Here is a 72,089-nt window from a genome sequence, read left to right as displayed (position 1 = left end):
TCTTAGCCATTCAATGTTTTTCTATCACAGGGATTGAATGTTAAGAAACCCTGTTAGCAGGATTTCAAACTTGAAATTGCCAATGCAAGGCATTCCCTACAAGATCTGAAAGATAAAAGACAAGCAGAGACCATTATTTTTGCTGTTGTATTGGCAAGTATGTGACGACTTCAGGAGATACTATAAAATAAATTTTTGCAAGTGGCTTTAAACATCTTGTGGTAAATTATCTACTTTGGTTTTACAGACAGTTGAGTTCAGACAGTGATTTGTGTAATTCCTGCTTGTTTTTCTAAATTCTCGAATGCTAAATATTACTTTCTTTACCGTTTTTCCTCCTTTATCTTTACTACCTCTGCTATTCCAAAGTTTTGCAAACCTCTATTTTTTTAATGTAAATTACGTCTACTTTAATTTTTTTAACATCCATTTATTTTTGAGAGACACAGAGAGACAGTACAAGTGGGGAGGGATAGAGACAGAATGAGACACAGAATCCAAAGCAGGCTCCAGGCTCTGAGCTGTCAGCAAAGAGCCCCACGTGGGGCTCGAACTCACAAACTGTGAGATCATGACCTGAGCTGAAGTCGGATGCTTAACCGACTGAGCCACCCAGGTGCCCAAAATCCCATCTACTTTAAAAACTAGACACAATTTCTTTCTACAAACTTGACTGAATTATTCATTGATCCTATACTAAAATGGTTATATAGGGGCTTCTGGGTGGCTCAGTCAGTTGACTGTCCAAATTTGGCTCAGGTCATAATCTCACTGTTCGCAAATTCAAGCCCTACATCAAGCTTGCTGCTGTCAGCACAGAGCCTGCTTTGGAACTTCTGTACCCCTCTCTCACTCTCTGCCCCTCTCTCTGCTCTCTGTCTAAAAAATGAATAAATATTGAAAAAAAAGGTGTTAGTGCAGAAATTCTGAAAATAGTCATTTTTCTCCTTCAAATAAATGTATGGCCATACTTATCTTTGTTACAAATACCATCATATTTAATATGCAAATAAAAAATGCAGGAAGTAAAATATTTCCAGTATACTACATATTCTTTATTTTTATATTTTTGAGCAAAATTAAGATTTTAAGGATTGAAAGTTTGATCATTTGCCTTGTTATAATGATTCAAGGCCCAGAACATAGAACATACTTGGAATGTATTTTAACCATGTTATGTTGGGTAAGACTGGATGCAGATCAGGAGGAAGAAACTGGAAAGAGCTTTACAGTTTTGTCATTCTCACAGTTGCCTGGGGAAAACACAGGATACTACACAGACACTCAGAGGAAGTACATGGGCAGGACACAAGACAGAGGGAAAAGGGGACTGTGGACAAGCATTTTTATTTTATTTTTGCAGGAAGGAAAGGGTGAGACAGGGAAAGAAGGTTTAGGATTGGCTAATGTGAATAATTTCAGCAGGTTTGGGGGCATAGGGGCTGCCTTGTTTGTCTGGTACCTGACCTTGATGTGATTAGGGCAAGTGTATAATGGCCAAGAACATGGAGGTGTAGACTTGACTGATGTCTCAAGAAGGGGAACTGTCTGGTCTCTCATCAGGACCTCAAAACTATGTCAACGCTGCATTAAAAACAAACAAACAAACAAACAAACAAAAACTATTTTACAACATGCCATACTATGCCTTAAAACAAAAGTGTTATCTGTGTATGTGTGCATGCCATACACATATGTAGGGTTGGGTTTTTGTGTATACGTGTGCAAACATATGTGCCCATGCATTCAAGCAAAAATACTTGAGGTAAGCCTTCCACTACTAAAATCTTCGTAGATTTTTACATTGATCTGTGAAGATAACTAGCCAGAATTATCTGGCAAAGTTCTTGGGGATTTAATGACCACTGGGAGTTTGATAGTAATATTCATAATACACAGAAAGCAGTTAGTGAGGTGCTAAAAAATACATCCCAATTTTTCCTAATACTTGCTGCATATCCATGTCCTTTAGAGTATACCCAGATTTCTAGAGGTGAAAATAGTCTCTGAAATAAAGTTATACCATACAGGATATATCTGTAGAAGAGACAATCAGTGAATTTGAAAGCATAGAGAATATCTAAAGTAAATAATAATAAATAAAGAAATCACTCCAGGCACATCATAATCAAATTATAGAAAACTATGGCAGACAAATTATTAAAGTCAAGTAGAGGAATAAAAAAGTAACGTTACCTACAGTATACACAGAAAGATTAGACAATATGTGGGATGTATTAATAACTAAAAACATCATTGTCTGTAATTCAAATTTAATTGTAATCTGTGTTTTCTATGGAAGCTCTATTAATGACCAAGAGGATATACAATATTTTTAAAATATAGGAATCTTTACATTGTATAGAAGGTTTTGAGTGATGATCAGATGAGCTAGAGATGAGAATAAGAGATAGCACAATGAGAGAACTGAAATTATTCCTGCTTGGGTAGCAAAGGCTTGAGACATCATTTTGTTTTGTTTGTTTTTGTTGGCTTTTACATGTTTATACATTAACTTCTGCTAACTTAATTTCATTAAACAGCTTAATAACATAGGGCCCTGTTCATAGCATACACCTTCGAGTTCCTATAGTATTTCTCTACCACAACACTGCTATTCTCTAAGCAAGCCCTCTTTTTTCTCTGTGCCTTTATTTATTTATTTATTTTTCTTTACTCAGTGTGTCCTACCCTCTTTGGGGCAGGTCTATTTCTTTTCCATCCTACTTATATTGCAAACACCAGCTCAAAAGTAATTTCTCCTATAAATTTTTTCATGGGCTCCAAAAACACACCACCATAAAAAGGGGGAAAATTAGAAATGACCTAAGTTTTCCAGTAGAAGGCAGTCTTTGCATACTTCTATAGTGAAGTTATGGTCTTAATAATTTCTCCCTGAATAGACTGAACTTCTTAATAACAGGGACAATATAGTATTAATGGCGTTGTTAGTCACTGCTTCCAAAGGGCATGGATCATTGAATGACATGTATGTGCTCACAATATGAGTTCAATAAACTTATAAGAATAATCATGTTTAAAATCCTTATGGTGGTCCCATAGTTTACCGACATTGTGCTAACATTGATAAAGGGCAAATCATGCTATTCTTTCTGGTCAGCTGCCTCCTACAAAAAAGATATCACAAATATTTAAAGGAGTTGCTGCTGTGGCTCTTGGGGGAATTTATTGCTAGGTTTAGCAAATGTGCTTGTACAGATCAATGGGCTGTTATGTTGACCTTTCACTGGTTGTTTGCTCTGATTCAGGCATTTGCAATAAACTATTCTCCAGCATTTCAACTCTGCTCTTCAACTCCTTTTTTAAAATGTTATGGCATCTTTGTCAATAGGCAATGCTAAAAACCCCAGTTGATATTTTTGTTTTTATTTTTACTTCTTTGCTGTCTCCATAGAATACTATTGTTACTTACAGAATGTTGGTTTGTGGTGTGCAAACACAATTGGGTGTGATCTGAAACCCAGAAACCCACTTTTGCACTACAAAAGTGTCTACAAGCATAATTACAAGAAATATTGGAGCTGAATGATGTTTCAACTTCTCATAATTAAAATATCATTTGTATATATGTCTATGGAACACATTGACTAAAAAGTATAAACACATAGCTCAATATTAACAAAGTAGTGTGTATAAACAGATGTATATTTCCATCTACATATTATTTATACATATGTATAATGTTATCCTTTATAATTAACCAAACAAATGATTTATTGTAATGTCACAGTTAGAAGTAACTTAGAGTCAAGTGAAGATATTTACTTATTAGTAGCTGTGCTTTCAGTAATTGAAGAAACTTGTAATAAGAATCAGTGCTAATATACATTGAGGAATTTCTACCCACTAGTTCTCTCCTAAGTTGTTTTTATACCTCTGCTCTTATAATCTGCACAGCACTAATAAATTTTATGGATAAAGAAACTGAAGCCTAGAACAGTTAAGTAACATGCACATTGTTACAAGTTTGATAGGAAGTATAACCAGGATTTATACAGCATTCCTGTTCTTTGAAACCATGTGAACCTTCCTATGCAGGCTTCTTTGGTGCCTTCCAACATCACCAAGAAAGCAGGGCTTTTGACCGGAGGATAAAAATGTGCATTACGTACAAGAAATCAAAACTATAACAAATATTGAAGGATCAGTCAGTGACTGATGTGAGAGGACCCCAATGATGTCACAAATGGGAAGGTTTTCAGATGAGTCAACAAGATGTGTCATGGTAGATATAGAAAGAAATGGATTCATTCATTATTTGGAAGATATTTATTGAATGATTGCTATGTGCTAGTGTTCCAGCTCCTGCTAGTAGAGTGCTGTACTTCACAGATAAAAACTCTGTTCTTAATAAGTTAAAATAATAATGAGGAGGGATGGACAATAAGCACATAAATCATTAGAGGAACAAGATAGTTTCAGGAAAGAGTAAATATTATGAAGATAATAAAAAATTAAGTGATAAAAGTACAACTTATAAGGAGCTGCCTCTTTACATTGGGTGATGGGCATGACCTCGCAGTGTAGATATGGAGTTGAGTCTTAAATGACAAAAAAGCACAGTTAGGCATGTGGCTTAGGGAAGCTTTCTAGGAAGAGAGAATGTGGATGATAATAGTCCTAGAGTGGAAAAGAACTTGTTGCAGTTGAGGAAAAGAAATAGGGCTAGTATCACTAAAGCTTAATGAGAATGGCCACATAAGTAGCAGGTCCTTATATAAAATGAAAATGTGGAACCCCTTATTTAAAAATTGAGACTTTCAAGTCAGCAACAGTAGATAATTAAACCAAATTTGAGACTCTTGAGCACAGAGTCCTTTGTGGACACACAGGTTGCATGCAGCACGTGACTGAAGAAGATACCAACACTGAAAGTGATAAAGGGAGAAGGGAAAGAAGATATAGTTAGAGAGGAGGAGTCAGATTTTACTGACCCCTGTGAGCCAAGGTAAGAGTTTGGATTTTCTTCTAAGTGTGATGAAAAGACAATGGAAAAGTTGACAAGATTTGACTTATAATTAGAAAGGCACAGTCTAGCTGTCCTGCAAAATGGGACATGGGAGTGGTGAGGAGAAATGAAGGGAGCAATTGCTAGTTTGTCAGTAGACAGGGAGTCTGTAGAAAGATTATACAGGAAGGAACCGGTATCCATAAGAAAATAAGAGCCAGGCATCTCTGAGAAAAGATCACAACTAGGGATATATATGGAGATACAGACACATACACAGAATGGGAAAGGGAGAGAGGGAGAGAGATGTAGACAATCAAAGCAACATTAAGAGAAGTATTTAGGGAGGGGAGGGAAGTGGTAGAAATTTGAGAACTAGATCTCCAAAAGACAATATATATTATTGGGCCACTATAAATTATGTGTAGTGTACAACTTTTGGTTGGTACTAAAGAACCCAGTATCCTTTATTGGCAACTGCATATAGCCTATTGATTCTCACAGAACACTTTTGTTAATTTTTGCCAAAATCTTTTCTCTGTTGCCAACCATGGTTGCAAATGATGATCAAGTATACTTCCAACATGAATATTGGCAAATGCTTTCTTTTATATTAATTAGTAAAACAAGCATGAAATAACAAATATGTATTTTGAAATTTCATTCATTTCAGTGACTTCTGGCTGAATCAGATTTCTAGAAATTAGATATTCATAAGTCACTGAAGTGATCCTTTTTGGCTCTTATATAATGCTATACTGTATGGTGTATGTATATATATATAAATATATACTTATATTTACTTATATATATATAATATAATGTATTTAATGATCTTTTGTTATTATTGTTCTTGCAATCACAATTCATGTCTGCTTGGTGGTGCTTCAAAACATTATAAGCCTAGAGAAGAGATTTATTGTGACTTAAGAGAATAGGGATTAGAATTCAAAACCTGTCTATATTACTCATAGCCAATGTTACAATGAGGATGTTACTTAAATGCTATAGATCTCAGTCTCTTTATCCATAACATTTAGGGTGGTGTGCAGATTAAATTAGAAAATCTTATACTTTTCAAGTAATAGAAGAATGTGTCCTCATCCTTTGTACTATTCACAATGTGGTTATTATAGACATGACACACATTTAAGTTTAATCTGAATTATTAATATTTTGTTCACCACTTTCTGAAGCTTAGAAAATCAACAAAGCAGTATGGTCTTTGTAATACTTGCCAATTTCCATGATGTGAATATTCCAACTATATCAAATTTCAATATAACATTATGATGTCATCCAATGCAGAATTAGGCAAAGATGTACAGGGAAACATTTATTCAGTATTTTTATTATAAAGATATAATAGATGTGAATAACCTCAAGAGTATCAATAATAGTAAATAAGTATGAAGTGATGAGTTTTCAATACTTATTACTCTTGTTTTTAATATATTTTTTAAATTGTAAGTTTATATAATTTATTTTTTCCTAATGGTTGTTTACAACAAATGCCTTCGAAATTTCTGAAAATTCAATTGTCAGCTCTCATTACTGTAAATAGCTAATGAGTTAACTATAACACTATATTGATTAAAGTTAACTATATATGCTAATTAGACTTATGGTGATCATGATACATGTGAACCATATACCTTTTCAGTAGCAAAAAATCTCAGGAAACAAACTCACACATGACTCCTTGTCTGAAGGAAAGAGTAGAAATCCATATATCCAATTCCCTCACACAGAAATGTGTTGGAGTCAGTTCATACCATGAAGTGTGAAATTCAATGGTTTCACTCTATTTACAGAGTTGTAAAACCATCACCACAATAAATTTTAGAATTATTTCCCACAATGGAAACCACAATCTCATTAGCAATTTCTTCTTTAATTTTTTATTGAGATATAATTGACATATAGCATTATAGTAGTTTCAGATTTACTGAATAATGATTAGATATTTGTGTATATTGTGAAATGATCACCATAAGTTTAATTAGCATTTACAGTTAAGTTTAGTCAATATACTGTTATAGTTAACTCATTAGCTATTTACATTAAGTCCAACTAGTTAGCTAGTTAAAAAAATTATTGAAGTATAATTCACATATAACATTATGTTTCAGATATACAACATAATAATTTCTATTTAAATAATGTGAAATGATCACCATGATAAGTCTAGCTAACATGTGGCAGCATACATAGTTACATGCTTTCTTTCCTTATGATGAGGAGGTTTAGGATTTATTCTCTTATCAACTTTCAAATATGCAAGATGGTATTATTAACTAGAGTCACCATGATGTACATGACATCTCCATGACATATTTATTTTATTATTGGAAGTTTGTATATTTTGGCTCTTTCACCCAGTTTGCCCATCCTTCTGAGTTTGGAAGCGGTTTTTCCAATTCTTTTTTTTTTTTTTTTTGGAAGAACTTAAGAATGATTGGCATTAATTATTGAATTTTTTTTAATATTTTTATTTTATTTTTGAGAGAAAGAGCGTGAGCAGAGGAGGGGCAGAGAGAAAGGGAGACACAGAATTTGAAGCAGGCTCCAGGCTCTGAGCTGTCAGCACAGAACCCTACATGGGGCCCAAACCCATGAACCACAAGATCATGACCTGAGCTGAAGTCAACATTTAACTGACTGAGCCACCCAGGTGCCCCAATCTTTAAATTCTTGGTAGAATTCACCAATGAAAACATCTGGTCCTGGAGATTTGTTTGTTGGGAGGTTTTTGATTACTGATTCAACCTCTTCACTAGTAATCAGTCTGTTCAGATGTTTTATTTTTCATGATTCAGTCTTGGAATTTATCCATTTCTTCTAATTTGTCCAGTTTATTGGCATTTACTTGTTCATAATAGTTTCTTATGACCCATTGTATTTCCATGGTATCAATTGTAATGTTTTCTCTTTCCTTTCTGATTTTAGTTCTTTTTGTTGTTGTTGTTGTTGTTGTCTTGGTGAATATAGCTAAGGTTAATCAATTTTGCTTATCTTTTAAGAAAAGCAACTTTTAGTTTCATTGATCTTTTCTGTTGTCTTTTTATTCTCTATTTCATTTATTTCCCCTCTGATCTTTACTATTTTCTTCTACTAACTTCAGGTTTTGTTTGTCCTTCTTTTTCAAATCTCTTGAAGTATAATGTTAGATTGTTTATTTCAGATTTTTCTTGTTTCTTGAAGTAAGCATTAATTGCTATGAAGCTTCCTCTTAGAATTGCTTTTACTGCATCCCATAAGTTTTGGTATATGTCCTTCACATTTTTCATTTGGCTCAAGGTATTTTTTTATTTCACTTTTGATATCAACCTTGACCCATTGACTGTTTAATGACATGTCATTTAAACTTCACATATATGTGAAATTTTCAGCTTTCTTATAATGGAATTCTAGTTTCATATCATTGTGGTCAGAAAAGATGCTTGATATGATTTTAATCTTCTTATATGTATTAAGACTTGGTTTGTGGTCTAACATACTATCTATCCTGGTGAATTTTCCATGTGCACTTCAGAAGACTGTATTCTGTTGCTTTTGGACGGAATGTTCTGTATACATACGCCTGTTGAGCCCATTTGGTCTAACACGATGGTTAAGGCTGATGTTTTCTTACTGATTTTCTGTCTAGATTATTTATCCACTGGTGGAAGTGGTATGTAAAATTCCCTACTATTCCTGTTTTGTTATCTATTTCCCCTTTTAGCTCTGTTAATGTTTGTTTTATATATTAATATGCTTCAATATTGGGAGCATAAATATTTACAAATATTATATCCTCTTGTTGGATTGACACCTTTCTTCTTTTTTCCTTTTTTTTAAGGTTTATTTATTTTTAAGAGTGAGAAAGTTGTGCGAACAGGGGAAGGGCAGAGAGAAAGGGAGACAGAAGATCTGAAGCAGGCTCTGTGCTGACAGCAGAGAGCCCAGAGCAGGGCTTGAATTCATAAACCATGAGATTTTGACCTGAACCAAAACCAAAAGTTAGATGCTTAAGTAACTGAGCCACCCAGGCACCTTGGTAAATTCTTTTCTTTTCTTTTCCTTTCTTTTCTTTTCTTTTCTTTTTTTTTTTCTTTTTAAAAGCTTCTTTTCAGTGTTTATTTATTTTTGAGAGACAGAGACAGAGCATGAGTGCAGAGGGGCAGAGAGAGAGGGAGACACAGAATCCAAAGCAGGCTCTAGGCTCTGAGCTGTCAGCACAGAGCCCGACTGATGCCGGGCTAGAACCCATGAACCGTGAGATCATGACCTGAGCCAAAGTTGGATGCTTAACCAACTGAGCCACTCAGGCACCTGGTAAATTATTTTCATAATCTTTTGCTTATCTAGAAAATTCTTTCTCTTTCCAGTTCTGAAGGATAATTTTGCTGGTTAGAGTATTCTTAGTTGATAGTTTTTTGTTTGTTTGTTTTTTTCCAGTTATTTGAATGTATTGTGCCACTCCCTTCAGCCTGTTAAATCTCTGTGAAGAAACCTGCTGATAGGCCTATGGGATTCCCTTGTACATAACAAGTTGTTTTTCCTCTTGCTACTTTTTTTAAGTTGTTTTTAATGGTTATATTTATTTTTGAGACAGAAAGAGACAGAGCATGAGTGGGTAGGGGAAGACAGAGAGGGAGACAGAATCTGAAGCAGGCTCCAGGCTCTGAGGTGTTAGCACAGAGCCTGACATGGGGCTCGAATTCGTCAACCGGGAGATCATAACCTGAGCCGAAGTCGGACTCTCAACCGACTGAGCCATCCAGGAGCCCCTCCTCTTGCTACTTTTAAGATTCTCTACTTACCTTTAACTTTTGACACATTAATTATAATATATCCTGGTTTGAGTCTTTTTGGGTTCATCCTATTTGGAACTGTTTGGATCTATCTGGATGTTTACCTCCTTTCCCTAGTTAGAGAAGTTCTCAGCCATTATTCCTTCAAGTTTTCTGTCCCCTTTTCTCTCTCTCCTCCTTATGGGATTCAAAAATGTGAATTCTGTTCTGCTTAATGTTGTCTATATGTTCCCTAAGCTATTTTCATTTTTTAAAATTCTTTTTTTCTTTTTGCCACTCTGACCTAATGAGATTGACTATGCTGTCTTTGAGTCCACCTATCCTTTCATCTCCTTCTTCTAGTGTGCTACTGAAACCCTCTTGTGTATTTTTCGGTTCAATTATTGTATTCTTCAGCTCTGTGACTCCTATTTGGTACTTTCTTATATTTTATAGTTCTTCGTTGATGTTCTTACTGTATATATCTATTATTCTCCTGAATTTATGACTGTTATTTTGAACTCTTTTTCAGGTAAATCATTTATTTCCATTTTATTAAGGTCTTTTGCAAAGGTTTTGTCTTGTTCTCTCATTTGGATTATATTCCTCTATTTCCTCATTTTCCTTGATTCTATGTGTTGGTTTCTATACATTACATAAAACTACCACCTCTCATAATCTTGAAGGAGTAGCCTCATACAGCCAATATTGTTTAACCCTGTCCTAGTTCTTGGTTTTCTGTCAAACCTTTGTGATTATCCAACAGCCTATTTTATTTTCAGTGGCTCCCAGTAGTTGAGGCTGTGCCAAGACTTGTGTCCCAAATGGGAGGATCTCAGTTAGCACCCAGATTCAGGAAGCCAGATCTACAGCAGCATTTTTAAAGTATATAAATAATACACAGTCCTGTGGGATGACAAGTGTATTTTTCACTGGTCACCTGAGCCAAGTCTTCTAGTGCTGTCCCCTTGGCATCATTAATAACAATGAAGAGCCAATTGAGTAGAAACATTTATTTTCTGGGAGATATTGGCTTTCTAGGAGATATTAGCAACCTGAGATAAGGCAGAGGTAAAGCACATAGTTGTTGTCTACCAGCCTCTATCCACAGAGAACACCTAGGTAGGCATGTAGATGTGTGCCGAACCAGAAGCCTACCCCTCATGCCAAAGCTCCACGATAAGCAGATAGGTCTCTTTCACAGAAAGACCGGCAGTGTGTTTCAGTTTGCTCTCTGCACTCTACCCTAGGGGTGGTAGCTGGCCAACAAATGTTTCTCTGTCACAGTCCCATGGGATTCTGAAACATGAGCCCCAGACATGTTCTGGTTCACCAGAACCAGACAATAAAGGAGCATCCTCTTAGTAGCAGCCATAAAACTGGGGTGCCAGCCATGTGTAAAAGTTCTGGAGCATGGCAAAGGGAGAGTGCAAAAATAGAACCTGCCCTCCAACATCTCTTGAGAGGATTATAGTTAAGTTTCTAGATGTGTGTTTAATTAGAAGCCTGCTAACAGGGCTCTTTCATAGAAAAACTGGGCTCCCCAATCTGTTGCCTTTTGCTATACCCTGGAGCGGTAGCTCATTAGAAACTTTTTCTGTTGGTTACAGTCTTATGGGACTCATGAGTAGAAGCCCCACTGGCCAGTGAAACCAGGCAATTCAGATTTGTCCCCTGGGTGGTTTGTCACAAAATTCAGGGCACCAGATGAGGGTGCAAACTCCTTTCCAGGAGATATTAGCTCATTGGAACAAGGGAGAGGGAGAACACAAAGATAGCACCCATTGTTCACTATCCCTGGAGAGTATTTCAGCAGGCCCTAGATGTATGTTAAACTAGGTGTCTATGCCTTAGGCTGATGCTTTAAGTTAAGCAAAAAAAAACCTCTTTCACAGAAAATGTGGGTGCTTTTCAGTTGGCTGCCTCTGCACTGGGCACTGGGTTACGTGAATCCGTGAAGGTGAGCCCTTTAAATCTTATGGATACAAACTCTGTTAGCTTTCAAAGCTAAATATTTTGGGGGCTCATCTATCAGATCTTAAATGTTGGGGTGCTTGATGTGGGATTGAAATCCTGTACTCCTCTGAGAGAAGCTGAGGATTTTGAGTTCCCTCCTGATTATGGATTGCCATGCCGGGTATGGGATTTATGGTGAGACTATATCTCAGCCTCTCACACCTGCTTCTATCTAAAATTGTTCTCATTTGCCTAATACATTGTTGCTCAGCTAGTTTGGGGGCTTTTTCATCAAAGAGAATTATTCCATATGTAGCTTTAGGTATGGTGTGTCCATGGGAAGAAGTAAGTTCAGGATTTTCCTATATTGGCATCCTGAATAGGAACAAACAATGACTCTTATTATTCCCCCAAACCTTATGCCACTACACCACGGTGTGTGTGTGTGTGTGTGTGTGTGTGTGTGTGTGTGTAAACCACATCTTCTTTATCCATTCATCAGTTGATGGGCATTATGGCTCTCCCCACAGTTTGGCTATTGGCGATAGTGCTGCTATAAACATTGTGGTGCATGTTTGAATCTGCGATTTTGATCCTTTGCATAAATACCTAGTAGTGCAATTGCTAGATTATAGGAGAGTTCTATTTTTAGTTTTCAAGGAACCCTCATACTGTCCTTCAAAATGGCTGCATTATTTTGCATTCTCACATACAGTGTAAGAGGGGTCTCCTCTCTTCATGCTCACCAACATCTGTTCTTTCTTATGTTGTTAATTCCAGCAATTCTGAAAGGTATGAGGTAGTATCTCATAATGGTTTTGACTTGTATTTCCCTGATGATGAGTGATGTTAAGCATCATACCATGTGTTTGTTAGCCATCTGGATGGCTTCTTTGGAAAAGTGTCCATCCATGTCTTCTGCCCATTTCTTATCTGGGTTATTTGATTTTGGGGTTTTAAGTTTGATAAGTTCTTTATAGATTTTGGATATTAACATTTTATCAGATATATTGTTACAAATATCTTCTCTCATTCTGTAGGTTGCCTTTTAGTTTTGTCGATTGTTTCCTTAGCTGTGCAGGTTTTCACCTTGGTGAAATTCCAATAGTTCATTGTTGCTCTTGTTTCCTTTGCCTCTGGCAATGTGTCTAGTAAGAAGTTGCTTCAGCCGAGGTCAAAGTGATTGCTGTCTGTGTTCTCCTCTAGGATTTTGATGGTGTTCTGTCTCACATTTAGGTATTTCAACCATTTTGAATTTATTTTTGTGTATGGTGTAACAGAGTGGTCCAGTTTCATTCTTTTGCATTTTGTAGTCATTTTCCCAACATATATTGTAAGAGTGTCTCTTTCCATTGGATATTCTTTCCCACTTTGTCAAAGATTAGTTGACCACATAGTTGTGGGTTCATTATTGGGTTTCCTATTCTGTTCCATTGATCTATGTCTGTTTTTGTGCCAGAACATTACTGTCTTGATGACTAGTTTTGTAATATAGCTTGAAATCCAGAATGATGATGTCTACAGTTTTTCTTTTTCAGAATTGCTTTAGATATTTGGAGTATTTTGTGATTCCATAAAAATTTTACAATTATTTTTCCTATCTTTATGAAAAAATGCTGGTGATATTTTGATAGGGATTGCATTATGTGTTTAGATAGTTTTGAATAGCATAGACATTTTAACAATGTTTTTCCAATTCATGAGCATGTAATGGTTTTCCATTTCTTTGTGTCCTACTCAATGTCTTTCACAAGGGTTATATAGTTTTTAGAGTATAGATCTTTTACCTCTTTAGTTAGCTTTATTCCTAGATACCTTACAGTTTTTGGTGCAATTGAAAATGAGATTGATTCCTTGATTTCTTTTTGTGCTGCTTTGTTATTGGTGTATAGAAATGCAACACACTTCTACACATTGACTTTATGTCCTTCAGCTTTGCTGAATTCATGTATTAGTTCTAGCAGTTTTTTGGTGGTTTTTCAGGTTCTCTACATAGAATATAATGTCATCGACAAATAGTGAAAATTTGACTCCTTCCTTATGATTTGGATGCCTTTTATTTCCTTTTGTTGTCTGCTTGCTGAGGGTAAACTTCCAGTACTATTTTAAATGTAATGGTGAGAGGTGACATCCTTGTCTTGTTCCTGACCATATGGGAAAGGATCTCAGTTTTTCCTCATGGAGGATAATATTAGCTTTGGGGCTTTTTCATATGGTTTTTATGATGTTGAGGTACATTCCATCTATCCCTACTTCAAATGCTTTTACTGAACCAGCCCTGCAGTCCAGGAATAAATCCCACTTGATCATGGTGAAGAATTCTTTTAATATACTGTTGAATTAAGTTTGCTGTATCTTTTTGAGAATTTTTGCATCCAGGTTCATCATGGTTGACCTGTAATTCTCTTTTTTATTGGGGTCTTTGGTTTTGGTTTAATGTAATGCTGGCTTTGAAGAATGAGTTTGGAAGTTTTCTTTCCATTTCTGTTTTTTGGAGCAGTTTCAAGAATAGGTTTAACTCTTTTTTAGGTGTCCTAGAATTCTTTTGGGAAACTATCTGGCTCAGGACTTTTGTTTGTTGGGACATTTTTTTTATAACAGATTCAATTTATTTGCCGGTTATGGATCTGTTCAAATTTTCTATTTCTTGCTGTTTTAGTTTTGGTAGTTTGTAAGTTTCTAGGAATTTGTCCATTTCTTTCAGATTTCCCAGTTTGTTGGCATATGATTTTTCACAGTATTCTATTATAATTGTATTTCTGTGCTGTTGGGTGAGATATCTCTTCTTTCATTTGTGATTTTATCTATTTGGGTCCGTTTTCTTTTTGATAGGTCTGCCTATGGTTTTATCAATTTTATTGATTCTTTCAAAGAACCCACTCTTCGTTTTGTCGATCATCCTACTTCATTGTTTTTCTCTATATCATTTAGTTCTGCTCTAATCTTTATTATTTCCCTTCTCTTTTTTCATGTCATGCTTTATTTACTATTACTTTTCTAGTTCCTTTTAGGTATAAAGGTAGGTTGTATATTTGAGACTTTTATTGCTTCTTGAGGTAGGCCTGTATTGCAATATACATTCCTTTTAAGACTGCCTTTACTGCATCCCAAAGATTTTGGACTGTCATGTTTTCATTTTCATTTGCTTCCATGTAATCTTTCAATTTCTTCTTTTACTTCCTGATTAACCCAGTCATTTCTTAGTAGCATGTTCTTTAACTTCTATGTTTATGAGAGCTTTCTAAATTTTTTCTTGTGATTGACTTCAAGTTTCATAGTGTGGTCTGAAAATATGCATGGTATGATCTTGACCTTTTTGTGCCTTTTGAGGACTGATTTGTGACCCAGTATGTGATCTATTCTGGAGAATGTTTCATGAGCACTAGAATAGAATGTGTATTTTTCTGCTTTAGTATAAAATGTTCTGAATATATCTGTTAAATCTATCCAATCCAGTGTGTCATTCAAAGCCATTGTTTCCTTGTTGATTTGCTGCATAGATGATCTGTCCATTGCTATAAATGTGGTGTTCAAGTCCAGTAATATTATTGTATTATTGTCAATGAGTTTCTTTACATTTATTATTAATTAATTTATATATTTGGATTTCTCCAAGTTGGGCGTATAATATTTACAATTGTTAGATCTTGATGGGTAGACTCCTTAATTATGACATAATTTTCTTATTTAATGTTTATTTATTTATTTTCGAGAGAGAGAGAGAAACGGGGGGAGGGACAGAGAGAGAGAGGGAAACAGAGAATCCCAAGTAGGCTCTGCACCATCAGCACTGAGCTTGACACCCACGAACCGTGAGATCATGACCTGAGCCAAGATCAAGAATCAGAGGTTTAACCAACTGAGCCACCCAAGCACCCTGACATAATGTTCTTATTCATCTCTTTTTACAGTCTTTGTTTTTAATGTCTAGTTTGTCTGATAGAAGTATGGCTACTCTGGCTTTCTTTTGACATCCATTTGCATTATAAGACGGTTCTCCATCCCCTTATTTTCAATCTTTCAATATGCAGGTGTCTTTAGGTCTAAAATGAGTCTCTTGTAGGCATCATATAGATGGATCTTGTTTTTGCTTTTTATATTTCTACCTCCTCTTCTGATACCCTATGTCTTTTGATTGGAGCATTTAGTCCATTTACATTCACAGTGAATATTGAAAGATATGAATTTAGTGCCATTGCATTGTATACAGTTGATGTTTCTCATGATGTTCTGTTGTCCTTTCTAGTCTTTTTTTGTTTTTGGTCCTTTTTTTCCCATTCAAATCCCCCTTAAAATTTCTTGCAAGGCTGGTTTAGTGGTCATGAGCATAGATTCAAAGGGGTACATGCATCCCAGTGTTTATAGCAGCATTATCAGCAATAGCCAAACTATGGAATGAGCCCAAAGGTCCATCAAATGATGAATGGATACAGACGTGGTATATAAATACAATGGAATATTACTCAGCCATCAAAAATAATTTCATATTGCCATTTGCAATGACATGGATACAGCTAGAATGTATTATGAAAAGTGAAATAAACCAATCAGAGAAAGATATATATCACATGATTACACTTAATGTGGAACTGAATAAACAAACAGATGTACATAAGGGAAGGGGGGAGGAAAGAGAAGAAACAGAAACAAACCAAAAGAGACTCTTAACAATAGAAAACAAACTGAATGTTGATGAAGGGAGGTGCATGGAACATGTGTAGATGGGTGATGATATTCGGGAGCCACTCAGGTTGTGATGAGCACTGTGTGCTGTATGTAAGTGATGAATCACTGAGTTCGTCTAAAACAAATATTGCACTGTATATCAACTAACTAAAAATTAAATTAAAAAAAGAAAAAAGTATCTAGATCCAAAATATTAAAAAAAATTAAAAAGTAAAATAAACAAATATATATAATTAAAAATTAAAAAAAATTTGAACAAGGAATTGAACAATAACTGAGTAAATAATAAGAAAAACAAAAAATAATAGTAAAATGGAAGCTAGATACTAATTTCCCTAGACCTGAAGCTTTGTAGCCCGCCATGATCAGTAGACATGCAGGGGGTTGTTTGTGCTCGTCTTCTGGTGGTGGAACCTGTTGACTTATTCTCAGGTGGACTTGCCCTGGTAGAAATGTGCCTCCAGGGCACAGAGGGTGGAGCTTAGGGTAAGCATCTCCAGCCTCCACTAGGTGGTGCTGTTTTATTCCCTGAAGGCTGATGGTGAGATGGATATGGTTGCACCCCAGTCTCCAGCCCCAGAGCTGAAAGTTTGTGTCCCTCGCTCTTTGGGAAAATCCTCATGGAAGACCAATTACCCCTCTTGTGTCCCCGTTTCCATCACAACCTGGCATTCACCCTGTCGATATTTGAATTTTTTTTTTTTTTTTTTTTTTTTTTTTTTAATTTCAGGCACAAGACTGAGTTTTCAAAACTCCAAATTTTAGGGACTCCCACAGCACCGACTGGTGCTGTTCCTCTGGGGTAGAGTCTTACAGCGTTTTTGCCATTTGCTGGCTCATGGTAGGAATGTGGTTACATCACCACGCAGTGGTTTGGAGTTTATGGCAAAGCAACAGAAAACCAGCACCCTGTCTCACTGTCCTCTGCTGGAGTCCCCACTTCTATGCCTGGGAACAGGGCAGCACATTGGCAGCACCCATTCTTCTTGTGACTCAGAGGATCTTCAGGCCAGCTGTCACTCCTGGGACTTCACCCTACTTTGTCACCTGAGGACCTTTAAGCCAGGCATGTTCCCCATGGTAGTGGACTTCTAAAAGTTCAGATTTTGTGCTCCACTGCTGATAATACTTTATGGTAGCCTCTTAAACAGGGCCCCCTCCCTGCCACAATATCCACAGTTATGTCTCCTCCAAGTCAACTCTCCACACTTCCTACCTTCCAAAAGGAGGTCACTTTTCTACTCGTTGATTTGAAGTTTTTGTTCTCTAAGAGTTCCAATTGATTTCTTGGGTGTTCAGAATGATTTGATAACTATCTAGCTGTGTTTGCAGGATGAGACAAGCTTAGGGACCCCCTACTCCTGTGCCATCTTAACTCCTCCCCTGTTTGTGCTTTTAAGTCTTAAGTATAACTCATGTAGACAATATATATTTGGATAATGTTTTCTGTATGTTTTGAGGCATGCCTCCAATGCTCCCCCAGACAGTTTACAACTCTGTCTTAGCCTTAGCCTTCTGGTTATGCGGAGACTCAAGTAATACAGATGTGAGAAATTAGGGTATTTCCTGGGCATGTACAAAGCCCTGAACATATGCGTGGCCTTTTTATGTCCCAGAAATATATAGGATGTTTGCAAATCCCCACTGAGTATGTAACCCTCCAGTGTTTGTTTGTTTTTAATCAGCTTTTTGTTAGCCCTGGCCTTAGGTAGCTACAATATTAAACAATTGTCATTAATTGTTTTCTAAACATGCCGTTAGGTTTAGAGCTATTCTCTCTCTTTCAGAGAGAGTTCTGAGTCAGAACAAATAAAAACAGTCTTAGAGAATGGGCCTTTCTACAGTCTGCCAGATAGGTCATATAGTAACAATTATCTGAAGATAGGGCTTTTGGCAGGGGAGAGGGGGCTCCAAATCCCTCAAGGGACTAACTACAAGACTAGTTTTCAAAGTCTTACTGTATTACTGTGGTAATAGTGGAATTGGTGTAGGATTTTACAGTTATTACTGAGCTAGGGAAAAGGAAACAGGAATAGGGCAAGTTAAAATATTCCAAATCTCACTCTTCTTAACATAATGTATACTTTTTGTCTTGAATAAACTCTTTTCAGATTGTTAGAAATCTTTGGGGAGTTTCCAGAGTTCTGGACGTTGATTTTGGCAATATTTGCTCTTGTTCTCATTACATTTATGGAGAGGATTTTCGGAAGTCCTCAGTCTTCCATTCTGGAAGTGCTTTTTCTACAGTGTATTCCTAAATATGCAAATAAAATATAAAAGCTATTTGTTGCATGTGATTTGGGTGATAACATTACTCACTACAGGCATCTTCACATATAAATCACATAGTTAGTTACAGGAGTATCCTCAGTAATATAGATATTATTCTTTTAAATAAAACACTTTGAAGCAAATGAAATATAATTTTCTAGGCAATTTATATCCTCACTATAATTACCCAGAATAAACCAAGGATGAAAGGATTTTTCACTTAGCATCTCTTGAATATTCTCAAAATGGTATGCTTTGCCCCTAAGAAATATACGATTTTGATCCAAATCTTAGGCTTCTCACGTTCAAACCTCGACAAAGTCTTTCTGAAACAAACCCTTTGTATTCCTGCTTTAAGTAGCGTCTTTATACATAGTCACTGGCAAACCCAAACACTACTGTTCTCCCCCAACCCTCCAAAATGTCCCAGAACTAATAAATTAATATGTACTATTTTGTGAGCAAATACTTTGTGCCAGGCACAGTTCTAAATTCTTCCTGCATGTAATTAACACAGCAACCTTGGGATAATTACTGAGAGATGTTAAATAACTTGGCAGAAATTTCAGAATCACTGAGGATTAGGGCCAAGATTTAAAGCTATACCACTTATGATTCAAAGCCAGTGCTATTAATCTCAATGCTATTACACATGCATATAAAATATACTCCCAAGGGATCATACGTGGTGAAGAACATTATCATCACACCCATTTTTCACAGCAAAATTATTGTCACTACTCTGAAGTAAATGAAACAACCCAAATGGGTGACAACCTTATAAGAGACATCCTTACTTACTCCCTTACTCATGTGAGTAAGTAAGTGCAGGTAGATCACACTCTAAAGTCTTCAGTAACAGTCACTCACATTAGAAATATGTACAAGAGGAGAAATTTTAAGTTGGGAGGGCACAGGTGTATTTTATATATGAACAACTAGTCAGGGCATTACTTTCTCAGTATTGTATGTAATGCAATGTAGTTCTGTTCCTTATAGAGGTAGGTCTGGAAAATGCCAGCAGCATGTGAATTAAATTTTCATCTGATTGTATTATATCCACAGGAATCCCTAAATAAATGTCAAGAGAAAAACCCAAGTTTATCAACAAATGCTTAAGGTGAACATTTTCTTCAGAACACTGTCTCCTGTGCAGCCAAACCATAGGGGAGCAATTAAAACTACCTGAAAGGGAGCAGCACGTTTTTCACACAGTGTTAGGAGTTGAAGTTTCCCACATGCTGTGTTCCAAGGGAATACAACCTGTCTGAATAAGAGCAGTCTTTAGGACATGTTCCCTATGCAGTCATTCTTGCATTTTGCATTATTTGAATCACATTTGCTCGTCTGGGACAACCTCCTTCCAAAGCTTCTGAATCATAAATGTGCTACATGATTTTCTCAAACACACTCCAATGTGATTCACACACCCAAGGGCAAATTGGGTATTAAATCAATGTCAGGCTTTGTATTTTTTCATGAGGTTTGATTCTGCAATTGGACTATTTAGCTTGAAGATATTTTTGTACTTTGAAGAGTAACTTTGAAACTCTGACAACCAAAGGAGGTCAATGAGAGAAGTATTGCAGATTACTGTGTGTGTACATATTGTGTATGTCTGTGTATAGTGAGGAAATTAATAGAATTTGTATGAATAATAGCTTCCTTTTTTAATTGTCTATTACATTATATGCATTGTTACATTGCAGTATATATAATATTTTTAATAAAAAAGGAATGGATGACATAACTAGGCTATAAACTCCATGAATATATGATTTTGTCTCTCTCATTTGTTCTCAGAATTCTAGCACAATGCCTCAAGCATAATATACACTCAATCAATATTTTTAATGAATAGAATAATTAACAAAGATGTTAAAATTTATCTTTATAATAGCCATGAGGCAAATATTCCCAATTTAAAGATGAGCTAATGGAGTCTTTTTGCTTTTAACTGTTTATACTGATGGTAGATCTATTATGAAATAAGCTCTCATCTGTTAAATTAAATAGTGAGCATCAGGAGCATGGGTGGTTCAGTTGGTTAATCATCTCACTTCGGCTCAGGTCATGATCTCACGTTCATGAGTTTAAGCCTCACATTGGGCTCTGTGTTGACAGTTCGAGCCTGGACCCTGCTTCAGATTATGTGTCTCCCTCTCTGCCCTTCCCCAACTCATACTCACTCTCTCTCTCTCTCTCTCTCTCTCTCTCAAAATAAATAAACATTAAAAAAATAGTGAGCATCCAATCTATTTTGCAGAAAGTTAATAATAAGATAGTGTATCTGATCTTTCCTTTTAGGCCATGTTGTGTTTGACCTTAGATTGATCATATATTTCAAAGCTGATAGATCTTTTCTGAAACTTATCCCCAGACTCTTCAGGTCAATCAGATGATACCCGTTGTGGTCCTGGGTAGTACCTAAACCAAATTATGTAACCCATCAAGGGAACAGTTTCAAAATAGTTTTATACTGTTAACATTGTTAACACTCTATCCCACAAAATATTCTTAGCTTTTATGTTAGAATGCCATTTGTACACATCTTTATAGATTTCCTAAACATTTAATTCTGAGTGGTATTTCTTTTCTATCAGTGCCTATAACATTTAGCATATATATTTTAATCCACAATTGTGATCAATTAATCAACTATGTTCTTTTCCTTAACTTTTTGTATTTTAATTAAGGTGTTATCTCCTATAATGGTTAATTTCATGTGCCAACTTGGGTAGGCCACCTTACCAAGATATTTTGTCAAACATTCTAGATATTTCTGTTAAGGTATTTTTACATGACATTAACATATGCATCAGTAGACGTTTAATAAAGAATATTTGGTCCCTCAAGTGAATGGGGCTCATCAAGTCATTTGAAGGCCTTAATAGAAAAATGACTGACCTTACTGGAAAAAGAAATTCTTCTAACAGATGACCTTCAGACCTGAACTGCAACTCTTCCCTGGGTCTCCAGGCTACACTGCCAATATTAGATTTACCAGTCTCTGCAATCCTTAAAATAAATCTCTCTCACATATCCTATTGGTTATATTTTTCTGGAAAACCCTGACTATATATCTCCTTAATTGGAATTTTATTCTTTCTATAGGAAAGTCCTGAGTATCACACTTTTTTTTTTTTATATTTCTCCAAGATCTTTCCTTTCTTGCATCCTTCTTCTTCAAGTATTTACAAAGCATGTACTATGGACTTTCAAATCAAGTGTATCACCACAGAACTATGGATATATAGTTACTGTACATTTGTTGAGCGAACATATTTTTAATGTCACTCCATTAATTTATTTAACAATTGCCTTTGTTACTGAATTGCTAGTTGAAAGCCTGAAACTTATATTCTGTAGGTATCTAACTTAGGACCAGGTAATAACTTTGGTACTAGGAGAATATGATTCAACACATAGGAACAAACTTTGTGTTCTTTCCTATCGATTAAAGTGATACTATTATGCCATTATTAAGTATATAACTGATTCAAAATAATTTCCATATAAATTAGAATAATTTCAGTCCCAATTGCTATCTTGGTTGTAAAAGAATTTCTATTATATTAAGTACTGTTGGTGTTCTTAAGAAGTCTTTTAATGATAAGATGAAGTAAGATAATGGTGGTATAACAGAATATAGAGAAAGGAAATGAATGCAAAATCTAGGCCTTATATTTCTTTCAAAGAAAGCATCTTCCAATCATAAATTCAAACATAAAAATTTCCAAGGCCTGATGAATTAGAAACAAATTGCATTGTCATTGAGGTAACAGGCAGTTTAAATTATACCTCAGTGTCTGAAAAATATGCTAGATACACAAACATAAAGTAAAAAGAAAATTCTTTGGTGTCAAATAAAGTAGAAGTACTAAATACCAATTTCTGTTGGAAAAGCCACTCCGTAAAGCTTTTACAGGACAATTAGATATCTCAAAAATCTTAATGACTGTACTTTGAAAGTGAGATATCTATTTTACATATTTTTAAAATGTTTATTTATTTTTGAGAGAGAGAGAGAAGGAGAGGGGCAGAGAGGGAGAGAGAGGATCCAAAATGGGCTTTGCACTGACAGCAGAGAGCCCGATGTGGGGCTCAAACTCACAAACCATGGGATTGTGATCTGAGCTGAAGTCTGATGCTTAACTGAGCCACCCAGGTGCCCCTGAAAGCAAGAAAATTTTAAGCAACTGTATTCCATAATTCTGTCTATATCCTCTATTTCATTATATGATATAAAAGAAACTCATCTTGTCATGAATAACATGTCTTTTTTTTTAAATTTTTTTTAATGTTTATTTATTTTTGAGACAGAGAAAGACAGAGCATTAACGGGGGAGGGTCAGAGAGAGAGGGAGACACAGAATCTGAAGCAGGCCCCAGGCTCTGAGCTGTCAGCACAGAGCCCAATGCGGGGCTCAAACCCACGAACCATGAGATCATGACCTGAGCCGAAGTCAGACGCCCAACCGACTGAGCCACCCAGACGCCCCAATGAATAACACATGTCTTAAAGTTAGAGAAAAGATTACTTTCTCAACTGAACTTAAGGTATGCCAGTATATTCCTCCAGTGGATTTTATTAATCTTTAAATACCAATCTTCTGTGGGCATAGATAGAGCTCCTGCTCAGTGGCATAATGATAGATATTTAACAAATGGGTCTTACAACAAAACAAGTCCTAATTTTTAGTGTCAACATTTCTTTGGTGAAATGCTCCAGCATGGGCAAGTTCAAGCTACCAGTATGAGGTCACTAAATTTGGAATTAGAAGGATATGAGCACAATCAGCTGTCAAGAATCATTATGAGCTGGAACCAGGATGCCATTGCTCCTGCCCACTGTCCCTTTGCACTCCTCTGTCTTAAATTATGTGATTAGTAGGGCTATACTAAGCTGCTTTGCTCAATAATTCACACATACCACTTTGGCAGTTCAGTTTACTTCCTTCTTTTGGGCTTCACTCTGTAAATTGTATGATTTGACATATGCCAACATTCTCAATTCTGATCAGTCTGTCTCTTTAGAAGATTTAAGCATTAAATATGATAATAGCAATACCATAGCAGTATAATTGCATAATTCTTTATATATAAAGCTCTACATAAATTAACTCATTTAAGTCTCATAATTTCCCTGTAAATTACATATTATTATTCTCATATTTCAGATAAGCAAAATCAGCCTTGTAAAGACAAAAGACTTGCACCTGATCACAGGATGAAGAAGAACAGGGTCTCGTGAAAGCAAAAGAGATAAAATGGCAAACTAGAAGTAGCCAGGAGCACTGCTGATGGGCAGATCTGAGTTTCCAAATTTAATATAATCCCAGACTAGTAAAAGATTATATATTCCCTACTAAATACAACAAAATATGATACTGGCAGTGAAGATGAATTCATGTTCACCCAAAGCATTTTAAAAGTTTAGAGAGAAAGGAAATGACTGAATACCCGGCACTATACTTGTGTCTTTACATGAAATACATTGTTTAATTTTCCCAACACTATAAGTGACACATTCTCTCCATTTGATAGGGAGATAAAAATTAGAGGGGGGATGTAGCCTGTTCAAAGAAACAAGCCTAGCAATAACTGATATAGGAATCATAACTACCTTTATATTGATATGCCCCGATTCAAGAGACCCCCCGAAAACAAATCACCAGAGTCCAGAGCCAAAGCCAAGCGGCAAGGGTCGTTTATTGCAGGTTGGAACCTGGTTCTCCACGTACTCGTTGCCGGTGACGCAAGAGGCCCCGAGCAAGGATCTTACAGCTTCTTTTATAGACAGGCACAAACAAGTTAGGGATTTTTTTGAGGGTACAGAGCTGTTATAGGTTGACATTTAAATTTGAACACTCAGCAGAACTTGATTGGTTCCCGCCTTTATTTCAAACCATTCAGCAGAACCTGATTGGTTCCCGCCTTTATGTCAGACTACCACCGGGCGCGCCCTGGCTGGTTTCAGGAGGGGAAAGATTTTTTCTTTGCAGTTGTGAGTACACCTGGTAATTTTTCTCTTAGCCTTTCAATATAACTTCACATTCCATGAATCCCCTCTTCACCTCTTTTCTTTCTCTTAGAATTAGAAACATTTTACCACCAACTTATAAGTCAGTAAGAGGCTTTTTTTTTTTTTTTTATCTCAAGAGAAACTTACTCTGGGTTCTAATACTTTTAGTCAGTATGGAAGGGACACCAACAAATCAACAGGAATTAACTGAATTTCTTCACTTCAAGTTACACATTTAAGTCCAAGTCACCCATTTTCTATGCAGATTTTTCTATACGTTCTTTTTTTTTTCTTTCATGCTTGTAACTCAAAGAAAATTGGTGAAGCATAACTGAGAAGAAAAGCTGGTAAACGCAAATAAAAAAGGCCAACCAGATGTCCGAGCCCAGATACTCCCCTTGCATGCTTTTGGCTTCTGCAGTCTTGCTTGCCTCTTCCATCAGCCAGCAGCCAGGAACCAGAAGCTTGATTATACTAGTCCCGCCCAACTCGGAAGCACATATGTATAAAAGATCGGTAAAACCCGAACCGGATGCTCAGTCTTTGGAGGTGACTCCTCTGGGCCAGCACCCCTGTGAAATAAACAGTCTTTTCTGATTCCCTAGGTGCTTGCCACTTGTCTCTTCCTGGGCGCAGAGTATTTGCTGTGACATCACCAAAGAAGAAGACTTAAATGTTGTATCATTAACTTTAGAGAAGAAAAATTTACTTTGTCCAATTTCAGTTAATTTTAAATGTCATAATATTTACGAAATAGATCAAGGTAAATGTAGATCAGTGTTAAAAACTCAGCATGTAATATATAAACTACAACACATACGTGGTAACAGAGGAAGTGTCAAAAAAGTAAGCCATATTACCAACAAAGAAGCAAACATAAAATGAGAATCTCTGTGCTAATTCAGCTGCTGAGCAAGCCAAAGCACGTCAGACCAACCATCATCTCAGAAGGGCTAGGTACATCAAGCTAGTTTATCACTTGTCCTGTCATAGCTCAGCTCACAAGAGGAGGAGCTGGTATTCAAATATCAAATATTTTACAATACTTTAAAGTCACTGAATTAAACCTTCCTCATATAATTTTTCTTTCTAATGTTGATGTTTTCACTAGAACTTCTGGAGTTTACTTTGCCTATAATGGGTTGAAATGTGTGTATTCATTTTACAAAACAATCAAGACCTTGGCAAAAAAAAATCATGTATTCTGTCAGTTACAGTTTGCTGATAATAATGTTAGAATGATGGGAAAAAAATTTTTCAGTAATACTGTCAACATCAACAATAATAATTATCAAAAGTTGTCAAATATTTATGCTGACCTTAGACATGACTTAAATGGGTACTTTAAACTCAGTGTAAATATACAAACCAAATATGCAAAAATGCTATAAAAATGTTGGTTTGGGAGTAAGAAAGCCTTTTAGGTTATAGAATCACTGGATTCTGCAAATGCCATTTTGGCTAATGCATTGCAAGTCACAGCTTTTTATCAATATCTCAAGTATTGAGTTTTATATGTCAAATGCTACTCATAGATAGTGGGAAAGTTTTTTCATATATTTACTTCTTACCCTTTTTAAAAGTTAAAATGTGATCAATGTGCATTGAAGAAAATTTAGAAAATTCAAGGATAAAGAAGTCTTAAAATAATCAATGATTCTACCACTAGAGAATCTTCTGTTAGATTTTGGTACCTATATTTGAGGCTTTATAGCTCTCAAAGTATATATCCATGGAGAAGATAATTCAAAACCAGAATATAATGTTTGAAACTGGCTATTCCTCTCAGTAATATTTTGTCAAAAATACATTCCTCAGTTATAATTATCAATGATTCTAGAGTAACTTATCTTATAGATATATACAATAATCTATTTAACCAACCTACTATTTATTCTTCCATATCTTAGTTACTTAGTTAATGTTACTTAGTTACTTAGTTAATGTTTTGTAAGCATAGATATATGGCAGTTATATTCTTGTATATCTTTGCACACCTGTATAGTTATTTATTTTGTATATCATCTTAAAATTAGTAAAGACAATAAATGGACATTTTAAAAGAATTTGACACATATTATTAAATCATCTCCTTGAAAGGTTGTCCCACCTAGATTTAGACAGTAAGACTAAATAAGGGAAATATTAAATGTGAACTGGGTTCATCTGGCATTTCTCCAGTTCATGTGTTTCCCACAAAACAAGTCCTTGGACTATTCCGTTCGCCTTATGCAAAAAGCAAATACCATCTGAGTAACTGACACAAAAATCCTGAAAGAAATGAAACTACTGGAAAGATTATTGAACTCCTTCTCCAAAGCACCTAAGATACAGACAGTGCACATGCCATGCGTGACTAAGAAACCACATGTAATGAATCCCCAGGGTCCTCAGCAGCAGCCTCTGCATTCTCCCAACATTATCCTCCTTTTACTTCCTCAAGGAGCTGCCAATTTATTTTGAATCCTAAACACGATGAATGTTTTCAATCCGTTCCTCCCACTCCCTTGTCTTAGCTACACGTCAGTTTGAAAGGAAAGAAAAAGCCTCCTTAGCTTCCTCCACCCATTTGCTTTTCACTTGTTTCGTGCATTCAATCTCCTTTCTGAGAACTCTCCCAGTGAGTAAATGAACAACACGTGGATTTCAGGTGCAGAAATCCCTCTGTATTCGACCACGTGCTCATAAGCAAGCCTCAGTTCCTTCACCTGTAATTAATAATACTGTCCTAACCAGGTTTTCATAAAGATTATTTAAAATAACATAAATGAAAACTGTTTATAAAACAATCTGACAGCTCTTTTCCCAGTTCTCAAGGTCTTCCTAGGCCTTTAATAAATCCTTGAAGACAAATATAAAATAATGGATTTTTCTAGATCCACAGGCAATAAACTAGGAAGAAATAGACATTTTTAGAATCTTCTCTGATCTTGTTAAACATACCAAACATCATCCTTTGTTTTTAAGCCATTTTAAATAGCCATTTTTGATTGATTGAAACACCTCAGTAATTTTCTATTGAGAATTTTAAAACAATGAATAATGTTTACTTTTATTTTAGCCATTGAATGCATACAGTCAGTACTTTCCCAATGTAATTGTTATGTTTATTTTTCTGGAGAAAGAGTAATTTCCAAACTCCAAATCTCCCATGGCTGTATGTAATAACCTTTTGGTTTGCCTTTTCTCGCCCCTTATTTAAAAAGTTATCAGCAATATGCCTAATACGGTGATGAAGTTTTGGGGTTATGGGGGGTTCATGGGGTCTGGAGCTGATGGCCAAGAAAAAATTCTTGAAGACATCTTTGGTGCAAAAAGGTGATTTTATTAAAGCATGGGCAGAACCCATGGGCAGGAAGAGCTGCGTTGGGGGTCCTGACAGCTAACTCATTATATATGCTCAGGTTGGGAAGAGATCAGGAATAGAGTAAGTCTCTAAGGAATTTTGGAAACAAGGTTTCCAGGACATGGAGGGGCTAGCTGTTGCTAGGGAAACACCATTTATCACTGTTTAATAGAACCTCAGTCATGAGACACTTTAGATGTGGGGGGGTGGGGGCGGGGGCAAGAAGGGCATAAGCTTGGAGTATGATTGCCAGCATATATCTTGGGGCAGTTGAGATAAAGGAAGTAGACTTACAGGATCCTCAAGGTTGGGATAATGTTAAGCTAAGATTGTCTTTTGTCCCCAGCAAAGTGTCATTCTTGAGGCAGCTGGGCTCCTAGAGGGAGGTCACTCTTCCAGTCTCATGAACTGGTCAATGGGCTATGGGTAGTATGGGAATTTAATTTTTCATTTGCCTTACTTTCCCACATTACCATGGCAAGCACTTAAACTCCTTTCCTTTGTTCTTGGGTAGCCAGGAGTGTCTAAGGAATATCACACATATTCCACTCGGGTCGGGGGGATTGGTGTCAGCTTTTATGTCGCCCTCAGTTTGCCCCAAGTTCCCTCATCAGTGGTGCCTAGTGGGGTGTCTCTCAATAGCATGGGAGACTCCAAATATGAGGCAACTATTGGGTGGAAGCCGCTGCATGGATGATGAAAGAATTCATATGAGGCAGAACAAAGGAGATAAAAATTTATTGAAACAACGCAAGGGAGTGGTGGGCAGGATAGCAGAAGAGAGGCTGTCTGCAATGAGGCAGTAGGAGGGGACTGCCTTTAAGGGATGAAGATGAGGAGTTATGGCGATGTATGGAATTTTCTCTATTTTGGTAACTGTGCTTAGTTGCGAGTAGCTTAGTTGGTTAGTTAGGGCCTATGGATATTTCCGGATGGGTTGCCTGATGGGCCTGTGTGTATTCAACGAAGTGGTCATTAATGTGGGAAACAAAGGCAGAAGGAAATGACAGATAAAATGAAATTTCTTTATAACCTTCAGCCTATTGACAAATACTTGAGGCTGGCAGAGTAAAACCTTTCTCCAGGAGCTCCCTACTGTTTTAATGTTTTGCTAGAGAGAAAAACAACCTTAGCTTAACAATGGCTAGGCTTCAGGGATCCTGTGAGTCTTCTTTAGCATATGAAAGTCCCGTTGAAAACTTCCTCTCGACTTTACCTCCCCAACTCCCAAATATATAATCACTCTCTCCACAGGGTTCAGAGTCCTGTTCCCATGCTTTAAAAAAAATCACCCTTTGCACCAAAGACGACTTCAAGGATTCTTTTCTGGCCATCAGCTCCAGACCCCATGAACCCCATCACCCCAAAACCTCATCAGTCATCATGGTCCTTTCTGCATTTCACTGCTCAAGCCTGTTTGCCTGGAAGTGGCCTCCACACCTAATATCCCTAATATCCTTCATCTCATTAAGGTATTCTAGAAATATTCCAACTTAGCCTAACTCTTCCCTTGTTGTCAATATGTTATGTTGCAAAGAAAATGATATAGAACCCAGACAATAGTTAATGAGACAATAAAAGAATTAGTTGATGACTACTCACCGATTAACTCAATTATATTTGATAAGTCCTTTTTTTTTTTGACTTCCATCAAAAAAGAGAAAGGAAGTAACTGGAAACATTGAGAGAATATGTCTTTAGACAGATCAGTTTGAAAAACAATCCCTCATAGCTACCTTTTATTAAAATACAAATGTGAGAAAAAATAATTATGGAACCATATTAGAAAATTGTTTTGCATTTATGTAAATATATAAATGCGGTCAGACCACAACTGCAATGCTGAAAACAAATATATTGAAATAGATATCTGATTTCACTGGGGTAACAGATGCTTGACTAATTCAAGATATCAACAAGGATGTGAAAACAGTAGGCTATAAAGTCACCCCATGATGTGTCAAAGCTTGGAATTTGTAAAAGATGCAGCTCACTGAATTGCTAGCTTAATTGTGTGAACTGCTGGTGCTATTAAAACTTGATTTTTAAAACTTTATTGGATTTTTCTATTGCATCACCACCCACAGCTTAAAGTATACTAATTATACTTATAATTTAAAACACTATACACTGAAAATCCAACAATTCTAATAATAAAATATGAAATTCGAAAGGACATCTGTAAATTACAGAAAATAATTATTATAACATTTGCTCCAAACAACTTTTGGGGGTGGGGGGGTGGTTCTTGTTTCTTTTTTGTAGATCCATTCTTATTGTTTTCATTTTTCAGACTGCCAAAGCTGGTTACATAAATATGTTAATCTAGGTAATCTAATCCTCTCAGACTAATCTGATCTCAATTAAATTACTTAGCAGGAATGTACCACATGGAGTGTCCTGCCAGTAGGTTTAAAACCATAGATTATCAACATAAAGGACTTAATGTAATGGGAGGTCAAAGAGGATAGAGTAAGAACTGCAAGAAAAGAGAATTTACAATATTCAGCATTCACTAAGTGCCTGAGTGCTAGCACAGAGATTAATTCTAAAAAGCCAAGAATTAAACCCCCAAAGAAATGGTATTCATGTACAAGTCTTTTTCTTGATGCCTGAGAACTCTCTCTTTGCTGGTCTCCTCCTGTCCTCCTCTGCTTCATATTATAGAAAGCACCTTTTAACCAAGGGTTTCCCCACCCACTGGGTGGCAAGGAGTGCCCCTTGTATTAAGAGGTGATACATATCAGAGTGCTTGGCTGGTTCAGTCAGTAGAGTGTGTGACTCATGATCTCAGGGTTGTGAGTTTGAGCCCCATGTTGGGTATAGAAATTTCTTTAAAAACTTAAAAAAAGTTAATTTGTTTAGGTTTATTTTTGAGAAAGTGAAAGAGAGTGAGCAGGGGAGGAGCAGAGAGACAGGGAGACACAGAATCCGAGGCAGAGCTGTCAGCACAGGGCCTAACTTGGGGCTGGAACCCATGAACTGTGAGATCATGACCTGAGCCGACATTGGACACTTAACTGACTGAGCCACCAGGTGACCCCCTGCAAAAAATTTTTTTTTAAAAAAATGACACATATTTCCTATATTTCCATACTCAAACCACATGTAGGAAACTTTAAACACATACTTGAAATTCCAGGAAGGCTGCAAAGCTGAGAAGGAGTTATAATATAGATCACTGGCAAATTTAGATCATGAGTTTAGTTCCTGCGAAGGGTTGTAGCTTTGGGGAGGATACCAGGAAATGACAGCCTGGCTTTCTTGGTAATTTGCATATCTGATTTCATGGACTTTTCACTATTTTGGTGTATCTACTTGGGGCCTTTTGGATCTTTTGGATCCATCTCTCCCACTATTTTATCTTTTAGAACTCTCTGACTAGTGTCTCCAGAGGGACCTGAGTGTTACATTATGGAAAGTGTCCCATGTTGGCAAACCCAATGTCATAGGAATCAGATAAACAGACGATGGAAATGAAACAGGCCAATTTTACTTGCCTAGGTTAAAGGAGTTCAGCTAATCCCAATGTAAGTCACCAAGGCATGAAATTTGGGACTAAAGCACAAATAGTAATGCAATATTTATTTGTCATATTTGCCAGATGTGTTCTCTGGACCTACTGACCTCAGCATCCTATGCCAGTAGTAGATGGCAGGTGTCTTTCTCCCTCTCCCTAACTCTCTCCACTCACAAACACAAATGGAAAATTTTGAATATTTGATATTAGAGACAAATATTTAATTCACAAATAGTGTTTTGTTTGCTTGTTGGATTAGTAATTTGGACAGTTCAAAACATTTTAGCTCCTTTATTCCAGTTATGAGTTAGTGAGCACATAATTTGTCACCAGTTAGGCCCCAAGACTTGACCTTTACTGTTCTCCTGCTTGTACTCACTAACCTTTGTATTACATTTTTCCTTAAGCTCTTCTTTCTGGCTTACCTCTTAACTCAGGCAATTGAAACCTAAAACCACCTTTCAGGTGATAGTGACTGCCCTAACAAGACCTCCTCCAGTCCCAGAGCACCCAGAACATTTAAGCTAAAGCCCTGATTCTTGCCTGCACAGGTGGACAATGGAGTAACCTCTGAAATGACTTACAATTACCTTTACCTCAGGATAATACTAAAATCTCCACCCAAAGAGGAGCGCAAGCCTCATTTACATAACAACAATGTATGTATAGGCAAGACTGCTTAAGGCACATGCAGAACCTTATGCCCATCTCTACATAGGATGACAAGGCTTCCCTATCTAATATCTAAATATTCATCCTAATCCTAAGCAAAAGGAACCCATTCACTCTCTCTCAGGGAGTCAGAACTTTGGAAAGCCATTGCTGTTGATCTCTTTGATGTGAAAGGTTGTGGATTGGGAGTAAGTGACCAAGAAAGAATTCTTGAGACATTTTTGGTGCAAAAAGTTTTTTTGTTTTGTTTTGTTTGTTTTGTTTTGTTTTGTTTTATAGCATGGGGACAGGACCTGTGGGCAGACAGAACTGCCCTGGGGTTGTGAGGAGTGGCTGAATATATATTTTCAAGTTGGGGGGTGGTTAGGGTTAGCATTAGCCTCTAAAGAATTTGGAAGCAAGGTTTCCAGGACCATGAGGGACTAGCTATTATTAGGAAAAGGTCATTTACTACAGTCTAGGAAAACCTTAGTCATGAGACACTTCAGATGTATATCAGAGGACCATACAATTAGAGGATGATTGCTAACATATATCTTGGGTGGGGGTAGAGATAAAGGAAGTTTCCAAAGGGATTTTTACAGGATCCTGGAGGTCATGATAAGGTCAAAATAAGGATGCCTTTTGCCTCTAGCAAAGTATTAACATTGAGGCAGCTAAGCTCCTTGAGGAAGGTCACCCTGTCTGTCTCAAGTACTTGGCAATTGACTGTAAATTCTAAGGACATTTAATTTATTTTCTGTATTTCTTTTGCCTTTGTTCTCCAAGTCATCCTTATTTGCTGCAAATAAAAGTTTTCTCTGTGGGACAACTCAGCCTGTTGCAGTTTCTGACTCATGGAGAAGGAAGTCACATTGGTTAGGTTACAAGTTTGCTACCCTCTATTTTCTGTCTACCAGGGTTGCCTTTTTTATATTTTATATTGTGACTGCTCTTTCTCTGTTAGTCTCGTCCCCAGTGTGAGGGAAATAACCTCACACACACAAAAGAGCCATCAGCCTGGTTACCACAGGGGAGGTGAATGGAGAGATGGGTACAATAAAATGGGGATTAAAGAGTATACTTGATGGGGTTTTGGAGCGGTGGGGTCTGGAGCTGATGGCCAAGAAAAAACTCTTGAGACATCTTTGGTACAAAAAAAGTGATTTTATTAAAGCACAGGGACAGGACCAGTGGGCAAAAAGAGCTGTTTTATAAGTGTGAGTGGTGACCTTTTATGGAGTTGGGGGAGATAAAGACCAGAGGAAGTTTCCAAAGGGATTTTCATATGCTAAGGAAGAGTACAGGATACTGAAGGCCTAGCTATTGTCAAGCTAAGGTTGTTTTTCCCTCTAGCAAAGCATTAACATTAAGACAGTAGGGAGTTCCTGGAGGAACTTTACTTTGCCAGCCTCAAGAAGTTGTCAATGGGCTACAGGTTATAAGGAAATTAAATTTTGTCTATATTTTCTTCTGTCTTTGTTCCCCACATCTCTATGGAAGGGAGGGTAAGATTGGGGCTCCAGGACACTGAGTCTATAGTTTTCTGGAGATTATGCTATTGATGATTGCTTTTTTCTTATAATTTACCAAAATGTATGTAAACTGATAGAGACTCATATCCTGCCTGTGATCTCCATCAGTTAACCAGTTGTTTTCTTTCATTTCCTTTGTTCTTGGGCAAAGTGCCTGAGGAATGTCACACATATCTCACCTGGAGAGAGGGGGTGTTTGCCTGGTGTCAGCTTGCCTTATGCTCCCTCATCACACTTATGATGAACACTGAATAATGTATAGGATTGTTGAATCACAATATTGTACACCTAAAACTAATATAACATTGTATGTTAACTATACTGGAATTACAATTAAAAACTTAAAGGAAAAAGAGCCATAAGCCAACCCATATCTTTGCTGTTTTAAGCAACTGAAATTCTAGCTGTGTTTCTTACCATAGCATAACCTAGTCTATCCAGAAAGTTATGTAGGGGCCCAGGTCACTCTGCCCCGAATGTGTCACTTTGGCATAAAGATGATTTCTAGTTAAAATAATAAAAACCCAGCAGGTGCAGGAAAGATGCTATGTCTCCCCAATAACTGCCTAAATTTACATTTTGCAAAGGACAGCCTAGAATAGGAAGACAAGTGTTAACAGAGGCCCCCTTTACCACAGGAACTCATCTGCGTAATAGGTCAACTTGTTTTTCCTAATGTCTACTTTTGCATTCTTGCTAATGACCCCCCCCCCCCCCCCCCCCCCCCCCGCTTAACCACTTAATATCTTCAGATCCCTACCCCTCTCCATAGCTCAGGTAGGCTTCATTTTGCTTCATTGTCTTCAGAATTTCAAATCTGTGTGGATTTCCTCCATGTAAATCTATTAAATTTGATTTTCTCCTGTTCACCTGTCTCATGTCAATTTGATTCTAAGTCCACCTAGAAGGACCACAGGACAGAGGAATGTCTTCCTCTCCAACAATTACATATGTGAAAAAGTATGTTTGGGCATGAAATACAATTGCCAGTAGTTGAAAACTTATTTAACCTAATTTTATGGGCTAAATGCAAATTAGTTGAGAATGTATTAATAGAGAGGATGTTTTGAGAAGTATTAGTAGAACTAAATATAATTATTTGTGTCAAAGACATGCATGTTAATCTTATATATCTTTAGTTTGTCAAATAAATGTATAAAATATGGAAATGGGGTTTTTCATGTAACAGAAGAAAATATGTTTCATAACATTTTCAAATTAAATCACACAAGAAATATGATAAATGAAAACATCAGTTTCTTACACAAGGGATATAACAACAAAGCACATGATGGAAACCAAAATAACCTAAAAAACGACATACTGTATGATACATCAAAGCAGTGAATTTTAAGTGGTTTGTGAAAACACCTTCTTCAAATTTCTCTCAAAATAAGTTCCCTTGAGTCCTATGTGTGAATGTGCTTTTAACAAATTCCTTTTTCCCCTTTAAAGTGCCAATACTACTCTTCCTCTCCAGGTACTTGGCTAAATAGTTTTCTTTGACAACAACTATTGGGATAATTTCATTTCATTAGTTTTATATTGCAAATGCTGTGCAATAAGAATATGAAATCATGAGTGTGTTTTATTAAAGTGACTGGTGCATGATGTTTTCCTCCCAAATACTATTCCTGGAATACTATTCCCAGGGAAACCTATTCAACATAGACAACAACATTGCTGTTATATTTGCTGTGCATAAAGTAACATACTATAACTTGCTAATACAGTTATGGATAATGAAAGGATAATGAATTATTCATTGTAAACTTTATGCAAGATATTCTAGACATTCAAATATACAAATTGACAATTAGGAAAATCTTTTCTTTTAATTTTTTTGTATTTTTTTTTTTTTTTATTTTTAAGAGTGAGAGAGACAGACCATGAGCAGAGGAGGGGCAAAGAGAGAGGGAGACACAGAATCCAAAGCAGGATCCAGGCTCTGAGCTGTCAGCACAGAGTCCAATGTGGGGCTCAAACTCATGGAACATGAGATCATGACCTGAGTCGAAGACAGACGCTTAACCAACTGAGCCACCCAGGTGCCAGGAAAACCTTGATGCAAGTTTGATGTGATATGGATGGAACTCCTCATGCTTGGGACAATTTCTCTAAACATAGAACCTCACATATGGGACACAATAGGAATGTCTGAGTCATCTTTCTTATTTCTTTAGGGTTCTTATGGCCATCTGGTTGGCTAAGGGGTTTTTGTTGTTTTTCCCCCATTGTTATGGTAAAGAACATAAAGAAAATATTAAATAATTGAACAACAATTGTTCTACCAAATGATATGGCACTTATGAAAGCCTTATTTTAAAGAAAAAAAATACAAAACATCTTGTGATTTTAGTTACAAAACAAGAGACATGTTACAGAATTGCTGAGTCTGAAGCTTTCTTTCTTAACAACAGCTATATCTCTCTGATACCTTTATTACACGACAGAGTTTAGATGTTTCTTGAAATCATTGTGAAAGTGGATGGAGATAGAATAGTTTATTGGAAGTGATATCAGAATAAGGATCAGAAAACTTTGTTCTGGTTTGTAGCTTAACTAGTGAAAATTGACCAGAAGAAAAGAAACACCACTTCTACCCTATATTATCCATGGGAGAAGAATAATAGTTGATGTGGAGAACAAAGGCAAAAGATAAAAAAAAATAAATTTCCCCTTACAACTTACAGCCCATTGACAAGTCCTTGAGATAGGTAGAGTGACCTTCCTCTAAGAATTCAGCTGCCTCAATTTTAATAGTTTGCTAAGAGCAAAAGACAATCTTAGCTTAACATTATCCCAACCTCCAGGTTCCTATGAGTCTCTTTTAACACATAAAAAATCCTTTGGAAACTTCCTTTATCTCTACCGTCCAACATATATGTTAGCAATCATCTTCCAAGCATATGGTCCACTGATATACATCTGAAGGGTCTCATGACTAAGGTTTTGTTAGACAGTAATAAAGAACCCTTTCCTAATAATATCTAGGCCCCTCAAGGTTCTGGAAATATTGTTTCCAAAATTTCTTAGAGACTTATGCTATCTCTAACTCCCTCCCAACTTGAAAGTGTATAATCAATAGATTCTCACAACCTTAGTTCAGCTCTTTCTGCCAATGAGTCCTGTTCCCTGTTTTAATAAAACTACCTTTTTATGCACCAAAGTTGTCTCAAGAATTCTTCCTTGGCCATTTGTTCCTGAGCCCCAACATTTCCACCTCAATACTCTTGCTTCTCAGTTCCTGCTAGGATGAAAAAAAAAATTTTTTTTTTTAACAAGTAAATATGAGTTTCTCATATACAACTTAGGGAAGAGCAGAGGGAGAAGTTTGTTGGTCTCTTTTTCTTTTCTGTATCATTGTTTCCATAATTTGGGGGACAGTCATCTAGATTTCCATAACTGATCAAACAAAGCCTAGTAAATTTGAAATTGTGTTCACACAGGCCAGCATCATTCTTTCTCAGTAAGGACCTTAGCTAAAGTCCAAGCAGAGTGTTGCCCCAGGATCCATTATGATCTTTCTTTTCTCTAGCCAATATTTTCTTGCAAGGAACTTTCCATCATGAGTGGTGGTATCTAAGCCCAGGGGAGAAATTGCGGTTGCAGTTTTATCTCATGGATGCAATAGCAATTTGCCTTTGGCTGGGAGTCTTGTACTCTAGCTCTAACTATATGAGCCTTTGGTAGCCAATGAGTCCCCAGAGAATGCATACTTGTTTCACTTCTGTTTCACCCTCTGTATGAATTCCCTTCTGTTGTAAGCATGTGCTTTGTTAATGAAGGTGGTTAGAGTAAATTATTTTTAAATGTTCTTTTTTACTTCTATTACTTAAAATATTTATTGCCTTTTGTCCCATGTCTTGCATTATAGTTAAAAAATTTATTAAAGTATTAGAATATACAGGCATTGCTCTGTTGCATACTGTTTAATTTTTACCTTTTCGCTTCATGTTTTGTATTTGGAATCATTTCTCTTCTGGACTGAAATGTGCAAATTTTTTCAGAAAAAAACAGAACAGATAGAGTTCATTACCTGATCATGATTCTACCTTCACTATTTGTATCTCAGTGTAGAAAAGCTATTGTTCCAGTCTGCTGCTACAACTTAAAAAATACATCAGTAGTGTGGAAAGTACAGAAACATACTGAGTCAGTGAGTATACTATCCATTAACTAAACCTTTCCATGTACTTTCGAAGCATAGGGTACCAAAACAAACTTTCTAACCATTTATCAAAGATCATTATCTATCATTTCCAGAAGAATGAAAAAATAAGCACTGAAGTTAGAGAAGTGAACAAATATACAGCATTTTTCTACCATTTATTCAGCCTCTCCCTACATTTTTCTCAGGAAGAAAGAAAGGGAAGGGTTGATCCTGTGTGATGCCAAGGATGGGTAGCTTGCAAACAGATATCAGTATGTAATTAACAAATAGAGAACAAAATCTAAGTCTGTTTATTAATTTGATAACTGAAAAAATTTCCAATTTTACAGAATAGGTATCTAATATGTGAGATTTACATAATTCAAAAAAATCCTTACCATTTCCTTTCCTGCATTTTTTAAAATATATTTAACCATATAAGGACACATGGGAAATGTATGCAATCATCACTAAATATTTTTTTTTACTAATACAAAAAATAATAGTCTTATAATTGTGTAAATCTATTTAATAAGTATATATAATATTTCAGACTCATTCTGAGCTGATCTGATTTTTTTAATGGATTATTATTTTTTTATATCTTTGTTTCTTGAATATATTCTATGGCGATTACCTACATAGGATATCAAAACTCAAGATATTGTATCAAGATAACCCATTTTTTGTTCCTTGTTTGTTTTAAATCTATTTTCATATTTCAAGTCTATGCATTTAATCTGGTGACTGTATCCTATTATCTCCATATCTCTATCTCCACAAATTAATATCTATGTCTTGTCAATCATCACTCAATCTTCTTGCTATATAAGACCAATGACATGCAAATTTTTATGATTTACAACCCTTATCTTATTCCATTAATTTTTGCATCTTCAATTTCAGTTCCTGGCTGCCTCCCAACTCTGTCTAACTAAATTGTTTTAAGATGACTATCGGATATCTAGGTACTCATTATTTCTGGAAGCTGTCTACTACCTTTCAACCTTTATATGATATATACAGCTGTCAAAATCCTGGACATAATCCCAAGCACTGAGTTTTCTACTAAGAAACATATTAAGGCTGTCACTGGGATATTTCTTGAGAAAAGAACTAAGAGATAGATGCTAAATAATGGTCACTATCTTAATCAAACTCTAAGTTTTGTTACATTTATTAATAAAAGGGAAGAATGCCATATTTACACTCTAAGGTCAATGAGAATAACTGTTTTTTCATGATCTACTAACAGATACACTACAGAAATTGTCACCCCTTGTTCATCTAGAGTACAATTTTAACTGATATTCCCAATAAACATGAAAAACTGAAAATTCTAAGGGATTTTGAATCCTCCAAAAATATAAAAACATGTCAAAAGGAAATGTCAAGTTCATTTAAGTTCTTGAATTTTTTATTCTTTTTTTTCTGAAATCTGGTAAGGGCTATGACAACCACATACACATAAAATGGCATGCTTATTCAGTTTGATTCTGGGTTCAATTTTAATGATTAATTTCAGATATCTAGCAATATTCTCTTTTTTTTAAGTGTTATTTGATTTTTAATTGCCTCATTGATCTTTACTTTTTCAAGTTGTTTGAAATCTGATGGAAATTAAGTACATCCAACTCTCTAGTAAACAGCCATTTATATTCTCAACCATTTTATCCACTGAAGAGATTTTTTAATGAATCAAAAAATGACCCAGCTTATGGAAACCCAAAAAGCCTAAAATTATGTTTTGCATATCTTAGGTTAAATTCTAATTCATTTTTTTAAAATAGGCTTAAGTCATATTTTTTAAGTTAAAATAAGTTATAATAAATACCACTAATTAACAAAACAGAGTCTCAGCTACCAATAATGAAGTCACATTGACCTAAGGTATATTTTTCCAACCATTTTATAATACTTGAGGATAAATCTTTACCCTATTTCACTTGTGATTTCTCCAAATGCTTTCAGATTTATTTGAAACTCATAAAAATGTTAGTCAAAGACCTGACAGACCTAGTAGACTTATCTCCTAAGTCACAGATGAGGGAAGTGACTCCAACAAATGTGATTTCCTTAGTATATCAGAGCCATTTCTGACCAAATCTGGAACTAAGACCCAAGTCTTTTTATTTTTCATCCTAGCACTCTTTCTACAACTACTCCAAGTACAAGAACTAACAACTATAATGAAGTCTTTGCTTACTATACGCTCATCTGTAACAAACTACTTTCTAAGGTGTATATATTTGTTCATCTTTTTTTATTATTCTATAGAGGTGCATATATGACATATATGACATGATATATATGTGTTATATTTAATTTCAAAACATTTGTATATTTATAAACGTATGTGTTATATATTATTTTGTAACGTTTAGTGAAACCATGCCACACAAGTGTTTACATAAAGTCATTACTGATGAACAAAATTAGAGATATTATCAGCTACATCTATTCTTCTTAAATAAATAATTTATTTGTTATTAAAAAAGCCTTTGAGGGGCACCTGGGTGGCTTAGCCGGTCAAGCATTCGACTCTTGATTTCAGCTTAGGTCATGATCTCTGGTTTGTGAATTCAAGCCATGGATCAGGCTCCATGCTAAATGTGTGGAGCCTGCTTGGGATTCTCTCCCTCTCTCTCTTTCTCTCTCTTCCCCACACCTGCTCACATGCTCTCTCTCTCTCTCTCTCAAAACAAATAAATAAACTTAAAAAAAAAAAAAGCCTTTGAGAGACATCTGGGTGGCTCAGTTAAGCATCTGACTCTTGATTTTGGCTCAGGTGACCATCTCACAATAGTGAGATAGCGTCCCCCGATGTGCTCCGCACTGAGCACGGACCCTGCTTGGGATTCTCTATCTCTGCCCCTCCCCAACTCTCTCTCTCAAAATAATAATAAACATTAAAAGAAGGTTTAAAACAAAAAGACTTAGATATTAGTAATTTTATTAGTGCAGGAAAGCACCTCTGGAAATGATTCTCTATAATAAAAAATAAATACCAAGAAGTAAATAATTGGATAAAATGTTACAATATAAAGGGCTCATTTAGTCATTTACCCATCTTTTTGATCAACAGATTTATTTATTTATTTATTTATTTATTTATTTATTTATTTATTTTCTTATTTATTTTTAAAATGTTTGAGAGAGAGAAAGGGAGAGAGAAAGAGAGAGAGTGAGGGAAGGAAAGGAGAGAAAGAGAGAGAATCCCAAGCAGGCTCCATACTGTCACTGGGGAGCCCAACATGGGGCTTGAGATCATGACCTGAGCAGAAATCAAGAGTCAGATGCTCAACCAACTGAGCCACCCAGACTCCTCATCAATAAACAGATAGTTTTTAGTGCCCATTTTCCTACTGCTATTGCTAGATTATGTAACAACAAAATAAGAAGAAAGCAATGTTGATGCCAAGGATTATAGGAATATTAAATATTATTCAAGTAACCAGTGAAATATTTTCCAATTGAGGCAAATTCAATGAAGATAAGGTACAATGTGCTAAAAGATAATGTAACAGAGGACTTTGACTTTGTCTGGGGGATCAGAAAAGCTTTTCCCAAGAAAGCATTGCTTAAACTGACATCTGAAGGATGGGCATAAGAGGTACATTTTAAATAGAAGTAGGGAGCCAGCACAGGAATGGCAGGATAGTGAATTCCACACAAGCAAATCAGATTGGAAAGTACAACGGATTAGGAGGGGAAGAGCATGGTTCATGCTAACCTGATTTAAGGCAGAGGAAATCTCAAGATGAAGATTGAAGGTGGAAAAAAAACATGGCAGAGACCAGATTCTGCAGAGCCATGTGGGTATGTTAAGGGCTTCTTTCGTTAGCCTAAAAGCAGTGGGGTGGGGGGTGGGAAGTAGTCAGAGAGGGCTTTTCAGTTGAAAAGTTTAATGATAGTATTTCTATTATGAGAGATCACCTCAGTCATGGTGCGCACAGCAGATTGGATGTAAAGACATCAGTTGGGGAGTTATAACAGTTCATGGGAGAATTCAGTAGTGTTGATTTAGGCAGTGTCCAAACAGATGATGTGGAATAGACAGAATCAAGAGTTATTTAGAAAGAAAATGTCATAGGGGTGCCTGGGTGGCTCAGTCAGTTAAGTGGCCGACTTTGGATCAGGTCATGATCTCAGCTTGTGGGTTTGAACCCTGGGGTCTGTGCTGACAGCTCAGAGACTGGAGCCTGCTTCAGATTTTGCCTGTGTCTCTCTTTGCCCCTCCCCCGCTCGAGTGCGTTCTCTCTCTCTCTCTCTCTCAATAAATAAATAAATATTACCAAATTTTTTTTAAAAAAGAAAGAAAATGTCATAAATTTAATAAACAGGATTTTTCAATGGATTAGACACTGAAGATGAGTCAAAGGAGAAGTTTAAGGATTATACTCAAATTTTGACATGTTACATGGAATGAAATGCACTGCCCTTCATTGGAATAAGGAACCAGAGAATAACCAGTTAGATATAGAGGAGAGTGAATATAGTGAGTTTGATTTGGGAAGTATAAAGATAAAAAGAAGGAATATTTCCTTTCTCTCTATTACTTTAAGGGCAACTTTTTTTAAATATGTATTTCACCTTTGGAAGTACAAAGGCTTGAGAATGACAAGGTATTTTTTTAAAGTTCTTTCTCTACTTCCTGTATGTATAAGATTTTAAGTAATCTCTCTGAACTTCAGTTCTCATCAGTAAAATGGGGAAATAATAATCATATTACCTATATCACGAGGTTATTAAAAGGTCAGGATAATGTGTATTGGAAAGTTACTTATAAAATCATAATTATTATAATGATACATATTTTGTCTTATTTCTGCTTGTCTGTAAGTGGTGTGAGGTATGCTGCTTCTGAAAGGTGAAGCAAGCATATCCCTGGATATTAATTTCTTAACAAGAATTTCTAGAATCAAAAGTTCGTATGACAATATGCCCAACACGAAGAAAATGTAAATCATTAAAAACAACAACAACAAAAAAAACCCACATGTATTTATTCTCACATCCTAAATATCCTTAGCAAATACCTAAAGGACACCTTTGGCATTTCCTACATAAAAGATATTTTCTGTTTCCCCTATGTTAGTTATTATTAATAATTATTGAGGTACTTTAAATGCAAGAGACACAATTTTAATGAGTTTACACGGGTTAATCCATTTAATCCTCAAAATAACTATAGGAAATTTGCTATTTTTCCCACCAATGTATTGGGGAATACAGAGATTATGTAACAGATTTATGGTTAAAAATCTATACATAAGAAATTGAACCCAGGTAGATGTTTCCAAGAGGTAATATTTGTATTTTTATGCTAAATTTTGAGTTATACTACACTACAACACTTTAAGGCACTAAGTGCTATAGTATTTAGTATAACAGAAATAAAACAAATCTGACAGGAAGTCCCATTATTAAGTTTTAAGATAATAAATAAAGGTTTTTAACCACTTTAAGGATTATGACTACCACGGGCATTAGTAAGTCAGTCTTCTCTGCTTAAGAAAAAACTATAAAAGGGGGGATTGAATATGCTATAGGGTGTATTTTCAATAAAAAATACTACTTTATTTTTAATAATGTTAAGGATATCAATTTTCTTCACATTGGCCATGGTTTTATTAAAAGTAGTATGTAATTGAGGAGGGCACCTGTTGGGATGAACACTGGGTGTTGTATTGAAACCAATCTGACAATAAATTTCATACTAAAAAAAAGTCATATGTATACTAAAAAAAAATCCATTATTTCCTGAGATAGTTGAGTTATTTAATAAATAGAAGAGGATTATTTTTCTAATTATTTCATAAGAGTAGTAACCCTGCTCTGTGAATCATGCTTGCATATTGCTCAGGGAACTCTTCAACTATAATACAAGAGAACCTAATGAAACACCCAATTGGCATATAATTATATATAATTTATAAATTTATTATTTTGAGCAATTACTCTTTACTCTGTAATAAATGTACTTCCACATTTAACTGTTGGAATGGATGACTGAGCTTTTTAAAAGCAAAATTTCTTCTTAGCAATTCGTATTTTGAAAGAACCAAAATTGAAATTCACACACTTCTTGGTTAAAAAAAAAAAAAAAAACGTGATGCCTGAAAAACATTCAGCTCATTCCTGAATCACTATATTTGCTTGTTTTTCATTTTCATTGTATTAGAAGAAAGCTTTAATAAGGTCAAATGAGGGAAGGTACTGGCAGATAAAGTATATTAGAGTCTTTTAAGAAAGAATCACCCAATCCCCTGTGAAGGTCAGGTGAATTATTATATTTTGACTTAGTTTTGTTTTAGAGGTTGAATAAAAATCTGATAAAATAGTCAAAGGCCAGAGTAAAAATAAAATAAATTTTTGGCCATTGTGAAAATTGGAAAATAGAAGGGGGAGTGGGGTGGGAAATGAATATATATAAATATAAGCTAGCAAAGCAAAAATTTCTTGGAAGAGAGAGAAGGAAAGAAAGAAAAAGAAAAAAATGAAGTTACTGTCTAATGTGCACCAACTCTGTGTATTTGGTAGGCTCAATAATTTGTGCTTATGGAACAAGTTTAAATACTATAAGCAAACTAGAATATTTAATGACATGCTTGAAGGATTTACAAACTCAAAATTATATTAAACAAATCAGTATAATCCCAATCTTAATAATGCTACATCATAAAACATCTCACAGTGTATATAAATACATTCATCACTATCACAGGGTCTATCTTCAGTTATATGTTGTTATGTTTGGGTCGTTATTTACTGCCCATATGGTGCTTTTAAAATAATTACAGGGTAAATGGCTCACATGTCCCAGTTAACATTTAACATTGTTTTGATATAAGCTTGCTTGGGCCATGCCCCTTTCCTTCTAGAGCAACTAAGACATCCTGCTACACATTGAACTACAAGACCTGCTCTACTGAACATATCAGTTGCAAATATCATTGCATTGTATGATTTCTAGTCGTAGGGGAAAAATAAATGTACATTAATCAAAATTTAATGGTACATTTATAAAGTATTCACAGTATTTCAGGAATCCATGGCAACTCATCAAGAACCAATATTCTAATTAATCTTAAAAAATGTCTCATTTAATCCACCAACCTTTGAGGAATTATCATCTTCACCATTTTTACGGATGGGGAATGAGGTTTAGGGAGATTAAATAAAAGTCCAGCATCGTGGGAGGTAAGCTTCATGTGGAAACAAGAGGGTAGGTTGAGGCTTAGGTTTCATTGTGTGGTTCCCCCCACCACATAAAGATATTAGGATTAGGAACACATACAGACACACACAGACACACACACACACACACATTCAGAGGACTTGAAACATAAGCATATACAAAAGCAAATCTGACAGAGTAAATACATATTTTTTTCCTTCCAAAAACATTTCAAAATTTTGCAGGAAGGGAAAATGCTTTTGTCCCTTTTCCTCATTTACAGAAATTAACAGGTTTAATTTCAACCTGAAACACTTTTCCCCGATATACAAAGAGATAGCTTAATAATTTCCAAGTATGATTTGGAAGTCTTATGTGCTGAAATATGAACATATAAGTACTGTCCCCTTGCATTACTAATAAAGTAGTTGGTCTCATATGGCTATCCCAGGGAGCATAAAATGAAATACATATTCATATATCCTCTATTTACTAATTTATAAGGCAGGTATTGAATATTTAATATCTGTATGAATTAATAGAAAAGCTATAATGCCAACAAAATGGATAGGCTACGCTTGAACTACTCTTCATGCGCCTCTCTCTTGGCTATCTATCTGCAGGAGAGGTAATAGATAAGGCCCGGGATTTTTAAAGTCCTTACATTTTCTTCAGCTTAAGAGCTTCTAATAAAAAGCATCTGTCCAATATCTAAGATATTCATGACATAACATTATCCAAAGTGTTGGATTACTTGCTAGGAAATCAGTGCAAAGAGGTAATACCCTATTTAAAATCAAATACCATCTGATTTCAACTTAAAATAAATTCTAATATAAAGTTCAGTTTCCTCTGACAAATTTAATTGGAGTACCTCTTTTCATTAAATTTCTAACTTCACCTGCTGGACTGACAAACGATACGGGCACATTCACTAAGAGTTCAGCTTGCAGGAAATGGGAAATAACCTTGGTGAAAGTTGCAGAGGACAACAAGTAGAGAACAGAAACCATATGCCTGATACACATTTTCTGTATATACCAAAGATTTAAACCAAAATGGGAAGACTGCAGCTGAATATTTCACTTTGTGCCTTCGAGTGTGGCATCTGTGTGCCGAAGGCTCCCACTCCAGACCACAGATTTATTTGCCATGTTTGAATCTCTAAAGATTCCTCTTTGTGATTCATTTCCTCCTCAACCACTCTGCAGAAAACTAAATTCTCTTTCACTTGCTACAGAAAGTTTTTACCAACAATAACACCACAGTACAGAGATTATTGCTTTCAGCTGCATGGGCAGATGTAGGCACACTCATGTCTAACTTGCTAATTGAATAGATCTATAAATTATCTATGAGTCACAAATAGACATCCTGCAAAAGAAGTAAATGGAGTGCTTGAATTAGCTCTCCTATTTTCCTCAATCTCTTACATTTTTAAACTTTTCTTCACATCCTAACAGCACATCATGCTGTTACTTCTGTTTTGTTGTGTTGTGTTTAATTTTCTCTCTTCATTTAAAAACATTATTTCTCTTGGTTTTGTACTTTTATTTTTCAAGTTGAAACTACTGTATTTTTCATTAAAATCAATGTTACAGAAAATATTTTCTGAATATGTGTTTCATTTCACTTCTGTGTTGGCCATCCTATTATTGCTTGTAAGTAATATTAAAATATTCTGTAAGGCAAATACCTTGTTTTCATGGGGATTGAATTTACATTTTTACTACATAGTCAAACCTCCTTTGATATTTGAGTTCCTTTCTTAGGAAATCCCAATATTGTCTCAAATTCAGAAAGCCATACTTAAATTTTGCCTTTGGGGAAACTGAGGTATACAAATTGATTTGGGCTACAATCTCAATCTTTATATGGTTGAATAGAAATGCATAGATGAGGCATATAAATTTCCTTCAATGTTCCCATGTTTGAACCTGTTACCTACAGGGCATAATTTGATAGGTTTAACAAAAAAAAAAAAAAAAAAAAAAGAGGGGGTGGAGAGAAGGTTGACTGGTTCATTTATCTGCCACTGAACTCCAATCTTGATTCATTGCATCATGGAATTTTATCATAAAAAATCAAATGTCCTTAAAATCTTACTCCTGTATCTTAGGAAAAATAATAATAAGTACAGAAGTAAGATCATTGCAGTGCTAACAACTATATTTAAGACACGTATTTATTCAGTTATTGGCAAGCAAGTTAAAATGAGTCACTTCATGTCCCTGAGCTTCACTTCTGAGCTTCACTTTTGTGTCTATAAAAAGGCAAAATTATAGCCAGTGACTCATTCAATTCCTGGGACTTAGCATGCATTTCAGAAATTTTTTGTCACAAATTTCCTTCACAGAAATATGGTGACATACTATAATGTATTTGGTACAGTATGATGTATATGAATATAGCAATTTTGGAAGTTGTATAAACATATAATATTTTGTTATAATATTTGACTCAATTAAATGTCTGACTTTGGCTCAGGTCATGATCTCACAGTTTGTGAGTTGAGCCCCACATCAGGCTCTGTGCTGGCAGCTCAGAGCCCTCTCTCTCTGCCCCTCCCCCACTTGCAGTCTGTCTTTCTCAAAAATAAATAAACATTAAAAAAAATAAAAAAATAAAATAGAGCAGAATTCTTTTGGTGGAAGAAGGCTTCAGATGTACCTGACCATTTTACATACAACATCAAATCCTCTAATAATCCTTTAATGAATAGAATATTATTTTCCACATTTTATGTGTGAAAGAAAGGGTCACTTACCCAAGGTTATATAGTTTTAAAATAGTTGTAAGATTTCTATTTAAAATGCATATCTATTTGACTTTTAAACCTTTGTTTTTATCTACTGCACTGTAATGGTCTATGGGGTTAATAACTGGGAAAACAAACACTCAAATGTTATGTTCTGAAGAACGTGTCTTCAAGGGGATATGACTCTTGGAGAGAGTTACATTTACAAGAGCACAATGTCATGCTTGGGAGATAGAATTGGGGGAATGGAGCAAGCAAAAATGGGGAGAAAGTATGAACAAGAATGCAGAGGCTTTGAGGAGACAGCAAGCAAGTTCCAGGGAATATGAAACTGTGTTTAAAATAAAGATACCAAAAAATATCTGTATAATAAAAAGATGCTTCAGTCAGAATAGTTCATTTACAGTAACCACCGTGTTTTAATGACTTAAAACATCAAAGCACGGTTTTCATGTATACTTGATGTTTATTATGGGTTGACTTGGTGTTTTCCTCTATGTTATCCTCACTCTTGTAGCCTATGGTAACAGAATATCACTAATTTTAACACTGCTGATTGCATTAGTTCTGTCTGCTATAACTGCTACAGAATTGGTACCTTATAAACAATAGAAATATATTTCTCATAGTTCTGGAGCCTGGAAAGTCCAAGATCAAGGTGCTAGTCATATTCTGGTGAGAGCCTGTTCCCTACATCACAGCCAGTGCCTTCTTGCTGTGTCCTCAATATGAATGAGGGGGTGGGAAACCTCTGTGAGGCTTCTTATATAAGAACACGGATCCCATTCATGTAGCCTCCACCCTTGTGACTCCAGAAGAACTCATCTTCTAATACTATCATTTTTTTGGAGTTAGGGTTTCAACTATGAGTTTCAGGGGTCACAAACAATCATACCAAAGCACTAGTTGCCTTTATGAAAGAAATAATGCACTGTCTTAAAACCTCTGCTCATTAGTAACATGCCTCACTTTTGCCTAAAATCTTTCATTGCCCAGAAAAGCCAAATACCAAATCTACATTCAAAGAGATGAAGCATAAGATCCTATCATGTGCTTAAGAGGAAACCAGCAATATTTAGTGGACAGTATTTGGAAGTGAATTCCCTCTACTTTCAGGGAACAAATGTTTCTAAACAAAGGCAAAAGAGATTCAGTTAAATGCAGTGTATTTTATGGGAATATCTGATTCAGTGCCACATTATAACTACTGAAATCCACTCAAGATCCAAAAAAGAAGTTTGGGAACAGGAGCACTATTTGGGCGAAGGCTGGCAGAAACACAAGCAGAACAAAAATCAGGACTCACTATCAGTTCTGGAGTCTAACAAAAAGAAAACCTCAGGAACCCAAGGAAATAAGACATATATCAGATAGGCTGTGTTTTCCTAATAAAAACTGCAGGTGAGGAATGAAGATTATAAAAGGTGAAATCAAATTATAATGCTTAACACTCAAACCCTAGAATAAAGTTTGCTCTTCCTAAAGTCAGCATATTGAGAGAAGAGCTGCCACTGATATCATTTAACAATGGACTTTTGGCTAATTATAGTGGAAGATGATCTAGAAATGGTTCCTGTGGACAAAAGAGAGGTCTGAGAAAAGAGAGGTGGGATTGACAGGAATGTAGAAATGCAGTAAACACACATATGGGCTACCTAACATTTTTTGTGTTTCTTGGCATTCCACCAACAACATTAAAGCAGGCACATGATTCCTTAATATGTTAAGAGATATGTTTGTGTGCATGGTGGCATGTATTCACTAAGGAGGAATGAGGATTTTAAGATGTTCAAGTCAAGGCCACATATATCCTGGAAGGGTGGAGAGAAGAGAGGAGCATACTTGATTCTGAGATAAGAAAGACCAAAATTCACAGCAACAATTTTCCTTAGTCTCTTCTTTACTTCTCTAAACCAAACAAAAGTTTTTTTTTTCCCTTGTTATAACTATAACATGAGTTATATATCATGATTGTGTCTGAGATTTTAGACTTAGTTAAGATAATTCAGATTCCTAGAACTTGTTAAGTTTTTAATGGGGACTGGATGCATCTAATTAGAGAACTTTCTATAGATAAATACACAGAGATATATATTATAGAGATCATTTTAGGACAAATACATATTTTACCTATGAAATCATATTCAAAAAAGGACTTCAAAGATCAAAGCCAGAAAAGTGATTATAAGTGTTGAGAATAAAAGTGAGGCGAAGCCACAAACAGGAGGATAAATAATGAGACCAGAGGTCATGTAAGTAAGTAGGGTTGTTTTGGCAAAATCTCAGGAATGAATAAATGATTGAGGTATGACTAATGTGATATCCCATATAAAATTACAGAAGTTATGGGTGTTTTAATACCAGTTACTAAATCCCTCTTGCTCCATGAACCAAAACTTCCCAGGGATGGGCAGGAAGATACTTGGGACATTTTACATGGGAGCCAGTGTGCCCAGGATGATACCTCCAGCCCATTCTCATAATAATATAACAGGCACTATAGTCATCCATGAAGTCAGATCTCCCATAGTCTTAATATAGGTCATTGACTATTGCCACCCATTGCTTTAAGGATGCTGTAAAGTGCCAAGACTAAGTGAGTGGCATATTATGTTTAGTTGTGTCCTCCATAAAGCAGATTCCACCATGGAGTTAGAAATACAAGGAATATCTGGAATAATGCCTGTAAAAGATAAAGGAGGTCAGAAAAAGGACTAGGAAAGGTAACCTGCAGGTTGCAATGTTGGTCTGACATATATGAATAGGGAAGGCATGGAAGAAGGATTGGATAGAAAATGTCTCACCCTATGGTGCAACTAAGAAAGGCTCATCTATCCCAACCTGAGAAAGTCTCAGGTGTAGAGACTGCCTAAAGAAGCGTTCTGGCAGAAATGGACAGGCCCCAGTACTTTATCAAGTTCAGTTACTAGCTATGGCTGAAGAAGACTCAGCTCAAATTCTGCAGTAGGTCTCAAAGTTGCTGCAGCTGGAGCTGTCAATTAAATTTACTCCTTACACCTGATTGACTGGATCTTTCTTTAAAGAAGGGACAAGTGAGCAACTTCCATGGCATCCACATATGCCTACAATGTTCTGTAGTGATGGATCAAATTCTGAACACTACATTTTACACAGGTATAAGCAAATGAAAGTGACTACATAGAACTGGAATCAAAGTAAAAAAAGAAATGATAGAAGATATTTAATCAAGATAAAAAATAATTAAGGAATGTCTGATAGTGCCCTGAAGTATAATAGGTAGAGAGAAAAAAAGAACATATTGATGATCGTAAATAATAAGCAAGATCCATTCCACCAGAGTGAACTTTGTAACCATGAGTGTTGTACAGCAATGATAGTCTTAGAAAGTACTGCATTCCTCATCCCTAATAATATTCAAGCTGAGGTTAATTTACTACCTATAAGGGATGCTATATATGGGTTAGGAGAACCATAATAGGCTGGTCTAGGTCCCTTCTTCCTCTCTTACCATTCAGTGTCATACTGTGAGTTTTCTAATCTTACCTATTGTAGAATTTAGAGAAAGCCTCTTCATTTCCCCAACACTATTATTTTCTTTATGAGAACTGAACAACTACACAGCAGAGAAGCTTTTTGCAAGTTGTCAGTGAACACCCAAAGCTGTAGTGCAGTGCCACATTATATAGTCATGAATTACATCTCATGAGATTAATAGGAAGAAATCATTGATGTCATTCTTTGTGCTCCAAGTGCTTTTGTGCATATGATCTCATTAGTCCTCAGGGTATTTCTGCGAGGTAAATTGGAGGGCAGAAATTCTCCCTGATCCTCATTATGAAGACAGCAAAATGAACAGAAAAGAGGGCATGGCTAGCTCAGAGTTGTCTGTAATTCAGGGGTATAACTAGAAATAGAAATCATGATTTCTGGCCCAAATGCCAAAAGTGGATAATTTTAAAGCTGTTCCTGAAAATTTGTAACTTAAAACATGAACACAATCCAAGAATGACATGAACAAAGTAGTATGACCATGTGGGCCCCAGTCCACTCTCAGGATGAACTTCCATTAGCCTCTTTGTGAGGTGTAACTGCATGGAGGCTGATGTTGTGATGTGACTCCAGGGTTTTCATCAGGATGCTCACTAGGTTCCAGAATGTAAAGCAATAAAATCATAATCTGTCCTCTGAGTCAGGATGGTAGAAAAAATTAAATGGTGAGCCAGAGAAATAACTTGCCATATAACTCAGCCTGGCAAAACACAGATGCCATTATTATCACAAATTAATATGTAATTACCTGCCATGTTTCATTTGCTGTGTTCAACCAAATAGAAAAGAATAGAACTGAGCAGATAGAAGACAGCAGGCTTCAGTAGGAGGATAAAAAAAGAAAAGAAAAAGAAAACGGGAGGGGAATAAAAACACTTAATCAGTTGGGGGAAGACCTGGATTTTTGTTGTGGTTTTGCCACTAACATTCTCTGTGACTTTGAACAGTTTATTTAATATCCTTGAATATAAATTTCCTATTTTGTAAAGTAAAGTGAATTAATAAATAATTCTGAGTCCGGTCTAGTTCTAAGATTATATTAATAACTCATATCCTTATACTTTTATATTTTACAGGCTCATATCCTGAACTACTTCACCTTGACTGACAGGCTACTAAAGATGCCATTTACAATATCACTCCTACGTAAGCTCCTTCCATAAGACAGTAGTCCTATATTCCGGTTAACAGAGAGGATCTTTTAAGCTCACTACAAAACACAGAGATTCTTTTCTATGGTTTACTTTGGTGTATATTGTTCTTGTTTAACAGATGTTATTATGTGACACAACCATATGAAGAGACCAGTGGAAAACTAGGCATTAAGCAGAAATGGAGCAAGGTAAAACAATTTGTGATAGGAAGATGCACTCATTTTTCTTTTGTTAATATGTTTCAGGAACTGAAAGTCAGAATCATAGCCAAATTCTAGTGAGATATCACAGAAATATAAATAACTATGATATTTATGATACTAAATAATAAACTAATCTATTGTTATGTATTATTACAGAAAACACAGTGAGTCAGGAGAAATGGGTTTCAGTTTTAGAAATGAACTTCTAAAAAAAAAGTTCAGTTTAGAACTTTTGAGTCATTGGACAATGTTTTATTCATCCTTTCATACACTTTATAAAATTACTGAGTACTTACTATGGGTCAAGAAATTTTAGATGGTGGGCTCTGAGTGAACAACAACAATGAAAAAAGACTGTTTAATGTTTAGAAAAGCCGGTCTTGGTTTCTTTGACTTTCAAAAATAAAGACAAATTCTGATTTTCTCTCTGACTGTATGACTCATTAGATATGACCTTGGAAATTTTACTCCTGTCCTAACAAGAATAAAGCTGAACAAATGAAAAACAACAATTCTTAGATTCATTAGGTAACTGAGGTCACAGGGCAAGCTACAACCCCTAAAACTGGAGACAGAGGTGGATTAAGAGAATCAAAACTTACCTGGAGCCCACAAACTAAAACCTGCTGCTGAAGTGGGTGATCAGCAGGAACATTTTATAATGGACAAATTACTGGAGGCCCAGTGTAGACCAGCTTGAGACTTAAAAATGTCACTGTGATGATGAATATATTATTGCTAGAGAGAATAAATGAGTAGGGATTCTGTATGATTATGGCATAAGATGCCCCTCATTTTCTTCCCTCTACATCATAAACAGAAATGTGTTTTTTTCACAAACAAAAAGCCTCTGTGAGAATTGTGGCTTGGCACTGGCTGTGGACTCTTGCAGTAGCCTTTGACCAGTTCCAGCTCCTCTCAGCTGAAGTCTCAGAACACCTGGAGGAAATGGACTTGGGCAGTTATCCACAGATGAGAAAGTCTTTGTGGAAGTCCAGGTTCAGAGAGAGGATGTTTGAGCACTCCACTGGAGCAAAAATATACATGTTTTGACACATTGGAATGGGAAACAAGACAGTTTCACTCTGCCTGTTTCACCCGTTCCTCAAGGCAGTATAGCTTAGGGCTAAGTGAGACATTCTGGGCTGTGATTTCTTGTGCAGGGATAGAGAGAGCAGGTGAGTGAGTGCCTGACTTCTGCAGCTGTACTGGATGCTGTCAAAAAGACTCCTTTTTCTCTCACAGAATCTAGAATATTAAATCAGGATCTCCATTACTAGGAGGAGGGAGGAGATCGGGAAAGTACAGATAAGATTCTCTGAGGGCATTCAAGGGATGTGGATCCTGTGGACTGCATTGTGGGCTTCACCAGGAAGATCACCCACACACCGGTGTGAAAGCCTCACTCACCTGTGAACCTCCCCAACTTGCCCTCAGCAACCCATTGACCGCACACACCTCACTCACAGGTCCTTTGTTCTCCAGAATGCTCCTTGTACATTTTCCTAAAGTCATTAGCAAATGTGAGCTTTGTAGGTGGCTAGAGAGCATGTGCAGAAAGTACGTCAGGGTCTGGAGGCAAAGAAGAAACTACAAATTTTAACTGTAGCACCTCCTTTGGGGAAACAAAAGAGAGGCTATCAACAGTGTTCTGGTACAATGTTGGATTGAAAGAAGACATTAAGCTTAAGAATTCTACCACAAGAGAGGGCAAGAAGTGTGGAGCAGGTGAATCTAAATAAGATCTGAGAAAGTCTCAGAATCACTAGCAGTACTGGTAGATGTATTTCTCTGCCTCTTGAAGGCAGTTAGTAAAGATTAGAGGAAACGGCTGCAACTTTACATGCAAAGACAACAATGCAAAACTCCAAAGAACATAAAATTCCAAGGAAATATGACATCATTAAAGGATCAAAAGTTTTCTAGCAACCAAACCCAAAGACATGTAGAACCATGATTCATCTAATAATAAATAATTGAAAATGGACAAATAAAGACAAATTCAATGACAGTTCAATGAAATCATGAAAATCATACACCAACAAAATAAGAAATTTAAAAGAGATAGAAATCATAAGAAAATAAAACCAGAAACTCTGGAGCTGAAGAATTCAGTAAATAAAATGAAAACAAAAAATGAGCATCAATAGCAGAATAGATCTAACAGAAAAGAGAGTCTGTGAGTTGGAAGATAGAAACTTTGAGATTACCCAGAAAAGAAGAAAGAAAAAGTAAAAAAAAAAAGTGAAGAAAATTGAGGTCATTTAAGGGATTGCTTCAAAAGAACCACTATGCAAATCAACAGTGTTCAAGAAGAAGAGAAGGATAAGGGAAATGTAATTCAAAGAAATAATGGCTGAGAATTTCCTAATCCTGGGGAGAGATTTGGATGTCCAAGTTCATTAAGCTAATAGATCACCCCATAATTTCAATCCAAAAAGATTTTCTCAGAGACACATTACAATTAAACTGCAAAAATCAAATACAAAGAAAGAATCCTAAGCAGTAAAAGAAAATTGAACCTACATTTATCAGGAAAAAAAAATGTACAGGCCATGAGATAGTGAGATGTTACAGTCACTGTTGAAAGAATAAACTGCCAGCCAAGAAGACCCTATCTTGAAAGATTATTCTTCAGAAATGAAGGAGAAAAAAGAACTTTTAAGATAAATTCATAACAACTGGAACTGCCTTGTAAGGAATTCTGAAAGGAGTTCTTCCAGCTGAAATGAAGGGACACTTATTAGTGACATAAAAAGATCTGAAAATATACAGCACACTAATACAGATGTGTATTTTGTATGTGATTAAAGTTAAGTTGTTATCAGCATAAAATAGACTGCTGAATCTCTAAGATATTTTGTCTAATCCTAATAGTAACTGCAAAGAAAACACCTGTGGTAAGTCCACAAAAGGTAAAAGGAAGAGATTCAGGGCATACTACTGTGGGAAATCATCAATTCACAAAGGAAGGCAGCAAGAGGTAGAAAGGAACAAAGGAGCTACAAAACAGGAAACAATTTAGAAGGTAGTTCTAGTGAGGCGCTTAGATCAGTAATATCTCACAACAAAAAGAGGCCCATAACCATATGGTTTTACTGGTGAAATGTACCAAATATATAAAGAAAAATTAACACCAATCCTGATCAAATTCTTTCAAAAAATTGAAGAGGAGGGACCACTCCTAAACTCATTTTATAAAGCCAACATTACCCTGATGTCAAAGCCAGATAAGGACACACCAGAAAGTTAAATATGATAAACCCACAGCTAACATCATACTTAATGGTGAAAGGTTGAAAAGCTTATGCTCTAAAATCAGGAAAAAGAAAAGGATGCCCACTCTCATCACTCTTAGTTAAGTACTGGAAGTCCTAGCCAGAGAAATCAGTCAAAATAAGGAAAGGAAGGGCATCCAAAACCAGAAAGGAAGTACTTATTTGTAGGTGATATGAAATTATATATAAAAATCCTAAAGACTACCAAAAAGCTGTTAGAATTAGTAAAAAAAAAATTCAGTAAAGTTGCACAATACAAAATCAACATACAGAAATCAGTTGCAATTCTATATTATAATGATGAAATACCTGAAAAAGAAAAACCTTGCATTCACAATAATATCAAAAAAAGTAAAATAATTAGGAATTCATTTAACCAGGAGGTGAAAATCTGAAAAATATATAAATGGGAAGATATTCCATTACCAGAAAAATTAATATTGCTAAAATGTCCATACCATGTATAGATTCAATGCAGTTCCTACCAAAATTCCAATAGCATTTTTCACAGAAGTGGGAAAAAAATCCTAAAATTTGTGTGGAGTTACAAAGACTGCTAATAGCCAGAGCAATCCTTTTTTTTTTTCTTTTTTTTCTTTTTTTTTGGATTTTTTTTTTATTTTTCAATATATGACATTTATTGTCAAATTGGTTTCCATACAACACCCAGTGCTCATCCCAAAAGGTGCCCTCCTCAATACCCATCACCCTCCCTCCCCTCCCTCCCACCCCCCATCAACCCTCAGTTTGTTCTCAGTTTTTAAGAGTCTCTTATGCTTTAATAGCCAAAGCAATCCTGAGAAAGAAAAGCAAAACAGAAGGCATCATACTTCCTGAATTCAATCTATATTACAAACCTATAGTAATTCAAGCAGTATGGTACTGACATAGAAATAGACACACAGATCAATAGAACAGAATCAAGAGCTTAATAATAAACCCCTGCATACGTGATTAACTAATATTTGACAAGGAAGCCAATGGACAAAGGATAGTTTCTTTAATAAATTATGTTGGGAAAATGCATAATCACATGCAGGAAAAATAAATTGGACCCTTATACCACTTACAAAAATTAATGTGAAATTGGTTAAAGACCAGAAGACCTGAAACCATAACTTATAGAAGAAAACAGGGAAAAATACTCTTGACATTGTTCTTGGCAATAGTCTTTTTTAATATGACACCAAAAGCACAAGCAATAAAAAGCAAAGATCAGTAAGTGGGACTATGTGAATTAGCCACTATGGAAAATATTATGAAGTTTCCTCAAAAAATAAAAATAGAAGTACCATATGAGCCAACAATCTCATTTCTGTGCATATATCTAAAAGAAATGAAAATAGGATATCAAAGAGATCTGCACCCCCATGTTTATTGTAGCATTATTCACAATAGCTACAATGTGGAAACAACCTGTTTCAGTTAATAGATGAATGGTTAAAGAAGATGTGACATACACATGCACACACACACACACACAATATTATTCAGCCATGAGAAAGAAGGATATCCTGCTGTTTGTGACAACATGGATGAACCTTTAGAGTATTATGCTAAGTGAAATAAATCAAACAGGAAAAGACAAATACTGTGTGATCTCACTCATATGTAATCTAAAAAAGACAAACTCAGAAACAAAGTAGACTGGGGCTGGGCAAGGGATGGTGAGGGTGGAAATATTGGTCAGTGGGTACAAACTTCCAGTTTGACGATCAGTATGTTTAGCATGGCAATATCATTAGCAATACTATATTATATGCTTTAAGGTTCCTAAGAGACATTTTAAATATTCTTATCATAAAAAATTAAATTGTAATTCTGTGATATGCTGGAGGTGTTAGCTAGTGCTGTAGTGGTAATTGTTTTGCAAAAATAAGTGTATTTTAATGGATTGTACCTCTTAAAATTACACAATGTCGTATGTCAATTATATTTCAACAAAGCTGGAAGGAAAAGAGTGCCTGGTTATATACTGTCAAAGCTATGCTTTGTATCTAGGCATATCTAGTAGCTTTATACATCAATGTTATCTTGCATATAGATATTGACAAAATAGAGGTCACACTGAGAATGGCAACTATGATACTCAGGAACTTGAAGTATATTATGAAGAAAACTCTAAACTGTTAAGCACAAGAACACTGGATAAAAATCACATAGATTGCAGCTTAATAGAAAGAACTTTATAATCATGATTGCCTGAGACAGTATATGTACTCACCAAACCTTTTCTCTTTTATCCCTTTATTTGTTTGTTGGTTGGTTTACTGGATGGCTACAGAGTTACATTTCCTAGTCCTTTGGAGGCAAGTACATCCAGGTGAATGAGATGTAGCCACTAGAACACTAGCAGAAGTAAAATACACAAAACCCAGGCCTGGTACATAAGATCTCCCATGCATGATCTTTCATGTCTCTTTTACCTCTGACAATTAAATGGAAAATATAATAAAGACTTACAGGATGGTGGTATTCTGTGATAGAAAGATCCTGTGGCCCTACTGCCCTGAAATCCATCAGTAGGCTTAATTGAGTGATAAATAAACTTCATATTTATTAAGCTATTGAGATCTGGAGTTTATCTGTTTGAGCAAACAGTGCCACTTACACTAGCTAGTCTAGTACTCAAGGGCACATTATATTTCCATGTGTCACTTATTTGCCTGTTTCCTCTTACATTCATACTCTGCTCTTTTTAGCACAGGAGTTAACTCTTAAAAGTTTTTGCTTGTTTCAGGCCATGTTGCCAATTGCTTTGAGTAATAGAAGCTACTGGCAGAAGGTTGGTGGGTGAAAGGAAGAAAGAAGCCCAAATGTTTCTCTCCCCTTCTTTCAATCCCCATCTCTGACAAAATAGCAGTGGCTACATCTTTCCATGATGGATCTCCTGCAAGTAGGATTTTCCATAGTCACAGTTTCTGGTGTATGGTCTAGGCTGCTAGACTGTGGTAGCAGTCTCCTTCTTTGGGCACACCAGGCATAGGCTTAAGAGCAGCTTCCTGAATTTGCTAATCTGAGTTAACTCATATTTCCTGATTGCTCTTACAACTCTTCTAACAGTTTCATAACTGATTTTCTATAGTAAACACTTTTATTTTTTAGTTGCCTGCTATGGGTTTGTTCTCCTGGCTGGATACCGAAATGCTATCCTCTGGTTGCTAGCAATGATATATGTGAAATTAAGATATAAAATTAACCTCTACATTAGATGATATTTAAAGTCATTTCATATTCAAATAAAATAACTTCATTTCAAAGATTGAGTAGACGTGGTACAAGTAGTTTATGACTCAAAATGCTCTCAGTTGTAACAGAAAACTAAACTCAAGATGGCTTAAACAATGTAATTCAACTGCTTTCACAACCTGAAAATATAGAGATGGTGGGGTAGCAGGGTTGTCAGATTCAGTCTTATTAGGGCCACAGTTCTATTCCTGTGTGTTTCACCTCCCCCTCTTCTATATACTCTTCATCTGAAGATTGCATGCTGTGTTCTCATTGGCTTAGTTCTGGATCATCAATGGTGCATCTTTGCTTACATCCATTATGACTAGCCCTAGAGCTAGACACATTGTGTATCATATCCAAATCAAAAATTTGTAACACTTCCAGAAATTAGTGGATCTTTAAAGAAAATGGATGTTTTTAGGAAGAAGGAAGAGGGAGAATGGATGCCATGTAAATATTCAGCAAGTGTCCACTATAGTGAATATTTAGAATTACATTTTTTTTTTTAAATAGAACTTTTTTCTTTCCCCTTTATGTCACTGAGATCTTTAAACATGTCTGAAATTAGATTAGCTTGAATGGACTAAATCTGGTAATCATCTGCTATCTTACAGGATTCTAATAGAATCTTCAGAAAGGCAATTTTTATAGATGTAATGGGTAAAATATAATGGAAAGTTTGATCAGTGTTACACCCTTAAAATTCTCTTGTAAAAGTAGTTACTAAAACTCACTGTGAATTCAAATATAAGTGATTTTTCTAAATTATTTCAAAATATATGTGGCCAATTAGGAAGCCCATACGTAGATTATTTTCCTATAGGAGCATGAAATATATTGAGAATGATAAATACAGTGATTAATGACAATGAAATATTATAGCCAATATGTGTGTGCTTTCATTAGACACTCTTTCTAGAATTTTATGATTTATGACTTGTTAGTTGAGATCAAGCAATTACATTTTCACCAAGGTGCTATTTAATGTTCATATTAATAGGAATCATGAATACATCTGAGTGCTTAATTTGACCAGAATACTGTACTAAGCATATCTCTTTTAGTTCCCATAACAGTCTTTTTAATTTAATACTATTATCTCCATTTATAGATAAAGCTGAGTTTAATAGAAAGTAGTAAACAAGGGCTCTTAAAGTGCTAAAGTACTGTAAACAATTGTGTGACTATAATAAGACCCTTGCACTTTTCTTGATATCAGTGGATTTTTCACTATTGTAGCCTGATCTTAGCTAAATAAGCAAATTTAAATAAAGTGGAAAGCAGCATTTCTTTAGAGCAGGGGATGTTAGTATCCTCTTCAACAACAGTAACCATAAAAATAAAATCACATTCAGTTTAAAATTTCTTACTTAGCAAAGCAGAAAGAAACAAGCCATCAAAAAAGGAGTCAAGAAGTCCATGAGCTATTCATTCTCCAAAAATTGTTTCTTCTCCATCTTCACATTAACATTGGTAATATTTAAGACAGAACTAAAGAGCCCCAAAAGGAAGATAATTGTAAAGAGGAGGTCTCAGAATTCTACATTCTTTTGGCAAGAAATCTAGTCTTTAGTTTCCATATATACAGTTTTGCTTTCCATCTGATACCACAAAAATAATTATTTCTTATATGAGCCATCCTGCATGCTCCCAATATAATCTACACACAAGTCTGTGTCTTCCCCATTTTTACCCCATCTCCCAACTCCTCCCCAACTTTTGAAAACTTTCCACTGTAGTACTGGAACGTACAGGGGCTAATTAGCATAATGTCACATTGTCTCAACATTTCAGAATGTTCCCTTCTTCTAGCTCTAATAGAAACTTGATCTTCCTCTGATGATACTACCTTTGCTGCAATCTACACAAGTAGTAAATGCTTTCTCTATAATACCCTCAAAAAATAAAGTGATTGTCCTTCTAGTTGTTGACATTTTCATTATTTTTTCCTGAAAATATCATAAATTATTTATCAATAGATTATCCCCTACTACCCATATTTATTGAAATCATCCAAAGAACTTAGATCATCTTGTTTGTCTTTGAAACATTCAGTTACTGAATTTTTGTCATTATCTTCAAAATATCTGTCATGGTTTGGGGTGATTTCATTATCCACATAGATTATCATAGCACCACTGTTGACTATTCAAGTAATTGTCATCTCCACTTCCATTTATGTTGATTTTAGTTATTTCAACCATTCCCTTCCTAGGCATACCCTAGATCCAGTCATTAATCTCAGTTTCAAATATCCTACTCTCTAGCGCCTCGTATATCCAGCTCATACACTCTAGAACACTACTAACATCAACAATCTATTCATATTTATCAATTTTATTTACTTTCAATCCCATAATGTCCTCTTTTTCCTTATCCTAGATAAGTCCCACCATCCAATCAAAATAATTACTTTTATATTAAATTTCCTTTTCCCACTTTTGCTTAATGTCTTTAACCTTTTAAATTTAACATTTTGCCAATTTTGATTCTGTATTTGTATAACTGGATGGGAAACACACACACAATCCCTTGTATCATGATAAATTTATGAGATCAAACTCCAAGTATTGCCATAAAATCTTTCCTTAGGTCAGCCACTCACTCTCCTGGATGACTATTTCAAGTTTTCTCATTTTCCTGTAAATCTTCATGCCTTCTGTTTAGTTTCATTCTAATATCACTTCCCTCTCATTGAGAATAAAGCAAACATTAAAAATGTTCACCCTATATCAATGTATCTATCTACCTTTCCTTCTTTCCATTACTGTAGGCATACTCTGTGCCATATAAATGCCAATCCTTCCATTTTGTACTAAATCTCATTGCCATATGCCTATCCAAGAACTATATACTAGTTGAACACTCTCCCTCTTGCTTCATTCAAGATTATCTAAATCATTACTAACAGCATATATTATTCTGCTGACACATATATGATACATATACATATAATTTATACATATTATTTCTCCCATTAAAAGTGAACTTTCTAATGGCACCTACTCTCCCCTTCATCTGCTACATACTTTTATTTTCCTTTTTGGAGCAAAATTCCTTGATGACATTTTTCATACTAGTTGCCTAAAATTCTGTCTACATATACTCTATTGAATTCATACCAAGGACTTTGCTCCTAATTTTTTATTGAAATTCCTCTATTAATTCATTGTCCAGTCCTCATCTTACCTGACCTATCAGTAGACATTTGGCATAGGTATGCATCTTTCTTCCTTTAAGCATGGCCTTCATTTAGATTTCAAGACAACACTCTGTCTCGTATTAATTCTTTCTGGTTAATTCATTATTGTGATAGGCAGAATAATATGGGGTTCTCTAAAAGATTTCCATATCTCAATTCCCAGAAATTGTGAAGATGTTTGCCTTACATGGAAAAGGGGACTTTATAGATATAATTAAATCTAGGATCTTGGGATGGGCGTATATATTATCCTGGATTATCTAGATGGGCCCAGTGTAATTATGAGTTCTCCTAAGAGGAGGAGACTGGAAGAACAGATTAGAAAAAAAAGATATGATGGCAGACACACAGGTCAGAGTAATAGGATTGCTGGCTTTCAAAATGGAGGAAAGGGCCATGAAATCCAAGTGGCCTCTAGAAGCTGGAAAAGACAAATAACTAATTCTCCCCTGGATGGTCCAGAAGGAATGCAATCCTCACAACATTTTTATTTTAACCAGTGAAACCTATTTTTGGCTTCTGATTTTCGGGACTCTAAGAAAATTAATTTGTTGTTTGAACCACTAAGTTTGTGGTATCTCGGTATAGCAGCAATAGAAAACTAATACAGGCATACTTGCCTTCGTTGGTCTCTTCTTTTCTTAACTGTATTCCAGGCATCAGTTCTTAATTTCTCTTTCCTTTTCTTCATTTCCTCTCTGCTCCCCTTTACTTTCCATCTCTTGCTTTTCTTCTCCCTTTTATTATCCTCTTTATCTTCTTGATGATGTCTTTCAGATTCATAGCTTTGAAAAATATCTAAATAGTAATGATCCCTAAATGTTTATTTCCAGGCAGAATGTCACCCTTATTCTCCAGAGTTCACTAATTATCATCTCCTCTTAGAGCTAACGAACATCTTGAAAATCACAAATTCAATTTTTTTTTAAAAACAAAACTCATCCCTTACCACACACACACACACACACACACACACACACACACACCATAATAATTTTCCTGTGTTCATTAATTACAATTCTATTCTTTCAGTTCCTCAGTCCAAAAACTTTGTAGTCATCCCTAAGTCTTTTTTTTTTCCTCAAACCTCACATCCAACTCATTAGGAAATACTGTTTGCTCTAATTTTAAGATATATCTAAAATTATACCACGTTTCACCAGCTACATTGTTACTATCTTCACCCAATTTACCATTTGTTTCATCCAGATTATTGCAAAAGCATTCTACCTTGATCCTCCTGTGAATGCCCTTCCTTACCTATAGTCTAACTTCAGCATGTAGCCAAAGTAATCCTATGAAAACAAGCTTCTGTATGGCTTGCTCTTGTTCAAAGCAAACACTAATGTCTTCACAATGATGGAAATACCTTAGTATGTGACTTCCTAATTGCTTTTTAGATGTCGTCATCTTCTACTCATTTATTTGCTTTTTTATTAATTACTGAAAAATTGGAACCTTTGCTGTTTCATGCTCACTGGAGGACTGGTGCTGCATAAGAATATTCTCTCAGAATGCTCTTCTATCAAACATCTGCATGGCCCACTCCTTTACCTCCAGTAGGTCTTTGTTCAGGTATCTATTTTCTCAGTGAGGACTTTCCTTGCCACCTTTGTTTATGTCATAATGTTTTCAAATTGTCACTCCCTATCTACCAGGCCTGTTTTATTTTCCCCAGTAGCTCTTACCACCATCTCATATACCATATAGTTTGCTTGTATATTTGTTTTTTGTCTACTGCTATCCAGGATGCAAGCTCCATTAGACTAGAGATTTGTTTCACTTACTGCTATATCCTTGGTATAAAGAACAATGACTAGAATGTACTAAGGGCTTGATAAATAATACTGGTCACATTTAAATAAATATACGTTCTCCATATAGGCCTTAGAGGGCAGATATAATGAGAATAAGATCAAGAATTAGGTTCCTTTACAGATCAATTTCATAACTTTCAGTAATTAATACATTTATTTATTCATTTTTTATTCAGGAAGCATTTATTCCTTGTTCATTATGATCAGGTTATTCTTACAGGCATAAGACATACAGCAAAGAAGAAGATTCAGTCTGGACTTTGAAAGATTTTTCTCAGCTAGGGAAAAAAAAATCACAAAATGAAGATAATACAGGGAAGACTATGGTAAGACCCACAATAAAAACAAAAGTGAGGAAGCTTTATGTGTATAGTATGATGATTTATAGAAACATATATTTTAATCATGACAATTACAGAAAAATAATGTTGAGCATTTCTACTCTCTGAGCCTCTGTTCAATCAATCTTTAAACTATGGGTTATATTTGCTCTCTACACCTTCCCAAGGACAGTCACTTGGATAATATATTAATTACTATCAGCTCCAGAAAAATTAGGTTTCTCATGATCTTAACATGTGCAAGGCATGCCAATTCATTTACATTTAGCCAGGATGCAGGTCAATCTTATTCCCTACAAAAAAGCAAGATATGTCAAACAGTATACAACATAATTATATTGCTAGGTCTAAGAGTACTTTTTTCTCCAAATAGATTAAATCACTTCCACATAATATTTTTTGATGTTCTCCTAAGATAGATAAAGGCTGCTAGCATCATAGATTTATCTTTTCTTAGACTCACCAGGGCCAAAAATAATACTGCTAACTTAGGCCATCCTTCTTGTAAATATTCATCATCATGCCACAAGTTAGATCCAGAGACAGAGAGTAGATGGACCAGGACCAATTCATCACTTTTACTTGAAGGAGCATATATCCTGTGGACTGCAAGTAGCAGCATTTTATTTAGATATGGAGGTTGGCATTAATATTATTGAACCTCTCGGTATTATCGGGAGCATAATTTAATGTGGTTTATGTAGATTTCCTTTATGGTTTTTATGCCCCAAACCTCTAAATATCGCATAAAATATATGGATAATAGGAAAATATGCATTCATTAAGTTAATAGTGAAAGCCTGTAATTGCCATAAAAGCAAATCAGTTAGATTAAATGGTTACAATATAGTCATATAGAAAATTAATTCCAACAGTGATAATCACTATTATCTGAAATCCGTCATTAGGAGAGAGGCATGTTGGAAAATTAAAAAAAAAAACAAACTGTGCACATGCTCAAAGTCATAGTCTTTTTTATTTTCACCTCCATTACCTTAGTCCATGTTTAATGTGCTTCATCTCCCAGAGTGAAATAAGTAATTGTCATATTTCCTATTATTACATAAGTAGACAAAATAGGACAAAAAATATCTTGTTTTAGCCTATATTGTAGAAACTGCATTGCGTTAAGAAACTGACTCAGGTACTGTTTCCATCTCTGTCATTGACTAGCTCTGTGATCTCAGGAAAGTAATTAAATTTGGTGGATATTTTATTTCACTAACTGGAAAATGGGACTACATATATCTGTCCTGCCCACCTTAAAAAATGATAAAAATTTGACGAAATCGTGTATTTGCAATTTTTGTTTTTACAACCATAAAACTACTGAGATGTAAAGCATTTTTATTGCATTATTTTAAACTTCATTATTAATTGTATTACTTTTCAATGAATAAAACACAGCTTAAAACCATATCACCAAAAACCAATTTAGCAAATACTTCTAATTCAGGGTCCTATCTGAGGACTCTCAATAAATCAAGTGCTTATAGCCTAATAGTTACCGCAATTACTTCTTGATTTTGACCCTTCATTAAGAATACTACTTTAATTTTGACTTTTAATACTTGAATTTCTGTTCTTAGTTCTCTAATCCTCTTTCTGATGATTTCTGCTATGACTGTATCTTCTACTGCAAATGCTTGTGGGCTGACTGTGTAATCCTGACAGGTCTACATTCTGATTATCATGTTTCACTTGTACAAAGCCAAAGTCATCATTTTTCCCAAACCTTACACTTTTTGTTTTTTTAGGCTCAAATTATTGGAGTCCCTTTTTAGCACCTCTTTCTTTCTTCCTCGCCTCTTCTATCCAGTCTCTTATTTATACCTCTTCTTTAGGTCTTGCTCCCATCGTGACACACATTGGCAAGCACTCTGGGATTACCTTCATCAGTAAAATATATTACCCAATTCTATATGTAGGGCTTTACTTGCCTATCTATTGGACTCAACTGCAGGGTCCTTTATATTTCCTGATTCTAGCATAAGTATTAATTAATGCACAAGTCACTATTTCCATCTAGATTCTTGTTTTAACTCTTGCATTCATCTTTCTTTATTGTTTTGTTTTGTTTTGTTTTTGATATTAAGCCCTCTTTTGCAGGGCTTAATTTAATTTAATTTAATTTAATTTAATTTAATTTAAATCTAGTACAGCTGCATAAGTTCTCTCTGCATTGGATAAACTCTGTTTTGCTGGTATTAGAGGAAGGTAGAAGGCATACATGTCAAATAAATTTATCAAATCCACATTTGTGATTCAGATTCTGATATTTCCTGAAACATATCCCAAAGTTCCTTTCAAATGTCCACACACTAAATGTTTATTTTTACTTATTTTTATTTACCAAATCTTTATTTTTAAGTAACTTCTGTTAGGATATCATTTACACAAAATAAAATTCACACTACTTAGGTTAACTTAGGTGAACAGCTTGATGAGTTTTGACAACTTTATGCACCCATATAACCAATCCCATAATGACAATATAGAACATTTTTATCACTCCATATTTGCCTCCTGCCACTTGGCAGTCACTTTTATGCCATATTTAGCATCGGCAACTGGTGACCTATGGATGCTTGCTTCCAACTCAGGCCCAAGTGGAAATTTCAGGAATCAAAGATCCCTGAAATGTCCTTCAACACACTCTGTTGACAAAGCTTAACTTTGTGCTCACTTTAAAAGTAAAATATTTGACAGTACCTCATTGTTTATTACAGAACATAAATTGAAAAGTACAGACTTTAGAGATAAATTGATAAAAAGTGTGTATGATAAGTGTCTTTAAATTTATAAGAAGCTGCCAAATTTTTTTGAAAGTGCCATTATAGTCTCCTATCAGCAATGTGTGAGAGGTGCATTTGCAACACACTCCCTTCAACTTTTGGTACTGGCAGTCTTCATAATGCTAGCCATTCTCAGGAGTCTGTAGTAGTACCTTGTGTTCTTTTTAAAGACTTTATTTTTACTGCAGTTTTAGGTACACAACAGAATTCAGAAGGTACAGACATTTCCCATACAACCCCTGCCCCCAGACATGCAGACTTTCCCATTAACAATATCCCCCATGAGAGTGGTACGCTTGTTACAGTGCTACACATTGACACATCATAATCACCCAAGTCCACACTTGACATTAGAATCCACTCTTGGTGTTGTGAATTCCATGGATTTGGACAAATGTATAAAGACAGTATCCATTAATATAGAATCATACTGAGTATTTTCACTGCCCTAAAAATTCTCTGTGCTCTGCCTCTTCATCTACCCATTTGCCAATTCCAACCCATGGCTAGCACTGTGAGGGTACAAGGGTAGAAAGGTAGAATAAATTAGTGTTTGAATTGGTAGACTGAGTAAAGAAGATCGCCCTCACCAATGTGGGTGGGTTTCGTCCAATCTGTTGAGGATCTTAATAGAACAAAAAGGCAGAGGAAGGGTGAATTGGTTCTCTTTGCTTGAACTATGACTCCTATCTTCTTCTGCCCTGGGACATCAGTACTTCTGGTTCTTAGACTTTCAGACTGACCACGATTTTGATGCCATTGTCCACCTAATTCTGAGGCCTTTGAATTGGACTGAATTATACCAATAGCTTTCCTGGTTCCCCAGCTTGCAGTTGACAAATAGTGAGACATCTCAGCCTCTATAATTGTGTGAACAATTATATATATAATTTAAATATAGATAGAATTATATCTACATCTAGATATTTATATAGCTATATTTATAACATATGAATAATATATTTGTATATAATCATACAATAATAAAATGTTAAATAATATATAATTGTGAGAACCAATTAATATATAAGTATATATCATTACATATACATATCTAAATATATATGTAGATGTTTATGTAGATATATTTATAGGTTATATATCTCCTATTGGCCCTGTTTCTCTGGAGGACCCTGACTAATATAATGGGGAATACTCATTTGACATATTTTGAGGTGATTCAGAAGGCTGCAAAATTAAGTAGTTCCCAGAGAAAGAGCAAATTCTTCAATAGTTTCAGGCTATCATGAGAACTGCCTTGCCTGTGCCAGATCTGTCTTTGCCAGATCCAAAAATGCTAGAGGTATCCATGGCATACAAGGACGTGGTACCATCCAAGGGAGGGATCCCTTGGTTCTGGAGTGATACCATGGGTTCTGCAGCAGAAAACTCAATGTTTGAAAATCAGCTCCTTGCAAACTATAGTCTCCAATAGAGACTAAAACAACAAATCACATTATGACTGAAGCTGCCCTTCATAAGTTGTCACAACTACAAGTACAGCTCCAATCTTTTTATGATTTAAGTGAAACATTTGAACTACTGCTGTAAAGCAGGTCACATTAAAAGTGACCCAAATAGCCATATCACCTACATCAGTCTCTCCAAATCCTCTCCCTCAACTCACACCCATGGCCTCATGTAATGGCCCAATCATTTTAACAAGAAGGAAAAATTGTGAGCTTCCTTCACAAATATGATGGTGCTATTGTACTACACTACTGTGCCACTTAAGAGTAACATAAAGTTCACTAATGTAAGCAGAGCCAGGAATAATATAGTCATCTACTTTACAGAGACAATGAAGTAGCTGAAGTACAAGTACACCTTATTTCTTATGTAGTAAAATATACCCTGGTTGGTTAATCAGGAGCTAGACATAACTAAAGGACAATAGACAAGGAGCCATGGTAAGAAATATGTCCATGCAATACTGTTTTTATTACTATAGCTTTGTAGTACAGATTGAAATCAGAAAGTGTGATACCTCTGGCTTTGTTCTTTTACCTGGGGATTGCTTTGGCTATCCAGTGTTTTATGTGGTTCTATTTTTTCCCCATTTCTGCAAATAATGTCACTGGTATTTTCATGGGGATTGTATTGAATCTATAGATGGATTTGAGTAGTATAGACATTTTGACAATATTAATTATTCTTATCTATGAAAGTAAGATGTCTTTCCATTCATTTGTGTCTTCTCCAATTTCTTTCAGCAAAGTCTGGTAATATTCATTGTATGGATCTTTTACTTACTTGGTTAAACTTATTCCTAAGTATTCTATTGTTTTGATGCTCTTGTGAATGGGATATTTTGTTAGTATATAGAATCACAACTGATTTCTGTGTGTTGATTTTGTATCCTGCTACTTTATTGAATTTGTTGATTAGTTCCAAAAGTTTTTTAGTTGACTGGGATTTTCTAGACACAAAATCATGCCATCTGGAAATAATGACAATTTTACTTTTTCCCCTCCATTTTTTTTTTTTATTTTTTTTTTTAATTTTTTTTTTTTCAACGTTTTTTATTTATTTTTGGGACAGAGAGAGACAGAGCATGAACGGGGGAGGGTCAGAGAGAGAGGGAGACACAGAATCGGAAACAGGCTCCAGGCTCCGAGCCATCAACCCAGAGCCTGACGCGGGGCTCGAACTCACGGACCGCGAGATGGTGACCTGGCTGAAGTCGGACGCTTAACCGACTGCGCCACCCAGGCGCCCCTCCCCTCCATTTTTGTATGTCTTTTATTTTTATTGATTTATTTATGTATTTATTTATTTATTTATTTATTTATTTATTTATTTATTTTTGGCTTGTCTTACTACTCTGGCTAGGATACCCAGTACTACAATGAAAAAGAGTGATGAGAATTGGAATCCTTGTCTTGTTTCTGACCTTAGATGAAAAGCTTGAATTGAGTATAAGTCTGGCTATGGGTTTGTTGTGAATGGCTTTTTTTATGCTGAGGTATGTTTCTGCTATACCCATTCTGTCGAGGGTTTTTATCATGAAAGGTTGTATTTTGTCAAATGCTTTTTCTGCATTTATTGAACTGATTATGTGATTTTTATGATTTATTCAATTAATGTAATGTATTACATTTATTGATTTGCATGTGTTGAATCATCCTTGCATCCCAGGGATAATCCCACTTAATCATTATCTATAATCCTTTTAAGGTGTTCTTGAATTCAATTTGCTAATATTATGTTGAGAATATTTGCATCTATATTCATCAAGAATATTGATCTATAGTCTTTTTTGTTTTGTTTTGTTTTGTTTTTGTTTTTGTTTTTGTTTTTCTTGTGCACTTATCTGGCTTTCTTATCAAGGTAATCCTGGCCTGGTAGAATGAGTTTGGAAATGTTCCTCCCTCATTTTTTAAGAAGAGCTTGAGAAAAACTGGTGTTAGTTCTTATTTAAATGTTTATTTGAGTTTGCCAGTGAAGCTATCTTGTCTTAAGGTTTTCTGTGCTAGGAATTTTTTGATTACTGACTCAATTTCTTTACTCATCATCTATCTGTTCAGATCATGTATTTCTTTATGATTCAATCTTGGTAGGTTGCATATTTCTAGAAATCCATCAATTTCTTGTACATTATCTAATTTATTGGCCTGTAATCTTATGATCCTGTGTATTTTTGTAGTATCAGTTGTAATGTCCCCTTTTTCATTTCTAATTTTGAGTCTTCTATGTTTTTTTTTTCCTTAGTCTAACTAAAGATCTGTCAATTTTCTTTTTTTTTTTTTTTCAAAGAACCAACTCTTAGTTTTGCTGACTCTTTCTATTATTTTTTCTGGTCTCTATTTAATTTATTTCTAATCTGATTTTTATTAACCCCTTCTTCCATTAACTGTGGGCTGAATGTGTTCTTCTTTTTCTAGTTCTTGAGGTGTGATGTCAGGCTGTTTGAGATCCCTTCATATCTTACTTTATGCATTTATTGCAATAAACTTTTCTCTCAGAACTGCTTTTGCTGCTTCCCATAAGTTTTGATATGTTGTAATAGAAGCAGCATGGTACTGGCACAAAAATAGGCCTATAGACAAATGGAACAGAATAGAGAGCCCATAATTAATGCCTTGTATCTACAGCCAACTAATATGTGACAAGGGAACCAAGAACACCAAATGGGGAAAGAAGAGTCTCTTCACAAATGTGTTGAAAAAGCTGAAATAACACACGCAGAACAAACTGGATATTTATTTTACACAGCTCACAAAAATTAACCTGAAATGGAGCAGAGATTTAAACATAAGACTTGATACCATAAAACTGTAAGAAAATGTAGGGAAGACACTCCTTGGAATTGGTCTTAGCAATGATATTTTGCATATGACACCCAAATCACAAACAACAAAAGCAAAAATCAATAAATGGGACTACATCAAATTTAAAATCTTCTGCACAGCAACAGAAACAACCAAAATGAAAAGGCTACAGAATGGGATAAATTTCTGCAATATATATATCCAAAATATATAAAATAATTATATATCCAAAATATATAATATCCAAAATATATAAAAGTACTCATAAAAATCAATAACAAACAATCTGACATCCAAATGGTCAACAGGTACATAAAACGATGTTTGACATCACTAATTATCAGGAAAATGCAAATCAAAACTACAATGAGGTATAACCTCATACCTGTTGGAATGCCAATAATCCAAAAGATAAGCTATAACAAATGATGGTGAGGATGT

The 72,089-nt window shown here is 35.4% G+C and overlaps 1 long non-coding RNA gene across 1 annotated transcript; it reads right to left on the bottom strand.

Moving 5' to 3' along the window:
- Nucleotides 1–24,351: 24,351 nt before the first annotated feature.
- Nucleotides 24,352–63,988, bottom strand: LOC132661117 (uncharacterized). Its single transcript, XR_013550364.1, has 4 exons — nt 63,794–63,988; nt 63,045–63,222; nt 29,631–29,700; nt 24,352–25,326 (listed from the first exon to the last, which is right to left on the bottom strand). It is a non-coding gene; the product is annotated as an uncharacterized LOC132661117 (long non-coding RNA).
- Nucleotides 63,989–72,089: the final 8,101 nt, after the last annotated feature.

The sequence above is a fragment of the Panthera onca genome, chromosome D1, assembly GCF_046562875.1.
Source record: "Panthera onca isolate mPanOnc1 chromosome D1, mPanOnc1 haplotype 2, whole genome shotgun sequence".
Taxonomy (NCBI): Eukaryota; Metazoa; Chordata; class Mammalia; order Carnivora; family Felidae; genus Panthera; species Panthera onca.
This window is presented reverse-complemented; position numbering and strand designations above follow the sequence as displayed.